The following is a 72,089-nucleotide window of genomic DNA, read 5'->3' as shown; positions in this document are numbered from 1 at the left end:
AGCCCTGCACAGCCTACGTTAACTCCTTTCCTCACCACAGTGTTGTGCGTCCAGCTCCCAGGCTGGGCTTGGCCCAGATCTGCCCAGAGCTGGGGGTCCTCAAACACTGGGACAGCGAACGTGTGGCTACAGTCCTGCAACCAAAGGTGAACCCCAAGCAAAGAACACAGCACCAGCGTGTCTCCCGACCTTAAATCCTAACCAAATAAGCAAATCCAGGAGGGCACCCGAGGTTACGGAAGAAATATGATCTACAACGCCCAGAGATACAACACACGAGGATTTGACAGCTCCAGCATGAGCTACAAATCCTGCTGGGCTTGTGCCCTGCTTAACTGGGAAGATCTTTCAGCATCCCGCAGAGCAGCAGGAAAGCGCTGGCTTGCCCAGGAGACAAACATCCCTGCCTGGGACAAGGGTTTCTCCCTTCCAGGCTCATTCTGCCTGGCTCCAGGGATCTGTACGGAGCCACCAGGCCCACTCCACACCAACCACAGTAGCTGGGAGCCCTGGAGCCCCTGCCCTACAGCCCAGCTGGGGTGGGCTGCAGGAGGTCACCGAGCCCAGAGGGCAGTCACCCCGGGCAGGACCTGCTCCTGGGACAGCAGGAAGGACTACAGCTCCCACAGGCTCCACTGACGCCTGCTCCCCAGCACCACTCCACAGCCCGAAGGGATTCAGAGGCCAGCACGCTGCCCCTTCTCACGCCCTGGCACGCCAAGGCTCCTGGCACACGTTGCCTTTCACCCAACCTTATCGCAGAGCCTGGCCCAGCACAGCCGGATGGGAGGGGAGCAGATGGCCTGTTCAAGTCCTTCCCATTTGTTCTCCCTCAAGACACTTTCAAAGGAAAACTCTTGAGGTCATTGTTCTATTTTCAATCAAGCAGGGGTGTCCAGCACGCCTCGCATTAGGAGGGGCACTGCTGAAGGCAACCGCTCCAGGAGAAGGACCTGACCAGAGAGGTTCCAATGGAACAAGTGAGCTCACGTCCTGAGAACAGTGACCACAACTCACCTGCCAGAGGCTGACAAGACACCTTAAATGCTGCACATCATCCCCAGCAAGAAGAGCTAAAACATAATTTGTGTTTTCCCTCTGCAACCCATCCCAGTGGGCTCCTCATCAGGAACCAGCTCCCGGGGCTGAGCGACTTGCACGTGGGGAGCGTTGCAAAGAGCTCCACTGGGCCACCAACCCAGCTGGCACCCAGCTGGCTGAATGTGCACCAAGAGACCCGATTGCCTTTCCAACCCACCCACGTGGCAGCCCACGGCACCGCAGCATGCACAAAGTGGGCAGAGGACCAAACTCTGCCACCTCTGCTCCCCTGGCGTGGCTGCCACCGCCCTCCCCGTGGAAAGGGCTGGGACAAGATGGGCCTGCAAAGAACGAGGAAAGCAATTTTGGCACCATTATTTCATCCTGGACTTCTCAGTCAAGGTGCTTCTAGCTGGGTGGGGAATTTACCGATGGGCTTTGCAGAGGCCACCAGGTTGAAGTACCCATACTGACCCCTCCAGCTTATCTGGCTGTTTGGTGCCACACTGCTCCTCCTGCACCGAGATGCTGCCAGGGTCTCCTCTCTGCAGGAATGTCCAGGGCCACCACCACCCCACTGTGGCCACCACCAAAGCCAAGAGGAGTCCCAGCAGCAGGAGAGTGCAGTTGCTGACACAGCTACAACCACCAGCCCTTCCTCCAGAGGTGGTGCAAAGGAGCACCACACACCTTCTAGGGTGCTGGGCCACCAGCTGCAGGGAGCACCAACGAGATACACAATAAGGACACCGCCAGCAGTGGCATGGAAAGACATGCAGCTGCCAGAATTGGCCACGGGAAGAGAGAAAACTCAACGGGGCCATCAGTAGGGGGTCCAAGGGCACGTGGGACCATCAGGCCTGTAGGCCACAACACCTCTAGCACAGGAAGAACAGCTACCACTGAAAGCCCAGGGCGAGATTTTTCAAAGGGAAAAGATGCAGCAGACGTGCCAACCCATCACCAGGGCAGAGCTGCAAGCGAGACCTGCTGTGCCACTGTGAAGACCCCAGCTCTGCCCTCCTGGCTGGGCTTCGGCTCCTCGCGGTGTCCTCTGCGCCCTGGGAGACCAGGTGCCACCATCACCACCGTGGTTGAGGGCTCCCCATGGGGACATCTCCCGAGCAGTGGCCGTGCCAGGAGGAGTGAGGTGACCCATCCCTGGCACAGCAATCTCGCCCCGCACCTCGGTAAACACCAGGCTCCATCCCAGCGCCGCCGGCTCCAGGGGTGCGGTGCAGGCAGGTGGCAGATTGCCACCGAAACCCTGACGCCGCGGCAGCCTGTTTGCTGCTCCCCAGCCCTCCACGTGTCCTCTGTGCTATCTGAGTTCCTCCCAGACCTAGTTCTGCGCTTCCCCACCAGGTTTTCTATCCTTTAAAGAAAGACCAACAAATATTTTGTGCCCGTTTGAATTTTCCTCAAAGGCTGCAGTTTTCCCGCTGGCCCCAGGAGATGGACCAGCTTCTGCCCCTGTGGATATGCATCACCACCTCCTCCTCCTCCAAAGCACCTGCGGATCCCAAGCCTTTGCTGCACTCCCTTCTTCCAAACACACAGCTTTCCAGGAAAAAGCTTAGCCAAAAGTCTGCGGTAACGCTGACCTCTTGGTCTCGTTGACCTTTTGGCTGACAAAAGAAATCAACATTTCCACTAAATGGTGTGGATGAGGATGAAGGAAAGAGGAAGGAATCGAGTTTGTTTTCATGCACCCGGGAGTTGCGCAACAGTCCAATGTCCTCTGGGCAATTGTAAAAACCCCACGTGCTCCACGCTGGTGAGCTCACACTAGGCTTATCTCCGTCAGCAAATAAAAGAAAATAGTCACCCGACAATTTAACTGGGAGGACTTTCTGCGGCTCTGCCTTATCTTTGAGCACAGAGTGAAACCATGCCGCTGACGTGAGCCCTGTCTCCCCGCCGGGACGCGATGTTGGGCGCACACCTCACATGCTGAGGACCGCGCTGCCGTGACACATCGGGGAGGTCCCTGGCCCGTGTTTGCCGTGTGGCTGACATCTGCCAGCTCGTGCTGCAGCCCAAGCCTGACCATCCTTAGGGCTGCCAGGCAGGAGCAGCCCTCTGCCCGTGGGAAAGCTCACCCATCACCTCTCTGCACGGCGGGGTGGCCTGGGACAGCTCAGAGCACAGGAGAGCATTGCTCCTGCTCCACGTGGATCACCGTGCTGTCTCCGTGCATTTCTCCTCTCCCATAGAGCAGGACAGGGATTCTGTCCTGGGGGAGATGAAGGAAGCAAAGCCAGGTATCTGGAAGCAAACTGACCACAGCGTGAAACAAGCTCTGCTGCTCTTCATGACAGTGCTGGGAACACAGAAATTAGCTGCCTGCCTCCTCCATCCAAGCCCTCTTGCCCCCACGCTGCCCTCCCCAAAGCTGCCACATTGCTCACGCTTTGTGGCCAGGGCACAGGGCACCCCCAGCACCCTCTAGGGCTGTAGGGAGCTGCCCTGTGGGTGGCCAGCTGAGTGCCAGCTGCTCTGACCTCTCACCAGGACCTGCCCCAACAAGCAGGTTTGTTACTGGAGCCCTTACCGTAAGCGTGACAGCTCCCATCCCTCTGTTTTCTTTAGGCTGACTTGCAAGCATCGCCAACATTTCCTTCACCCATCACATCAGCCATCTGCTGTTGTTTAAACAAGCCAGGCTCCGCAGGTCTGGTGCGTGTCACCTGAAGGAACAGCCACCTGGCAGAAACTGCAAAGGGGAAACACGCTTTGAAGGACATCAAGCAAGTTCGTGTCCCTATGGGGCCACTCAGCCCCTGCGGGTGGAACGAGGACACGGCCCAGAAGTGCCCTGAGCGGCCCCTGGGAGCAGGGGGACTTGGGGAAGCTCAGCTCGTGCTCGTGACCCTACCCCAAAAGGGTGGCCAAAGTGCTGATCTGTGACCTGGGATATTCTGGAGCTCTTTGAGAATCAAAAATGTGCTCACACGAGTGTTTGCCTCCCTTTTGTCAGCTTTAATTGATTCAGTTGGACTTGATGATCTCAAAGGCCTTTTCCAGCCTAGATGATGCTAGAAACTATAAAACAACTTCCCCTGAAGATGCCTGATGAGGGAAATCTTGGTGGAGGGGAGATGCCCATAGCCTGCAAGAGATGCACACGGGTCATGAGGAGACCTCACTCTGCACCACCTCCCAGCAGCAGGATTCAGGCCCAGGGGTGCACACCAGCTCCCCCCTGCTGCCTGTCCTGGCAGCAGAACCCCCCTAAGGGGACAGCCCCTGGACAAGCATCCTGCAGCAGGGATGCTCCTCGTGCAGTCTGGAGTTGCTGTGGGATTTCACAGCCCCCCAGGGACAAGCAGGGCTGCTGCAGAGTGGCTGAAGTGAGAGGGCAACTCAGCAGGGGGACAGGGAGAGGATGAAAACTGGAGGTTGGGAAATTGAAATGCTCAAGACAAAAATAAAAACTAATAATAATAATAATAATAAATGACTGAGGAATTAATCAACACTTAAAACCACTTCCTCCACCAAATGGTTTCAGAAGATTACAATATTTGTGCAGGCGAGCACCGAGCAGTGACAATTTCCTGATTTCCTGTGCTCACGCTGTCCAAGCGACCTGGGCGCTGCTGAAGGATTTACGTCTTACCGGTATTTGCTCCCCGTGCGACTGAAAAACACTTTTTTTTCTCCAAAAGGAGAGGAATAATCCTTTTTCTTTTCCCTCACAAGGGTAAAAAACAAGAAGCCCCTGGCACCCGATGCTGAGCACGCCCAGGCCATGTGCTGCAGCCCCGAGGGATGCTCCCAGTCCCAGCTCCTGGGTGGTTCCTGCTCCTCGCCCCCATGCAGCCCCCAGGCACACTCGGCTCCCCACGGAGAGGGGGAGGAGGGTGCCTTCGCTCCCGTTACAGCCTGGGTGCTTTCTAGTTTTTAGTTCTCCAGGGCCAGGAACTTGTAGGTTCCTCAATGAGATTTTCACATCAGGATGTGATTCCAGGTATCAAGATTTTTAAGAAAGCAGACTTTAAAAAAAAAAAAAAATGCTATAAAGCATCATTTGGCAGTTTTGTGCTGTGTGTTCTTTTTGCTCCTTGCAGAGCTCACGTGGTTGCTGTGACAGTCACCAAAGCACCAAGAGGTCTCTGTAAGCAGCAGCAGCAGCAACCCCTCACCTCCAGGCTCTGTCCCTGGAGCTGCCCGACCTCAGCAACCCGGCGGCAGGGCAGGAGAGCCAGGAACACTGCAGCTCCTGAGCCCTGGGGACTGGCTGGCACCGACTGCCAGTGGAGGAGGAAGCCCCCTGGGGCTGGAGATGCTGCTCGTAGCTGGGGAACGAGCAGGGGGTCACTGCTTGAGCTGGCATGAATAGGGAGGGGATGCTCTGCAAGTGCCAGCCACATATCAGCTCTGGGCATGGTCCAGCTGCAAGTCCCCCAACCGGTCCAGGACCCTTGGGTCCACTCCAGGCACAGGACAAGCCCCAGAGGTGCTCCACACCACCACTAAGCTATGGGGCAGCAACCACCAAGGCTCACGGTGCAACCAGCAGAGCCCCATGCGTGCCCCAAACACCAGCAGAGCAAGTGGGGAAGGGCTCCTGCTCCACGCAGTTAGGGGAAGACACAAGCCTCACGCCAATTAATCTCCGATGAACTTCGCCAGGATGCAGGAACGAGAAAAAAAAAAAAAGTGGCAGCACACAAGCTCCCTGCGACTACACGGCATCTCATCAAGGGCTACAAAGAGGAAATATATTTGTGGCAGGGAAGGCGGCTTAATGCACTCTCCCACCCACCTCTCCTTCCTATGGCTCCAAATTTCCCCCCTGGGACTCAGCCTCTATTGAGCAGGGATGCTGAGAAATAGGATGTCATCCATAAAAAGCTAAACATTGGAGTTCAAACTGCTCCGGTGCCACTCAAGCAGACATGTAGGGAGGGGATAATAGTAACAGATTTCTGCTTATGCAGTGGTCACTGGGCTGGGAGAGAAGCCAGGAGCATCTGAGAGAAGTTTCCCTATCCTGTAGCCAACTCTGTAGCCCTGTGCCACACGAGGAAGGAATACATGCAAAAAAATGTTTTAATTAGCTTGATTTTTTTTTCCTTTAAAGCTCACAGATTTCAAGATTAGAGAAACACACCCAGAGTGGTTCCTACTATCCAAAAGAACAAAAGAGCTTTGAAAGAGTTATGTATTTTTAATAAAGACTCAGAGACAATATCCACAAGTCCCTTCTTGTAACAAAATGTGGAGCTTTGCATGTACAACTAAGGTCATTAAGCTTTTCTTAATATTATTTTTTAATTTATTTTTTAACTTGTTTGGGAGTCATACTTAAGCTCCCAGTAGGGGTAATTGTTGCTGATGAGATGTACTCCTCATTACATGAGTACACCAGGAGAAGGGGCAATCCTAGCGGGGCTAGGATTCTAACAGTCAAGCTGCAAAGCTCCTCGCTGCAGGACAGCGGGGCTGTTTAATACCCACACGGTTTTAAGAGAAGATTGCACAAGAGAAATCCCTATCTTAGAAGACAGAAGCATTTCTGGGCTTGGAAAATCACCCATGCTGGGAAGGGCTGGGGACTGAAAGAAGACTCAGGGGGATGCGATGCCTCTTCCCTCTGTGTCTCTGCTCTGACCAGTGCTGGAGAGAAGACAGGGACCCTTGATCTGACCCAGTACAGCTGCCCCAAAATCTTTAACTTGCAGGCAGTAGCTCTTCACTAACAAGGGAAGGGAACTGCAGTTGGTAAGGAATGCTAACAGAAGGAGCAGAACAGCTTTGACTTCACCATTGGCCTAAGGCAATTGAAGCTGTAGGAGGTCAGGCTGAAAGATTAATTTTTATCATGGAGTTTTCCCAAAACATTTAGATCACTCTTAGCTAAGACTCCTCACGTATCCTGGTAGGGTTGTAGTTTTCTTGGTAAAGCCAAGCAATAGAAGGACAATTCTTTGGGGGTGGAAATGCTTGAATTGAGCTGGCACAGCCCCACGGGGAGGGTGGTGAACACACAGCCACATCAGTGTTGTGACTGAACGGAAATCCGAGTTCATACAGAAGTTGCAGCACCGAGCATCTCTTCTGCAGGGGCACGAAACACACTGTTACAACTGGAAGGAAAAGTCAGCTATAGAGGTGGTCTCAGCCTGAGCAGACCTGAGGATCTGTGGCATGAACGTGAGGGCAGTTTGTTCTGCCCCAGAGAAGTCCTCTTGTTTCTAGGAAAGAAGTATTCAAGTCACTCCCAAGTATTCACGTTGTTCTCCTTCCTGGCTGAGAGGCTTTGGAAATTGCAACTGGAGAGCCAAACCCCAAGTTGCAAGCATGGTCAGATGTTCTGCGATGTTGGCACCACACAGAGACTGGGGAACGGCCAAAATCATCCCGAGCTACATCAGTACAGAAAGCTCGAGAAGTCAAGCACACATCCCAAAAAGCTCCCCAAGGCACAAGAACTCCCTACAGGAACAGGGGATTGGCTCTGACTTACAACAACACCGCTGTCTCCAAACGCAGGGCTGGAATCCACAGCTTTTCCCCCGAAGCCGCGATCTCTGCTGTATCGCAACATGGACACTGCCAGAACAGAGCCTCTGCAGGCAGCACCAAGACATCCTGATGTAAAATAACATCGGAGCAGAAAGGGCGACTGACCTGAAGTAGCCTCAAGCTTAACTCAGCCCCGTGGCCAACAGCTACAAAGGGCTGAGATGCCTGAGTGACAAAGGGCACCAGCAGCACCTCTGCGATGGAGACGGGCTGTTCGCACACACCGAGCCGCAAACAGAGAGCGAGGGACATCTGCTGGGGCCGTCCGAAACTTTAATTCAGCCACCAGCATCATCCTGCCCGGAGAGGGGATGTACACAGATCAAAGTGGTTTTACAGGCAGATGTCGCAGTGGGGTTCATCAGCCCAGTACATCACGAGCTCGTGCTCGGTCTCTTCCATCACTTCACTAGCCCGTTCCTTTGTTTCAGAGGCAAAATTTGGAAGGTAAGTTACGGTGACACCCTGCCACATGGAAGAGCTGCAGCACAGGTTTTCCCCCCCTCCCGCTAGTCCCAAAGCAGCTATCAGCAATTCTTTCTGGAGTTTTGAACACAAGCAAAACTCACACTATTTAACCCACTCAAAACCCTCCTGGTGGCTTTCCATAGCTGGAAGCACCAGCCTGAGCACGATGAAGTACATAAACAAAATGAGCTCCGCAGGAAAAGCTGGGCAGAATAAAGCGCTGCTGCTCACTGGGGCTCCCCCCAGACAGGAGCACTCCAACCTCCACCTCCTTGCTTCCCAGCTGAAGATGCTCCTGCCCCAGGGCAGGGTTTTTCTGCTTCTTGGTGCCCTCTGCTTGGCCCTTTCCTGCCCACGGAGGGCATGGATGCTAAGCCACACCACCACCCAGGACTTCTCAGGGCATGCCAGCTGAAATATCGTCACGGCAGCATGATTTGCCCTTAAACTTAAAAGCACATAGGAGATGTTTCTGATCTGCTGACATGCAAGTCCCTGGCCAGCTGGCAGAGAGCATTTAAAGCTTGGATTTGAGCCCTCTAGTAATGTGAGGCCAGCACTCAAACCAGAGCACGTTACCCCTTTCACAGCATCCATTTTGGTTTTTACACTGTGTTTGTTTTATGAAGTTCCCCTTTTCAAAAGTTAAATGCTTTTAAAGCTTTTCGTTGCTTCAACTGCATCAGTGAGGGCTCCTAATCCCAGCCCAGTTCGGTCACTGGTACAAAGCAGCTCTGCAGCCATGTTAAGGCTGGCCCTAGGCATCCTGGTTCAGGATGAAGCTGGATTATTCTATTTTTTGAAGGGGGGGCTGTCCAGCTGCTCCATGAAAATAGCTGTTCATGCATCAGCAAGAGAAACTCCAGACTGTGCTCTGCTAAGACATTTACCCAACATAAAAGACCGAGGTCTTCGGTCAGGTCACCATCCCCGTCATCACCTTCTATTTGCCTATCTCGCCACTTCTGCTGCTTTTATCATCCTTCTCATACGCCCATCATATCAATATTCTCATTTACAGCCAGGTTACTGCCTCCCCTCCTCCAAGACTTCTAACATTTGTGCAAGGACAAGTTTAGTCAGTCCACTTCCCTGTTCTTTCAAGCCCTGTTTCAGCCAAACACTATTATTCAGTTTGTTCTTCAGCATTTCCTAGGAAGGTGTTGCCAACTTCTGTACCATTTGCATCACTGAGGACAGAAAATTCGTTTATGTTTTACTTCTAGAGAATGAATCATCCCCAACATAGCACTTTCCCATATCTGCAGGCTTCTCTTAGCTCCAAATCAAGACTTAGAGGACAGCTGCATTTAAAGTTTCACCAGCTTGGCTCCATTTGGGTTTAGGGGAAGGCCATCTCTGGGGAGCATTCTGCAGCTTGGGACACAAAGGAAAAGGTTAAGGGCTTGAAGAACCAATAAGTGCTCACAGCAACGATGGCAGCATTAGACTGAGGGGTTTGGACAGGGACAGGGAACAAAAACGGAGCTGAGCAGCCCCAAGCAGGGCCACCAGGACCAGGTAAGCCCAATGACAATTACATGCTAGCTACATCTGACTTGTGTTCTGCACAGGTATTGCACCTCAAGCATGTACAGAAGAGATTCCTGCTTGCTTTCATCCAAACCTCACAGCAGAAAAGCTCTCAGCACCCAGGCCTTCAGCTACCAGCCTTCCCTGAGTCTGTTCCAGAGGCATCACAAGCCCATCGGAGTCACTTTCCTTAGCTACCCCTACCCCTCATCCTTAGAGGGCAATCAGCTCTTGTTGAGCAAGCAAGCCCTGGATATGCAGAGAACTTGGTTCAAAGGATAAAAATGCTGAAAACCTTTTATTATTTTTTTTTTGGCAGTTGTTGGACAGCTCCCCAAGGGGAGCCCCAGGCAGCCAGACCTGGCTTTGGGTCTCTCCGGCACAAGCTGTGCCACGCCGCACTCCTGCGGTTCCTCCTGCTGGATCGGGGAAGTCCCCGTGCCGAGGGGCTGCCCAAATCTAAGGGGGCTCTCGCTGCAGTCTAAAGAAGGTATCTGAGGAGGAAGGGGAATCAAAGAGCTGAGAGAAACAGCACTGATGGCCGGAGAGGATGGGGCCCACAACAGCTTAGCTCAAACAGTGGGCAGAAGCAGTGCATCGAGCCAGCAGCCAACCTCCCCTTCACTGCAGAGCTGCCTGGCCAGGAGGTATGCTGCTCCTGGGACACAGGTCCGAGCCATGGTAATTGTCAGCTGCAGGGTGAAATGAACCACACCACAGAGGTGCCTCTCTTCCCAGTTACAGTTTTAGCAAGATTAATCTTGTCTCACTAATGAGCCCACGTCTGCAGACCGGGGGATTGCTTGCAACCAGCGCCAGGGTTCCTGGCTGCAACGTCTTTTGGCTCTGCATGGACTGATGTATGGCACGGGAATTGTTCCCGAAGGGTTACTCCCCAAGACAACCCAGCTCATCACGTCAAAAGCTGTGGGGATGGCAACACAACAGCAGACAGCGGAAGAGGCTGAGCTGAAACTTATTAAGGAAAAAAGGGAAGAAGAAAGTACGAGGAAGCGCATCTTGCTTGAGCAGGAGAAAACAAGGTGGAAGCTGAGGCTGGAGATGAGCCTTGTGAGCTGCGAAGGAGGCTGGGAGGGCAGGAGGGGAGGGGACGGGGTTATTTGATGCATCCAGCCTCTCCCACCCCAGGAATGCACAGAAGCAGATAGCTGAATCAGAAATACACTTGGGGTAGCTATTTTGTTTAACTTTACATATTTCTTGGGTTTCTCAGTGGAAAATGTTTTGTTTTGGAGCTTTTATAAACCTGACATGCCTCACTGCCTCAGCTGCCATGCAGCCCTGACTTGCTATCCGGAGCATCAGACTCGGAGGGAAAGCAAGCCCGGCGTCAGGGAGCCACGCTCATTTCTTTATGTGACTGGAAACATTTTCTGTGCCATGAAAGGAAGGAGACCGAACTAACATTATTGCCCTTTCCAGCTTAATGGCAGATGGCTCAAATGTGAGAGAGCAACAAGCCAAGGAGCCTCCAGCTGGTGCCATCCCAGAGGGACTGAACACCACCATTACAAGTCTGGATGTGAGAGCACATTGCGAGCTCTCCCGAGTTCCAGGCCCAGCACACTCAGCACCAATCAGGCCCAAAACTGACCAAAAAACCCCAAGTCTTATAATCAAAACTTGCCTTCTACTACTGCATGGTAATACAAGCCCCTTCGTCGTATCAACAGGCAACATTCAGCAAGTGCTTATCAGCATTAGATGCAAAACGCAGCTCGGAGCCACTACAAATAAAGCACATTCTCTCCACCCCCAAAATATACCCTCCCTGCGATGCTGCTTCGTTCTGGTATGTGCATGGAGGCACTCCAGAGAGGAGATATGTTCTCTGCATCCTTACCAGGGTGGAGGCAGCAATTACGGAGAGCATCTCCACGTGGAACACATGAGGAGTGGAGGAATGTCCTTATCTGGCCATAAACAACCAATGCAAGGGCATAAAAGTCTCACTTACCAGCAGCACTGCAGATATCAGCTGTCTGACTGCTCCTTATCAGGAGCTCTGAGTCTCAGGCAAGCTATCTGGTCTGAACCTCTGGGAGCCTGTCCTTTCCCTTATTTTGATCGATTTCTTCTACTTCTTCCAATGGATTCTCGCTGAGATAACGGCTGGGCTGAACTCACCTTGCATCCTGCAGCTCTGAAATCACCTGACAGATGTCTTAACCTGAGTTAACACCACCTTGAATGTGCACAGTCAAAGTTCTTGTGCTACAAGCCCTGTGCAATGCTGAAAAAAATACACCATGATTTAGCTGGAAAATACGCCAGTCCCCGAGCACTCACCGCAACGCTTCCATACACACCCTTTACACACGTTCACTTTCATTTGTGTTGAGTGATATTTTTAACACCAGCATTGGTCTGTGTGGCACATGGATTTGCCTGCTTTCGAAGGTTAGCGTTTCAGAGCTGTCTTACTTTAGGACCAAATTCCAGATTTGCACCTGGGGCCAAGTACGCAGATTTACCCATGAGGAAAACACGCATTATAATACTGCTGCACTCTTATCATGGATGTCCCCCCCTTTTTAGTCCTGCTTATCTGCAGAATGTTTCATACCCATCAGCTACTGCAGAATTGCTCAAAACTCAGTGCCCTTCTACAGTATCCACAGCCCCAGCAGTTTTTCATGCTGAAAAGCACCAGCTGACTCAAGCCCTTTTCCTTGCACGCAGCTTAGAGTACACCACACGTGCGTCTTTTCCAGAGCAAATAGCTGAAAACCTACTCACAAATCCTAGGACAAAGGCTGTCAAGACAAACACTTTGGGGTGGGGTGCTGATTCTGAGTGCCAAACTCAAGTAAAATTAAATAAACGTCAATAAAACAAGGTCATATCTGGTAGAAACAAGTGGCAACATCTTCATGTGCATCTTCTCCCTCTGCTCTTCTGCCACATCAGCCTCACCCTTCCCTGAAAACCTGCAAACAGTTGTGGTGAGAAAGAGAGGACAATGTGAACATGAAGGCTGGCCAAAACAGACGAGAAGAAAGCTTTGATCCTCTGAGGCCCCTCTTGTTTGAGTCGCATGGAAAAACTGTCCATGGAGCAGCCATTCCCTTGGCACTGCTTTCCTGGTCCTTTTCGTATCCCTTCTTTACCACCTCCACAGAGCTCAAACCATTACTGCTGATGAATTGTCTGCTCTCAGGCTTCTCTTCCCATTATTTTTCCTCCCTATGACTCGATCCCCTCCTTCACTCCGCAGCCCTACTCTCCATGTGATGTTGCCCCAGCCAGCCCTGTCCCCTGACCCTGGAGGGAGCCCCACAATGCCCCGTACTTCAGGCACCTTCTCCTCTAAGTCACCCAACTTCAAGCTCACCACCTCCTGCCTTTTACCACTCCTTGTCCACTTTCTCTCCCAGCACTGTCCTTAGGCTCCGAAAAACCTGGAAGCGATCATTTTCCCCCTTTCCTGTAACCACAGCTCCTTTACCTCCCTGACTTACACACCAGTCGTGTTCCATCTAGCTCCTCCAAGCACCACTCTCCTGCTGTTTCCTTTCTGTTCTCCTTTAGCTTTTTTCCAAGACAGGAGCGCTACAGATTCTGAAGCTCACCCATCCCACCTGGTTTGCTTATTTTTTGTTCCTAAGCCCACCAAGAGAGCTACTGACAGATGCCTCTCCCCAGCCCTATAACACCTCCCATACAGTTCCAACATCAGCACTTTGAAATTGCTCTTGCAGAAGTCTCCAGCGACATTATTTTACAAAGAAGCCAGAGCAAGCAGCTTCCATGCTCCAAAGCATTAGGTAGAGAGAACTCCAAGCCCATCCTGCTCTTTTCCTCAGAAATTTGATTAGCATTTTCACAGCTGTTTCCTTCTCCTTTAGCTCTCATCTCCTGTCTGTCCCGCACATAAAACATCGCCTCCACACTTTGAGTCCAAAGTGGTAGCAGCTGCTGACAATATTCTCCTTCCAAGAAGTCTGTATTTTCGTCTTCTACCTTAATGCCTTGCTCCTCAGAGCCTGCCCACAGGGTAATGAAGCTAAGATGTATCGCACGCAGCAGCGAAGAAAAATGCATCCATGAAAGCAATCTGCAATCTCGGATGCAATAAATGCCTTCGCAGCGTCTCCTCAAGGTAAGGTAGCTGTGCTATCAGTAAAACGCATACCTGAGCCTTAACTCCTGTAGTGAAGCACGTTTAAATGAAAGGAGAGATTCCAAAAGCGGTAATCGTATCTGTACCCTAACACACTGAACACTTTTTGCCTCTGTCAATGTGCACACTCATCAGAGCAGCTAAGAGACAGCCTGTTGATGTAGTTTGCCATTCCCCCAGCCAGTGCCGATCAAAGCTCAGCACATCCACGGCCCACCTTGAGACCGCAGCAGGTAGACATCACTTTGGGTACCTACCAACCAGAGATGAACCAACCCCACACATTTTGTGTGCAACCTCTGCAGTACACTTAGCAAAGCGTATGCTACCCTATGAAATACAGCGTGTGTACCGTCTTCACTTTGAGCTTTTTTCTAATCTCAAGAATAACCTTAGATCCCCACCATAACACAGATCTTGATTTGAGTAATTCTGCCACTGACAGCTTTAACCAAGTCTTCGTAAACAAGTGTTGACACTGGGTAGTTTTCCTGGGTCAGAAATGAACAAGATCTCAGAAAACCACACAAACAAAACCTCACTGCTACCCCCAAACCGAGCGAGTCCAAAGCCAACCAAATGTAAGCAGTTTCAGTTCACTCAAGCAAACACAGCCCATCATAACGTGCCCAGACTTGAGTTATATTAGAGCCAGCAGGAATTTTTCCTTCTAGGATAAAGCAAGCCTTGGCTCCATAGCCACAGATAAGTAGCACTGGAGCTCAGGCAGAAAAGGTCCTGCATGTTGGAGGACGCTCTGTTTTAGTTCAGCAAGGCAAAGGGGAAGCCTGTGAGAATGACAACTGACTGCCCAGAGCTCTGCCTCACGCAATACTAATTAGAAAGGATTAATTGCCTTCAACTAGTTTCAGCTTTGAGAACTCTGGAAAGAACAAAAGCTGCACAACTGCACAACACAGCCAAATCCAGCTGCTCGTACTTGCAGACCAGTCTCCTAAAATGCCGCGATCACTATGGAGCCTGTCAGGGCAATGCTCCCCAACATGCAGTTGCACAAACACTCTAGGTGATGGATGCTTTATTCTGACGATGGCATGAGACGAAAGGCAAATTCCCCATGCTTTACATTATGCTAAGGTGCAACCTACAATCACTGTAGAGGATGCATTCTACAGTGCATTTGGAGAACTGAAGGTTATTTCATACATAGTTTTGTTGTATGTGGAAGCTGAAAGTTATTGAGGCTCAGCCTAGACTTGGCAGTGCTGGTTTAACAGATGGACTTGATGCTGGAGGTCTTTCCCAACATGAACGATTCTGTGATTCAGTCAGTGGATCATCACACATTTTCCTGAAAAACTCTGTTCAGTACTCTCAATGTTCAAACTCAAAATAACCTGGGGTGGAATGGATATTTGGGTTAATGAAGGCAGCAGGACAATATATTAAGTCTCAGGGACTAGCTCTGCAGGGAGGGTGGAAAGCAATGCACAGTGTCTTCAAACCAACTCTTCCCCCAATAACAACCACCAACCTGTACATACAGGCAATGTGAGGGACCAAACTTTCACATTAGATGTAATAGAAAAACATTCTTTACTCTGCAAGTGTCTTTACAAATATATATTTATATATTTAAGCCCGTTTCAGGCCATAAAAGCCCATAAAAAAAACAACCAGTACCTTTTCAACAAGAGAAACTGTGATCCAGAAGTCTGAGGTGAAAGACTCCCAAGCAAGGGCTGCTTTGGCACTTCTCTGAAGGCCTCTATTTAGCACATAAAACCATCTTAAAAATCACATCAGCCTTTTATCTGCAAGGAGGGGTACCATTTTCAGGCCACCCCTCCCTTTGCTACTCTCTGTGTGAGGTAAACTGGAATCACTTTTACATAATCACTTACTGCTTTAAAAAGGGGATATTGCATCCTGAAGACCAGCTTTTCCAAAAAAACATTCATGAATGGGTTAAAAAAGTAAGTTGCCGCTTGTGGATCCAACCACAATGTGCTGTTGTCTCAAAATAGAAGAAGTTGATACTAAAAAGCTATTCCAGATACATACAAGTACAAACACTAGAGCTGGTCAGAAAGATTCAGTTTCAACATCTTTAAAAAGCAGGGAATTTTTTCTGCAACGTGTTTTTTGCATTAATTCCCCCTATCCTCACTTTTCTACCAGTTCCATATACCCTTCAAAAAAAATATCACTTGTCTGTTGTAAGAGTGCAAAGTCCATCCAAATCTTGTGTTCAAGTTCACTATCACTACACTTTAAAAATCCTGCTGGCAAATAAAAAGGTCTCGATTTAACTTAGCAAAAGTGATAATCTAGAAAATATTCAACATCAAGAGGTCTTACAAAAAACTTCAGACTACTAAAGCATTCTAAGGCACAGTGTTTTGGAAGAAGTGCTTTCTCCCTTTAGTGTTGCTTTATACACATCACGTGTGCGAGTCCGAGTGATGCATGGAGCTGCAAACGTATGCCATGCCTTCTTCCCAGTCAGTGAATTGAATCTTTTCCCCGCAGTTTCAGACGTAGGCTCCCAATGCTGCATGGAATTCAGTTAAACATTGCACCAGCTGCTGAAACTTGGGTCTTTCTTCAGGATCTAGGGCCCAACAGCAGGCCATCACAGCAAACCTGGAAGACAAACAGAAGACATGAGAACACGCACTTGGCAACCACAGTCCCAAGCCTGAAAATGAAAAACAACACAACATTTGGCACAAGAAAGCCTGCCAACCAGAGGAAGAGAAAAGGAACCCTGCATTTTCTGATACACTGTGCTGAATCACTCCTGCTGCAGACAGACACCTGGAACGATCAATAAACACGCCATGACTGGAGGCACTGTTTTGATTCAGAATACAGGTCAGAGGCAATCCAGGAGGAAGTAATACATAATTCATCGGAAATTGCTGAAGTATTGTAAAAGCATAGCTCAAAGCGCTTCTGTGGTAGGTTTACGGGAAGGGGATTTGGAAGAACATGTGAGGCAGGAGGTGGTGCCTGTGTTCTTGCCTTCTCCCATCCCATTAAGATTATGATTAAACACTGAGAGTGCTGCTGTTTGAGCGTCATTACACAGATTGCTTCTCTCTTTAGTCTTGCTGAGAGAACTGAAACTCCCCACAAACCTAGCAGCTTCTTACACCACAGCCCCACAAATACGAAGCGGAAAACCTCCATCCCCTTCAGCTCCCTCTTCTCAGCCTGATGATTAACCCCGTCTCACTCACATATCAGAATAAGGAAGAGAGGTGGGTCAGGATTAAATGAAACTCAACAACAAAAAATGTCAGCTTGCATTCCTCGAGGCAGATCATTGCGAAGCCACGCAAATACTTACACAAGGGTCAGCAAAAACAAACAAACAGGAAAGGGAGAAGCAGACCTGGCTCTTTCATTGATAAGGTTGGCTTAACATGCTGGTTCCAAAAGAGACATTTTACCCTTTCTCCAAAGATGCACACTTACAGTTCATCGGGACAGTTGATCGGCTGAGCTATTCTATAGCCATCCTTTAAATAAGCAGCCATCTCAAAGGGGTCGATGTCGACATATGGAGTCTGTCCCAGAGTCATCAGCTCCCACAGTGTTACTCCAAAGGCCCACTGAAAAGAAAAAGCATGCAGCCCACTTAACAAGTCTAAGGAACATTAAACTTTATTTTTATTGATTTTAATAAAAATTTATTTAATGATTTCATATGTTTACCCCCTTCAAAAACACTACCCAAAATTTCTCATAGAAGTCCTATGAAATTCAAAGGTTCAGAATAGCAGAGTGAATGAAACCATTTTTCTAAATCAAAATTCTCTGTATATTTTGAGTATACGCCCAGAAGTAAGACTTCTGAGAAAAACAAAGATTTTATCTAAGTAAACCTGGCAGCTGGATCAGCCTTCAACACATCATTCATCTGACACTCCTTCTAAAAGGAGCTTATAAAGATGAAAACTCAATCAATCAATACAAGCACAAGCATTGTACAAGTAAAGTGGTTTAACTAGCTGGTATCCAGAGAGCAAAGAGACAAAACCAAAAGAGAATGCTGATACTGCACAATGAAGACTTGCAACAGAAGTTACACGTGCTGCAATCATCATGATTTATTTTAAAAGGGGTAGAACTGCATTTCTTCTCCCAGCCTTGAAAACTTTAATCAAGTTTTAATCAAAGGTGGCTTTGATTAGGAGTGTTTAAATTAAGGGATGCTGCCAGTGTCCTTTGAGAAGCTCAGAGCCAGAGAATGGCAGGCACACAGACCTGGCCTGTTGCTGAACAGCTACACCTATTAGCAGTGCGTGGAGGCAAGGGAGGTAAGGAAAATGCCAACAAATAGGTGGTAGAGCACCTAGAGAGTTAGAATAAAAAGCAATTCAAGCAAAACTACTTTAAGAATATAGCTACTTCCAATTCGGTAAGGAACTGCATACAAACAGCATAACAAGGTAGAGCTTCATGTGCACCAGAGAGGGGAAAAAACACAACTAAAAGTCATCAGGAATTGTTTTAATATGCTTTAGCTGACTGGTATAACTGTTGGCAGAGGAGGAATACATTAAAAATGTTTCAAGCCAGGAAAACTGTTTTAAAGAAATGCATCCAAAAAGCAAGTTTAGAACACATGCTAATTGCATCTTAGCAGACAACACCTAAATCTCTTGTAACAGATTTCAGCACCGATAAAGCTGCATGCAGTTGGTATTTAGATTTGTTCCAAGTGAACAGACAAAAACATATTACAACATATTTGTGAAAAGTATCCAGGTAATTGCAAAAATGATAATTAGGGCACATATTCTATACCCAGAAAGATCTCCCATTTTGCATGCTACAAAACTCAAACAGCTACGCATGTGAAGTACCGAACTACATAGTAGAAGCTGACTTTATGTAATACAAAAGGGAGTTTTGTGTTAAAATACTGTAAGCTGAATTGCACTGAAGTTTTCTAAAATGATTATGAGACCGAGGTGCCTGCTTCCTAATAAAATTCTACTGGCAGTGCTATATAAACATTCATTTCCAGTCCAGTCTTCATGACCAGCAAATGTGTTTGTGTTCCAGATTTTAGAAAGTGAGTAAGAAGAAATCAATGTTTTTATTGATCCCGTTTAGTATCAAAACATGCCTTTATAGGCGATTTCTATTTCCTGGTCTGTCTTCAAGTTTGGTGTAATAAAACCCCACATGGGTATAATGAGAACAGAAGTATTTCTGGAGCAGAGCTGACTCTTTCTCTTTCTTTCCTTTTCATTTATTTTTTTTATTATTATTATTATTTGTATGGCTTGATGTACAAAAACCATGGCAATGAGGAAAACACAACCAGATCTTTTCAAAAATTTCCTAAACTAGCACATTTTAAGAAATAGATTGCAATCTTTGGATGTAGCCACGTTAAGGAGAGCATTGTTACCAAAGAAAATACCCCATTAGCAGGAAGAGACAGATCGTAAGGGGAAGTGGTTTATCTAATTAGTACTCAAATTACCAAAGGTTGTTCTTCTCACAGGACACCCTCCCGTGAGCACAAGAACAGCCTGTTCAGATGTGCAGGAAGCTGAGCAAGCACAGTACAAGGCCACCATGGATGCACTGACTAAGCCCAGGCACCAAGGAAGGAAAGAAAGGTGGATCCAGGAGAAGGCTGCCTGAGGAACACAGTGAGACTGCACGAGCATGCAGGGAGGGAGTCTGGAGAACCAAAGCTCATCACGTGCATCAACACAAGACCATTGGACCGGAGGGGATGCATCCAAGGTGACTGGGAACAGCCAGCATGGCCTTACTGAGGGCAAGCTGCCAAACTAAGCTGCCTGCTACTCTGCTGAGAACACAGTGAGTACAGGAAGAGCAACGGATGGATGTTCACCTTGGCTTTAGCAAGGCCACTGACATCATCTTCCACAGCATCCCTACAGCCCAAGTGGCAAGGTGTTTTCAGTAAAGCAGCTGGGCTGCTGGACTCAAACTGCTGTGATCAGCAACATGAGTCCAAATAGCAGCTGGTTATAGTGACGCTGCTCAGCGATCAGCACTGCTTCATCTCCAGTAACAACCTGGACTCTGAGGATGTTTCTGGATGATACCAAACTCAGCAGAGTGGCTGGCAGGCTGGAGGTCAGGGCTTCTGCAGACTGAAGAGGAACTGGAGAAGTGGATTGAATGTCAACATTCAAGAAAAGCAAATACCAAGTCCTGCCTCTGGGATGGAATAACCCCCTGCAACAGGACAGGCTGGGGCTGTCTGCCTAGAAAGCAGCTTTGCAGGAAAGGACCTTGGGATCCTCATGAACAAACTGAATGCATCAGCAGTGTGTCTTTGAAGCAAAAAGCCAGCTGTATTCTGGGCTCTGTTACCATGAATATAGCCAGTAGGTCAAGGGAAACAATTCTTCCCACGTTTTCCCTACCTGCAAAGTAACTCTGTCCAACTTGGAGCTTCCCCATACACGAGAAAAACACTGACGATTTCACCTGTTGATCCCAAATTCAAAGCCAACCTCCCAGAGGGGAAAGCCTTTAAGAACCATCACTATTTCTTAGATCTTTAGTGGACTACAGATCATGTTCATTCAAACAGCAAACGTGCTGATACAGGTTGCTCACTGAATGTAACTGTCTTTTCTGCTAACACTACCAAGTAGGACAAGGAGCAACAGACAATTAATTCCGCCAGGCGAGAAGTGCCTGCTTGACCTTTAAACTATCTATCCTAAGCAGCAAATGCAGGAAACAGGAGAGCAGTTCTGGATAAATCACTGATATCTGTTCAGTGCCATGATTCTGTAATTACTGAGAAAGGTTTGGTGGGGGAAGAAAAGTTATCAAAATATATTTACAAAATGTAAGGGGAAAAAAAAAAAAAAATAACGAAACTTACCACATCACTAGCACTGGAAAATTCATTGTTAACCAGGCTTTCGAGAGCCATCCATCGAACTGGTCTATTTTCATTATCCCCCAGGCAATGGTAGTCCATAGGAAACAGGTCTCGAGATAGCGCATTGTCTGTAATCTTAACCTGAAGTGCATCGTCAATGCTAATTTAAAAGAACAGAAGTATTTAGCAACCTCGGCACTACAGTTTTACAGAAAATATTTACACACCACTTTAAGTTTCCAACTAAGGGTTTCATTGGGGAATGCTGATCACGCTATCGACACATCAAAGGGTTAGCATTCTTCTTGATCAAGACACTTTTTCTGTGGTTATTAAATACTATTTAAAGTATTTACTCTGTGATAACGGATAAGCACTACAAAAATCAGAAATATTACATTAAATAAAATACAACATTTACAAATGCAGAAAAGTACAGTTAAAGCAAACAAAGAACTCCCTTAATTATTATTGTTCCCTTGGAGATACACTTTCAGCTGAATTATTTTAGCTATAGTACCCTTGTGGCATTTATGAGCTAAATACTTGGGCAAAACAAGGTCTAATAGTATCTTGATAAAGCAACTGGTATCATTTGTGACCTAAAACCTCATCCCTAATCAATATTATTTGCACTAATAAAATATTTATTTCCACAAACACTGCCTCAGCAAAAGATACTCGCTCTGATTGTTGGACAATCAGAAATTGGAAGCTGGCTAAGGAAAACTTACTTGTAATCAACAACAAAAAAAGCCTCAAAGTAGCACAGAGGAACCTTTAGTGGGTGTTTATGGAATAAACTTGCCTACTGATTTTTCCCCTCTCTGGGATATTAATTCATGCTCTTTTAAACTTAAAAAAAAAAGTCAAAATTCAGTGTTCTCAAACATCTGACTTCAGAATATGGGGAAAATGTTAGCTTAAATATTTTGTGACAAGAATAAGAAAATAACATTGTGATTTTGGTTGTCTTTTTTTTTTTAATAGCGTTTCCCATCCTCATTTTTTCAAGTACTTCTTTATCTTGATGAGACAAATTAAATATAAATGCTCAGTTTGTGTGCTTGCTGCTTTATTATTCCAGGTACCTTCACATTTACCCCATTCCTGTGTGCTTTCGGGTCTGTTCAGTGACCTCAAAATTTATAGACCAAGACATTTCCATATCTTGTCACTCTTAATAGACACAAATGAAGTTCAGAGAAATTCCTAGAAGATCTGCCTATGAACAAGTACAAAGTGTACTTTCCAGTGACTACAGAGCCCTGACTTGTGTCATGGACTATGGACTATGTCCTTTCCAACTGGGCCCAAGACACTTGAGTATTTCCCCCCTTCACAAACCTGCTAAGAACACTGCAATCCTGGCTCCCTTCCCCAAATTAAGACAGACACATAGACCTGATACACTTCATACCAACTCCTCGTCTTTCCCACAGAGAGGTACTCCCAGGAATAAACCTTGGAAAGAAGGGAGTGGCAGATAAAGCCCTTCAAGGAATCCTGGCTACTGACCACCTCTTTTTCTATGTAAAAACCCAAGGCTAGTCCAGTAGTTCTTGTACTGCAGCAAAGATCAGCAGATGTTCAGCTCCTGCCTGCATTTGCCATGAAGAAGCAGCACCAGATGGATTACAAATTGAGTACTATTGCCAGCACTCAGGATCACAAGTATGGCAACTAAAACGAAGCTGGAATTTGCCCCTGGAGGGCGGGGACTAAAGTTGGCTAGACTGCTGACCCTTTGCACAGGAATGTCACGAGGCAATTAATCCTCTGCACTGAAATGAGAGGTTGCCACCAGGTAGCTTTCCTGGAGCACTGCTTATGACTTTTGCTTTCCATGGTATCGCTTTTTCAATACAGCCACCAGAGGAAAAAAAACAATAGGAGTTAAGAGTGTTTAAGGAACTGTATCAAACTGAGCATCCTTACACCGCGTGAAAGATTTTGCTAAGGTGGCATTGTAGCATTGGTTCAAAAGCACGAGGGGTGGCTAGAGGGTAGATGTTCCTGCATCCTCTGTCCAACAGTACCTGGTGGAAAACCTGTTCACTAGAAAACTGCCAAGACATTCCAAGTTCCTATTAACATTAATGGCTTCCTTTAAGAGAGCATTTGAAAAAACAAGGAAAGACAAAAAGATACTATCAGTCTTTCAGAATTGGATGCTCTGTTCTTTTTAAAAAAACAAGCATTCTGGTTCACCCTATAGTTAAAAGAAAGTTTTTACTGACAAGAGCACTTGCACAAAACTTAGGAAAGAAAAAGCGGTATGTTTTCAAGTAGAGATTGGGTCAATTAAAAAAAAAAGTCTATCTTAGCCCTGGTTAGTGAGGTAACACTTTGCAACAATGACTCTACCCCATTTAGTACTTACACGCAGTTTCTAGCAGCCAGGTCTTTGTGAATGACCTCCCGTCTGGCCAAATAACTCATTCCACAGGCAATCTGAATAGCCATATGTACAAGATCCTGCTGGGAAATTGCCTGCAAGAGCAAAAAAGAGCAATCAATGCAGAACTGCAAGCTCAGTGCCTACTAGTTAGTATTTTATTTGCATTCTAGTGCCCTTCCCCTCTCCCCTAACCTTTACTAGCCAGTAATTTCTCATTTTCTAGCTGTTTACAGACACTACCACCTGTTCTTTATTTTAAAAAAAAATTCCTCCCATTTTTTCCTTGACATGGCAGGGGCAAACATTTCCAATTTGCAACTTTCTCACTGTTACACAGCTTTTCTCTGGATTAGTGGTGAACGTAGGCAGATTTTACCTTCTTATCATACTATGTTCACTTTCTGTTTCTCTAGGAACCAACTCGTTTTCAAGCAGCAGACAATATTCTCATTGCTGCCTATGGCTGAAAGCTACTATTAAAGGCTGCTGCTCCTACTTTTACAATTTCACAGTTCCATATAAATCAAACCCTTGCATACATCTATACCCCACTTCCTCTTTCATTTCTACAGTGCTCCTAAAGCTCCAGTATGTAGGTAGACACTGAAGCTGCACGACTGTGGTTAAAATAAACTAAATAGTAAATTAAAAAAATAAGATGCTGACTTCTTTGTTAACTACTTGTTAATAAGAACAAGAACTACTTATTTCAGAAAATTCAAGAGATTACTTTAGGTATTTGTATAGAAGTTCCATCTTCAATTAAGCATTTCCAACACCAAACATCCCAGTTTTTGCTAGGTGGGAAGTATGGTTATACCAACTAAGAGGCAACTCCTGTTTGAAATAATATAAACACACTTTGTTTAAATTCTTGGAAAGGGTAGTATTAGTGTGCTGCACAGAGATTTATAACCCAGATTAAGCAGCAAAACAAGTGAATCAAAGTTGAAAGATCTTAGCAGCTTATCACAATTTATTGGTCTTGTAAATTAACAGAGGCAGGTAGCCCTTGCCAGTTGCCCCTGTGTAACTTAAATCCACAACCATATACCATTTCCGCTTTTTTTTTTTTCCAGATACGTTGATATACCAGCTACTACCCTGACCAAGAATTTAACTCAGCTTCATTAGTCTCTGAGTAGCTGTGATAAATGCAGCCAAGAATGTTTTCCTTGTATGAATCAAAATAAATACACACTAAGGAACCTGCTTGTCAATTCTTTCATTGTCACCGTATTGACAGGTAAATAACACAACTATTTCTTTTAAGGCACAAACACAGATGACAAACCAAGGCTTCTGAGTAAAAGCTGAACAGGCAGGAAGTGACAGATTTTCTGAGTTTACCTGAGGATTGTTGGCCTCCACCAGCTTGCACTGTCGCAAGAATAGCTTAAGGTTCCCCCAGTTCATGTACGGCAGCAGCACCATTGGTTTCTCTCCCTCTTCTATACAGACATGAGTGATAGGTAGCAGATTCCTGGAAGAGAGCAAAATTCCTAGTTTTATGAAGTTGAAATTTGACAAAGATCTTTTCAATCCCTAAACATGCTAAATGAAAGTAATTCAACACTAAAGAAAAGCATTAACCTTTGACACAGATAGCAGAGCAAAAGGCCTCCAAATAACTGAGGCAGCAGGTAGAGAAATATTTGGGTGTCTTCCCATTAGGAAGGAACCCCCAGATTTTTCACTTGTCCAAGAGGGTTGAATTAAGATTTGGTGAATACAGGTTATCATTTGCATGAAGACAAAAAACATTTCAAAATGCCAGAACAGCAACTTTTAGTTTCGAATTAGCTTAACATTAAATTGCGTCATAAATGCAGAAGTACTTCAGGGCTCCTACCACAGGCGTTTCAGTCTTCCTGACAGCTCAGATAACCCTCGTGCTGCACTGTTTACGAACATCTTCCTGTAGTATCAGCATAAAAATTCATAGAAACTTGAAACAACCTCTATACAGTTTCAATTTTCCCTGAAACATCTTTGGGGGACTGTATTTTCTATCAGAAACATCCCAGGAATGTTTCAATGATTTCTGATTATTTTTAGAGGGGAACTTTGAAATCCCATGTCCTTGTAAGAAGTGGTCTGGTAGTCAGGTGTTACACCCATGAACTCTATGTGCCCGTTTAGCTCTACCTTCAACAAAAATAAACACTCCAGCTTGACAGGCGTCAGAGAAGAACAGCTTTGGGGATTTTTACTTATTTATTTATTTATTTTAAGAAGTTTGACTTGTAAAAGCAAGGGTAACAGCTGATTTTGAATGATAGGAGAAAGGTTGTTTCATTTAGTTTCAGTTTTTAATTGTGTTTCCCCAAGAAGCTGCTAGTGCTCTTTACACAATCCTGTCTCTTAGACAAGTCCTTAATTATAAAAATTCTTAGTAAAGCAGCTTTTAAATCCATCGTAGAACTAACAGTTCTGCTTAAACTTCCCTTATGTTACCAGTGAAAACAATGAACTACAGCCATGGAACCTGATGGTGAGTGTGGGTTTCTTCTTACCTGCATCCTTGCTAATACCAAAGGTCTTTAAGGGCAATTTCAGCCTTCAATCTAAGCTGCAAAACCACAAGTAATGCAAGCTGTTTGGGGTATTCATTTTAAAATGTAAGCCATCACCCCCAAAACCATGCCAGTAATTCTAATGAATAAATCCCAGTGACATTACGATGCCATACCGGGGCAACACGTGTGCTAGAGTCCTAAAGAGCAGTGTCCCACATGGATACACAGAAATATCTAGTCACAGGACTCCTCTGTGCCATGTAGAAAATCATGAATAGTACAAGGCGGACTAGTAGATTACCTAAAATGATAATCAACCTGTATATAGACTTCCTCTCCTCATCATTACTAAGATCTCACCACATTAGACAATAGCCTGTGCAAGAAGCAGTGTAAGCCAGCAGCAGCTTTTTCTGTAATAACTGAGAATGAAAGGAATATCTAGCCATATATTAAAGGAATATTTAACCATATCTCACTGCTTGGCCTGGAACACCGAACCAAAGACTTTCTCAGTTTCCCCCATATACTGCTACCCTCTGATTTCACTGACTGTGCTGCTCTAAAAGCGTGTCTGGCACTCTTTGCAATAGGAAGCATGCCTGGAACTCTGCATTTCGAAGTCATGCAGAAATCTTTGCAGCTCTCTGTGGCTTGAAAATTTTGAAATATATAACATGTTGCTCAATTTGTAAACAATTATCTTGCCTCCTCCCAAGGAGCTTTAAGCACAAGTATTTTCATCTTGCATCTTGCACAGATACAGTTTGGCTTATAAATACTGAGTAACTCACCTGTGATGAAGTCCTCTGAGTTTACAGCTTTCAGTCAGCATCATTGTCACCTGCACCTCTGAAGCCTGATCTAATGAAAAAAATAAAAGCTACAGATATAACTTTGGCAACAAACTGATGTATTAATTGAAATTTGGTCCAGATTTGCAAGTCAGCTAAGGTCACTTGAGCACAAATAGAATTTGTTTACCTACATTTTTTAAATGGAGTTTAAAAAAAAAAAAACACACACGAGTAAGCCAAGTTCTAGGGCATATTTCTGCTTAAACAAATGGGGTGAAGCCGAAAAAGGAAAAAAAACTGCAGGTGCTGACAGAATGTACTCTTGCCACTTCCTGACAGCTTTTGGGCACACACAAACCTCTTGAACCAGGCAACATGGGTCAAATCCCGTGCCCAGGGCCAGCACTGCTGGAAGCAGGGGAGCTTGCCTGGCGTTTCCCAAAAGCACAGAGGTGCACAGAAGGCACCAGTTTGCTGCTGAATCACAACTCAGGCTTCTACAGTTTACTTTCATGTTGATAGAGACCATTTATTCCTAGATTCACATATTTAGTGCTCCCTACTTGAAACACTTGACTCTTGGTAACCTTAGAAATGTTTGCAGTTCTCCTCCCCAGCTTTAAAAAAGCCAAAGAAATCCCTGCTGCCAGCTGGAACTTGAGCTTCTCTGATAACTCCAGCAACCCACAGCAAGCAGAACATCTTCTGGACAGAAGCACTGGCTGCACCCCTCTTCCCCACAAACATTTTTGTGTTGATTTTTTTCTTTTGTTTTGTTGTTTTCCAGGTGGCAAGAAGCAATAGGCAAACTTAAGGCAATGTAAATCAGGGCTCACACAAACCTCCCCTCTTCATACCCAGGTGCACTCTCTTCTGTCCCTCCTTCATGTTACAACCAGCACTCCTGCAGCAAGCTAGCACAGGAGAGAACCCAGCTGAGGCCAATCAGTTCTCCTTGCTGTATTAGAATGAATTTAAGTATCTTATCTGAGTCAAATAAACATTTTACTGCCCTAGGAGGGGAAATGGAGGTAAAGAGGATAAGGAACAGAACACACATCCACTCTTCTCCCTTCGTGGTCTTGCCCTCCTCCTCATACCAGCTCTAGCACCTCACTGGACCCTTTCCTAACTGAACTGTTTATCTTGCAAAAGAAAAAATGACTTCTGGCAGAAGGAGAGGTGCATGTGGTCAGTGCAGAAGAGCACAAGGTAGGGAAGGAAAGCACAAGGCCCAGAGAGAGAGCGTGGCCTCCCCCTCATGGCAATGGCAAGCTACTAGATGGCTACTCCCTACAACACATACTCGCCTGCAGCTTTCTAGACCTGCTGGAAGCACAGGCAGCTCCAGGCACACTGCAGCCCTTCTGATGAACCTAGGGAGGGCGAAGGGTTCATCAAAAGAGAAGTCGTGTAACTCAAGAACGTGGGAACTGCTAAACATCAGCTGATTGAGAAACTTCACCAGGGGAAAAAAGGATATCCCAAGGCAAACTGCCGCAGACGCTCTTTCACCACCTCAGCCGGGAAGAAAACAAAAAGGAGGCATGCCTTCGTAAAAGCATCCAGATGCTAAAAAACAAAGAGACTGGGAAATCAATGTTAAAAATTCAGATGTAAGTCCTGGGCAGAAGCACTGAACCCTGAGTATGCTTGGAAACCCCTAGGGAGCATCACTGCCCAGCCCCTGCGCAGGCTGAAGCACCAAGACCACCAAACCCTGAAACAGCACTCCAAGTGCCATGACATTCATGGCTCTGGTGTCTTATGGGATGCATCCAGCTATTGTAGCCCTTTCTAAGTGACAAACTTCATCTGAAGGAGACAGACCTCAGGTTCGTAAATGAACGAGAAAAAACAAGGTGCTTCATTCAAATCAGTTCATATAGGCATGAATGGCTGAAGCATCCAGCTGTTCCACAGGGCGAGCAGCACAGAAAATAAGGCACAAAAGCACGTTACAAGAAGCCAGAGGAACTGCTAGCAGGTTACTAGTATAAAGCTTCCATTTTAAATGCATTAACCACTCGCATTCAAACAGACCACAGTTTCTTCATCCCAACATACAACGAAGTGCTGAAAGATTACCCAGTGCGAGTTTGGGTTGATGAATTTGCTCACACGCTCTTCGGCTCTGTGCTTGCTTAACTGGTTTGCTTTTAATTACAAGATTCACCATTGCAATGATCTGAAGTGCTAAATCAGAGTTTACTTAAAACTGGATTTAAAATCTACAGAACAAGTAAATCTGGTCCGGACAACACACCCATCATCAGACAACGCTGCTGTGTCGATGCCTTTCCCTTTCCATCACACAGGGTGTTTGTCACAAGGTCATTGTTACGCTTCGGTGTTTTCTTTCAGCTCAGACAGACTATGCTAGAACTCCTGAGCACCCAAAGGATGATTGACTCCCGTTCAAGTATATACGGAAATCTAAATCTTATCTGGTGAAACAGTCCCAGCATCCGCATTGTGTTTTCTTATCAATATTATTTCCTTGTTTTCTGCATGGAAAAAAACTTACACAAAATCAACCAAATCAACACACACAGAACAAACAATAGCAGTGCAAGGCTAATCCTCCTCCAACTTCGACCTGTGCCAATTTAGAAGAATACAATTTGATTATTGTGGTTTTACTAGGTATAATTCAAAACAGAACATAAATTATCACTTTGAAAATTGAGCGATTCCAGCCAAAACGGGTAAAAAATATTAAAAAAAAAAATCAGGGTACTGCTATTCCAACAGTTCCCATTGCAATTAAGCCTGATTTTATGACCATTTTCTTTAGTTACATGATAAATAGTGCAATTAAACTCATTTATTTTCATAAAGTCACATTTATTAGATTATAGCCAGATAAGTCTTCATAGATTCCAAAGATGATTTTGGCAATAAAACATCTCGCTGTAGAGGACACGATCATCCAGGCAACCTGACCATCCTGCATTGCAAACTCACATAAGCAGTCAAGAAACCCCACAGCCTTTCTGGCTTTGATATAAGAAATTCACAGCCCCTGGGCAGTGCAGGGGCAGCCCTGACCTGTCAGCTCCAGCTCAGCGAGACACAAGTGAGCAGACACTAAGGCAAATTCCATAGGTTTCATCTTCCTGCCTGAGCCAAACATTCTACTGAAACCATACCTCAAATCTCTAAGCACTACCTGTAAGCACACACGTTTTAGTATTTTGTTTTTCAATGGTTTTATTTAGTATTTTCTTGTTTCTGTAGCCACACAAAACGAGACTTGTGGAATGATCTTGTCAAACACACAAGAATGCCCACAAGCTTTTGCAGCTAGTTTTCTCTCTGTATGGGATCTGTGAGGTTATTTGATCTGCATATGGCTACACATACAGGTATACAGGAGAGAATGGGGGGAAAAGAAGGGGGAAAACCTCCCACAGGGCTATAAATCTCTCAAATTACAATAGCCACAACAGAGGAGGCCACAGTCTCATATGCATTAGATTCATCATCAGGAAACAGTGTTGAGTTGAAGGTGAACAATCCTGGGTAAGGCTTGTTAAACAACATCTTCAAAGCCCTAAAAAAGCTAAACTTCCCTTTGGGATATTAATGCTATTTGTGATTAGGAATACCTCTGCACTCAGCAATCCATGGAGCTGCAGGCTGACGGCTGAGGTACAGTCAGGTCACTGCTGCTCAGCCCTGAGAAAGCATCATCTATTTTCACAAAGCTGTCACACACCAACAGCTGAGTACTTGAATAGCAAAATAAATAAATAAATAAATAAATAAATAAAAATGGAGATGACATGAGTTAGGACCAATATTTGGGAGACAGCAGTGATTCTAGATGTTCAGTTAGGACAAGAAGGGCCCAACTTTTGTAAGGTGCTCAAAAGCAAGACCAGAAGCGATTTCAGACAGATGTAGGTGCATCCCAGAACCGTGAAGATGATCTTACCCTTGCTGTTACAAGGCAACAACTGGGAAAGTCTACCTTGGGGCACGGAGCAAGAACAGGCTAGGATTTCTGGAAGCTTTGATATGGCTACAAGTTTATCTCACACTATTACATTATTTGTATACAGCCAGGCACAATGGGGCTCTTGGCTCCGCCACTTTCATGCATGAGGCTAATCTTCCCATACAATTCTGACAAGTGTTTTATGTGCTGAGGCCCCTCCTGGCTCCCAGGGACAGAGCACCTACTTGATTTTTAACCACTTACACAATCCCATCTGCAAAACTGTGCTTTAAATCCTCATTTACCAGCACTATCAGTCACATGAATCATCGTAACACAGCTGACATGTTTACAGGGAGTTTTGCAATGACACTAAAATTGCACCAATTTGCTTGCTGTGAGACTGGGCACTCCAGCAGCAGTGGCAGAGCATCCTGCCGTGCGTTCACTGGGTGGTTGTACGTCATGAAGAGTCACTCCACACCTCAAATTACCCACCAGAGATGAAAAGCAGCAATTACTTGAATATTGCGCTGGGTTATCTGATTAGCTGGATGGCTTTCAAGAACAACATTTTAGGTCAGATCTTCCAGAATCACAAATTAGCAAACGCTGTATTACAACTTCAGACTTCAGATCGCACCTTGGTCATTAAAATAAATTACTTCAGAGAACAGGAAGGTAAAAGAAAAGCGCAACATAACCAAAGGTTTCAAAATTCAAACAAGATATGCCAGAGCCTTTCCATAGCCTACTACGGACAGCAACACACAGCAATTTCTGTCAGCATTCCTATCAGAAGTAGCTCCACAAAGCACGGCAGCTAGGCAATCAAGGCTTCCAGTGAATACATCTCCTGACAGCAGCATCTGAAGAGATATTTTACCTAAAGCTTTTCTCACTTTTGGACCCATCTAAGGTGTCTTCTTCCTATGCCAACTTCCATCTGTCTCATTGCAGACTTGCACAGCAGACTTTCCCCAACATCAATGTTTCATACAATCCACTTTATATATGGCTATCTGTTTTCACACGGGTTGTACTACTTCAATTATCTTTCAGATTTGCAGGCTTTGCCAAACATACCGTGACAAAGTCCACTAGCTCAAGTTATTGAAGGGAGTAAAGCACATGGGCAGGCGCAGCGGTCCCACACTGTGTCCATAGGAACTGAGACTATGAAATTAAAATCCTGACTGTAAATATTCAGCTTGAGGTGAGAAATACTCCTCCTATCAACACATTCTTTTTAATTACTGCTGCTTCTGCAGAACAATTCATTACATAAAATTTCTCCCAAGGCAGAATTCAATCACAGTTCAAAGATTATACGTCTGAATACTGCTTTAACCCTTCTCAGCAAGTCTTTGGAAGAAATTGAACAAAGACTATCCTGAGTTCACCTCTGTTGTTCTGGGAGACATTTTTAGAACTTCCCTTCAAAAGGAGAATGAGCTGTTAAAGGAAGTTAGGAGCTATAAATCAAATCAAAATGAATACAATTAGTCACAATCCAATCTACTTTTTATAGGGTGAGGGAGACATACACACACACAAACACTGATTCTTTAAAACTTGAGGAGGTCCCAGCAGAGAGTGACAAGGTAGATGCCAGCAACATCTGATCTGCCCACCACTGAAGTGAAGGGGTTAAAAACCCTTGCTCCTCTTCGCAGTTCTCTTACAGGTACAAGCCTGAGAGAGCCACAGAGCCATTCAGGTAAGGGCTGTACTTTCACACATCAGCTCTCTGCTTTACGAGGCAACCACTCATCGTACAGACCTCAAATACTCCGTATGTTAAGTCAAACATCCATCCAACAACCCAAGGAGGCCACGGAGTAAGTCACCATGCTTAGTGTTGTTAGAATTCCAGCACAGCAGGATTTCTCCTCCGATCTTAATACCAAAGCTATTTCTAATGTTTGTTTCCACGCCACAACCACACATTTATTTTCCAAAGCAAGGCAGTTTACATTTTCAAATTCAAGCCCAATTTTAATGTATTCTGGAAGTGATTCAACACAACACCACTAAAGTGGGGAATGCTGTTCTGGTTTTCTTATATTACAAGTGTACACACAGATTTAAACCGTAGAAAAGAGCAGAGCGAAGCATGATTTGGGGTAGTGTTATTTGCCTACTTAGCAGTGAAGGAATCTGGAGTCACAGCAGCATACAGCAACAAGTCAAAGGCTCTTTGCTCAGCGATCTGTTCAAATTAAATCAGAAAGTAGAAAATGAACCTGAAGTAGAACTGGGGAAGGAAGATAACTGCTTTAATGCTTCAGCATCTGCTGAAAGGGCAGCAGCTAACAAAAGTGAAATACAGGTACTAGTTTTAACTCTTTGTAAATATAAGTGTACTTCGGATTATGAAAGGGCAATCTTTTCCTGCAGAAGCATACAAAATAGCAGATATTTAAATTAAGATGTTGAAGTACAGCACTTTATTTTATGTAGATTGTACTATTTAAGGTCTCTCGCTATACTTTCTTAATGAACTAGGATTGAATAATATACAGTACATTTTATTTTTTTAGTCAACTTCCAGGAATTTATTATTTTCCCTAATTATTTAAATTCATGTATCCTCCTGCTATGATGAAACTTAAGAAAACTCCAAGAAGCAGCAGAACTCCTTAATTTTTTTGTTGTTGTTGTAAAATGTCTTCTAGAGAAGCAGGATCACGTACTCTGATTTTGGGACATTAAGGACTTTTTATTTATTTTCGGAAGGTATTTATATGTTTAAGACATTTACAGAATGAACTTAAACTTGTACATTTTAACAATGTACTGCTACTGAATGTGAAGTCAATGCAATTTGAAAATGGTACCTTGGGAACCACTGTGTACGCTCGAGGTTGTGGTATACCGTATGCCCAATATGAAGCTCTTCAACTTTGTTAAGGCAAAGCTTATTAAACATACAACTCATCTAATTATGCCTCTTGCTTTCCCCTGCTTTGCATGGTGTAAATTCTCAGAATCTTTGTTCTGACACTACCTAAATGTACACAAGAAGTCCTAAAGGTCACCAAGCCAGGCCATAAATAGGCCCCAACAGGCATCACGTGAATGAGGGCAGTAAAAGGTCTGTAAGCCACGGACAGTTAAGTCAGACTGGCTTCAACATACAACTTCACAGCTAGGGGGTTTGAGCATCCACTCTTAACTAGTTAAGAGCACATAAAACCAAAAAATAAACAATAGCATAATGTTGGAATTGGCCAATGCTGCTGAAAAAGTCCTTTAGTGATCTACGACGACATGAACAAAACTCAAAGCTTTGCTGAAGTTAGTAAAATGATGGAGCCTGAAGAGTTAATCTTCACTTATGCTGTGACTTTGTTTCCAGTGCTTTTCATGGGTGGATTGTTTTCAAACACTCCTTTCTTGTACAAAAGAAAAATTTTAAGTGGTTAGAAAAATGACACAGACGCAGTCAGGTTATCTTGAATAGCAAGATTGGTTGTTTTTAATAAAAATGTACCTTGGCCAGAATGTACTAAATGACTCAAGGCTCTGCACAGCTCAAATTCACTGCGTGCGTTCCTGGAATAATACAATTCCATTTGTTCCTGAAAGATTTTCTCCTTTGCACGAAAAGCACCATTAAACAATGTACTCTCTAAACCAAAATGCAAAACTGTGTTTCTATTCTGAGGTACAAGGGTCTAAAGATGCACAAGAAAGGCTATTTTGCACCATTATAAAGGCAAGAGATCTCACAATCGCTGGCAAGAGAGGCAACTCCAGCTCTGATAAACTGAGTTGAGTCCAACTGAGACAATTCCCAAAGTTTAGAGTGGTTGGAAACCACCTATCAGAAAGGAAACAAACATTACAACTACATGAAATAATTCTACTGCACAGCAAAAAAAACACAGCGAGGAAACTAGGTGGCAGTTAAGTCTCTCGTCTCCTCACCAAGAACCTATTCAGGTCCTGTTGATCCGTGGATTCTGACAGCCTAAATATAGTACAAACACATGTTCTTGCTCTTGCTGCTGACAACACATCCTTAATCTTCATGAATGACCATTTAAAGTAAAAAAAGAAGCGGGTTATCCATCGAGAAAGTCTGAACATGAAAGCAGCTGAAGCTTTCATGATTATGACCAGAAAATTAATGCAGTTAAACCATAAACTAACTAGAAGAGAACAACTAACTGCAAGGCCAACATGAAGGATCTAGAGAAGGTATGAACAAATGACACTTTTTGCCCTGGGCATGCAATCTTCATACTCCCAAAGTTATTAGAGCTTCCAGAAAGCTGCCTCTAGTTTTGCCAACCGATACTCATTTTTTCTTTTAAGCTCTTCTTTTTGGCAGAGAGCACTCCACATAAGGGAAGACTGCGGCATCCAGACACGCTCTCAAGTGTTAGATGATATAGCATTAAAAAAAAACATGTTATAAATTAGAGAATTTCATGAACATGCAGGTAGAAAGCTTTGTCACTATCCAGGGCATGTTACAACTTTTCTCTGGAGTCTACTACAGTTAAGCAAAAAAGAAATATTTTCTAAAGGATTTTGAGTGAACTTCTGGCACTCAGGGATGAATTTTGCCTTCAGACAATATCCCAGATGTGGTGTTGAGATTTCAGCGAGTGTCACCAAATCTGTAGTGCTATTACCTTTCAAGCCACGTAACAAGAAGTCACTGAATTAGTCAAAAAGCAAGTCAGTCACTTCACAAATGCTTCAGATGAAAGACCCAAGACACACAAGAGTCCAATTCCAGTGACAAATTCTGTGATGTAAAAGAAATTAGTCAAATAATGCTGAACAAGCAAACTCCTACCTATTTGCCTCCTGCACTGATGTTGTGGTATTAGGATCAAACTTGGCCTTTGAGAGTCTGACCTAATAGGTAATTCCCTGCTTGAGAACATGGTGAACAACACATTCCTGGAAACTAATCACAGGCACTCTTTGAATAGCCTCTTTCACTTGAAGAGTATCTCAGAACAAAGGTGGGCAGGTCCAGACTTTCTTACCTTTTCTGTATTACCAGTTTTCTTAACAGACAGTACTTGTTTTCTTGTCTGAAGCTAAGCTTAGAAAAATCAAGGTTTCTTGACTTCAGGTAGCACTGTTCTGTTTTACGGCAATCTTCCACACCACAAGGCTAGAAGGTGAAAGAAAGGGGAAAAGGCTGCTGCTCTCACTGCCATAACCAGCTTTTTGATCCTTTGGGTAACAGAATCAACACTGGGGAGAGGTAAGAAAATAGGAAAGATGCAAACTTGCAAGGCTGCAAAGATACTCTTTTCTGAACTGAAAACACTCACAAATCTGTTGTCCGATGAGCATGCCTGTCAGAATATTCATCTTCTCCTGGATATGAAATGAGAAAACTGACAGCACATTCTCCTGTCCACTTTATTAGGATGTAACCCATCTTGAATGGTTATGGATTTTATAAAGCATTATTAACTGAAGAAGGAATGCAAGAAATATACCCATTATGACATTCAGCTGCTGTCACATCTACGGCATGAGCTTTCTTCACAGGTTTTCCCAGTGACAAGTATTCAGAAACCATTACCCAAATGGCACAATAACCCCTTGACAACTCCCTTAGTACAGCAAAGGTCTTCTCCTATAAGCCAACATATGTTATCATGGTTCAAAGAGGCCTTCCAGGCACCTGTATACTGCTGGTTGGACATTCCTGGACACATCCAGAGGATAAATCGCTTAATCCACTGCTTTCCTACTCTGCACAATGCAAAGTTGCTGCAACTAACACAGCTTGCATTGGTGTCACCTGGTCACAAAGCTATTTGTGTGCCAATATGCTGGTGTTTCATTGAAGGGATGTATCCAGTGACACAGCAGACAACTACACCAACTAAGGTCATGTCTACATGAAGTTTGAATACATTAAAGCTTTTTTTTTTTTTGTAAATTAGACTTGAATTTTTGTAAATTAGACTTGATTGTTTCTACTGTTCCTCTATAAGCATTAAGATGAGTCAGTGGGGCAACATCTAAGCCTTTCCTTGCTGCCAATGCCAAAGAACCCAGCATGAAAATGCGAGACAAAGCTCCATCAGTTTCAGATGTTTTTTATGGAGAATAGCATAAAAATATTGTAGATGCTAGCCTAGCCATGCTAACAAAACCTTTTCCACTTAACTGGAATTACTATTATTATTAACAATTATTATTTTTTTCTAAGAATATGAAATTCTAGTTTGGAAGCAAATTTACTTACTCTATTTGCCCTGTCGTGATGCTCTCTTACCAAAGGGTCATTGGCAATTCCAGATGTAAAGCCGCAGCAACTACCTTGATGCCTTAAGGTCTGACCCCGATGAGAAGAAAGATCTTTCCTCTCAAGAAGGTTATGGAACTGTTTACTGTTTGTACTTTCTTCACCACAGTACCAGCTAAAAGAATTTCAGTTCACATTTTTCAGAAAGTCTGACACCCTCTCATATTATTTTTTTTGGTAATTGAGGGCATTACTGGACTTCTTCAACCTCAGAGTGTACTGCTGAGAAGAACAAGATAGCAGCCCCTGCTTTTTGTTCAGATAACTTAGTTCCACAGACAAAGCCTTTTTTTCCTTGTTTCTTTTCCATAACCCTCAGGCTCTTTTTTTTTGCCTTCAGCAAATGAAGTATTTAAGTTAGTTTAATAGTTCTCATACCCATCTCACTTTTGTGGTCCTGCCTTACTCCTGTGTTTGTGCCAAAACAGAAGTGTGTGTGTGGCCACAGAATGAACTAGATCAAGGAAAAATCAGGTTAATAGAGAATTTTTGCAGTTTTTCCCCCCCCTCAAGCAGATCAAATTCCTAACTTAGTACATGACCCAGCTGCACACACAGCAATCACGGCCAGAGCATGAAGAGGAAGCTGCTTAATATTAGCACTGCAAATGCAATGCAGTAAAGAGAAGGGATGTTTATAGTTATTTTCCTAGCAACGTTCTGCTGCCCAAGCCAGTATTATTTCAAAGGCAAGCACCAGAAGAATCTATTATAAAACTTGTCCCTATAGATCCTTTTTAAAGCTGAGAAATTCTCTAACAATTATGTGAATACCGGTACTCCCTTAAGACCATTTTCCAGTTCACCGAAGCCAGCAAGCAAAAAGGTTAAGAAAAAGCAGGCTGTGTACTGTGTCAAAAACACAAGCCATTGCAATACAGAAACGTGTTTAAGAGTAGACTGGAAAGCCCATTTTGGTAAAGCAACTGGACAAGTGGTGATGGAAGGCAGCTAAATCACGATGTGTTCTTGCAGATGATGGCTTGTCATTTAATTCTATGTAATATAGAGTAAGCATTATTGATAGCGCTGTACAGATGCCACGCTGCCCCAGCTCACAACTATTTTAGGTGTCACAGGAGTAGCATTTGTTGACTCTGCATCTGGGCAGAGAAGAATCAAAGTAACACAGCAAAGGGGTATCAAAGTTAAGGCAGTAGTTGTGAACGATGCTGCAAGTTAAGACAGTCTTGTTCTTCACAGAAGAACACCAGGCTCATGTGACAAGGGATGCATTTTTTTTTGAAACTATATAAAATAAAAGCAAAACGACAGACAGAACTTTTTGGTAGGGAAGAGCACACAGAAAAAAACAGAAATCAGGAAAAGTTCCGAAGATACTGGAAAGAAGCATAAATTTCTTTTAATTGAGGATGTTCGCTAAGTGGATGCTTGCTAAAAAACATCATTTAGAAAATACTTGCCTTTTACAAGGGGAACATTACTTCCATTATACCAAAAACAAAGCCAAAGACAACTTCAGTACTCAGGAATAGTCAACTACCACAATCCTGCTAAGCAGTAAGTTCCAAGATTCTCCAAAGGGTGGCATACCTACTTCTGTAGAAGTCCCATCTGGCTTCAGCAGGTAAGAAAAATCACACAGAATGAAAGTGTACCACCTCAGAGGCACTCCCAAAGAAATAACAGAAATGTCTTTAAATTATGAGAGTAACTGGCACTCTGAATCTTAAAAGAAAGAATTAAAGACTTTGTGAAAAAACAACAGCCGTAATATACCCGATGTAAATAACACAAACACCTCAGATTAACAGATGGAGAAGATGCTGGACACAATCCACAGGACACAGATGGAAAGCGTATTACCTACACTTACCTCATTTCCAAAGCCTACCAATTATGATTTAAATCACTGAACATATTTCTTGAGGAAAAAAAAAAAAAGCTGTATTTGTAAAAATTCCATTCTAAATGATAATTTTCATGCTTTAGCTGCAGAGTTCAAGGCTGACAGAAACCATGCCTCATCTGTACAGCCATCCATGTTCATAGGAGATGTTAGGATGCGTAAGGGGTGCCTTTTCAGCAACTGGGAGGCGAGGGGAAGGCTGTAGGTGGAAATAACTTTTCCATGCCAGTGGAAAAAAAATAAGATTTTTACAAAAAGAATTACTAAACTAGAAGTATCCAAGATGCAGTAACCAAAGGCAGTGGTGAACACACACATTCTTCTTCCTTATAAAATTTCTTTTCTATGTCTGACAACAACATCCAAATTGATTTTGATTTTTAAGCAGCTTCCTTTCGAATTCTTTTTCTTAATTGTTTTTAAAGATGGACTTGTTACACTCAGTACGTATCACAGTCCGAACAACTGGACACACACACCCTTTATGTAAACATACCTTTAACAGTTTTGACAAAAACTTGTTTCTCTTTACTAGGGTCCTTCTCCTCTATTAGAATTCCATGGAAAATGCGCCCAAATGTACCTATGAAGAAAAAAAAAAAAAAGCAGTAAGTACTATGCAGTTAAAACACTTTGATAACATTGACATAATTTAATACTTATTCAGAAAACACTGCCTGAAAACATATCAGCCATAGCAGATACTTTTGAATAATGGAAGGCAAAGTACAATACTTGAATGCCCTATTAAATCAATAGAACTACTGACAATAAATAACCCAACCACAGCTACACCAGCAGGAGCTGGATCCAGAACCATATGTAGTAGATGCTGAAAGTTTTAGATAATTTGAGTGGAAAATATAAAAAGCAAAGCCAGGAGTGAACCAATGACAGCAACAGAACCCATTTAAGCATCAGTATTGATGATGGGTCTGTTTGTTGCAATTCACAGTCCACATTAACTGCCTGCACTAAAACTTCCAGCTCCATCCTTTTCTCCCACAACTAGTTAGGAATTCTCTGGTCAAAACATTCCTCAGAGACACCATTTTTTTTTTGAAACGTTCACAGAAAAGTACTGGATTCAAACAAACCAGTACACGTGGAACAGATTGAAAAAACAGTATCACATTATTCAAATGTTTCACCTCCGCTGGAAGGTTTTTTTTTTGTTTGTTTTATTTTGGTTTTTCCAGTCTCCAACATTTTTCCATTCACATATTTTAACAAAGATATTGCAGGAAGAAAAGCTACGTTAAACAGCTGGAGTAAGAACAATCTCAGTGTGGTAACACACAGAATTAATGCTTTATACAGACCAAGTTAGTGACTCTTTCTGAATATGCTATTACGATGGCACCAATGTGTGCATCAACTTCAGGCCTCCCTAACATCCCTTTCCCATTGATTTGCCCTGTTTGATTAGGCTGAAAGATCTTCTGTAGGGATTGCCTTAGCCTGGCTGTACATCTCCTAGAATGAAGTTTGGTTATCTTCTGGTTTCTAAATACTTTACAGGGACAGTGCAGTAATTTCTATCATCTACCATGTGACTGCAAAACAGCTCTGTGAGACAGCTGTGACACCAACTCAGCTTGTGATCACACCTCCAGTCATCAGATAGCTCTGAACATTACAGCTACAGACAAGAAACAATATACAGGAGCACAAGACACATCCTTCACCTGCACAGAGCTTACTGCAGAACCATTGGATTGAGAACAATGCTACTTCCTAAAAATGGAAAAGCATTCTCCCATTGTATTTCAGAGGGGGGTGCAAAGCACTTAGCAGTTCTGCCTATATGGGATTAGTATCTCACATCTCTAGCTTTGGAAAATTTGGTTTCTCATCAGGTGACAGGGACACAGACTTGGAAGTTGCTGTGGCAACAACTAGAGGCAAAACCCCTAAATATTTAAGTCTATTTCCTAAATGCAACATCAACAAGAACCCATTGTTACTGCATATGCACACTTCTGATATGAACATTAAACAAGATCAAAAAGGGGTCATCACCAAGTTTTTCATAATAGAGCTGTTAATTTTGCATCTGTGGATTAGATGTCCAGCGTAGAAGCTAAAAGCGGAGACTGACTGAATTTAGATGACAGTGGCATTTTTTTCCCCTTAAATGAAGTTATCTGTCAATTTACAGAAATGAGTTTTTGCCACCTACAGTCTCAGCTGATTACCTCACTCCTTAGCCATCTCACCCTTTCATTTATTTTTCTTTCTTAAAGAACCAGGTTATTAAACACAGACAACCTGAGTTATTTACTTTACACAATTAGTCGCTCCCCTGTTCTAACAAATTCTGGAGCTGCTTCCCCACACCCCACACACCCCAAATACAAACATCATCCATCATTCTTTACCTCCACCAAAGTCATAAAGACCTGAGACATCACCCGTGATTAATTTCAGAAAAATCTAGCTATAAAAAATACATACATATACCCCTTGTTGTAACCAACAAGTGTCCCGAGTCCTTTAAATACCTTCTTGGAGCACATCCTTTAGAGTTATCCTCTCCCTGGAGATGGCTATGTCCTTCACTTTAGCTTTTGCTTCCATGAGAGTGACACTTTTAAGATCATTCTTCTCTATCCGTAATGTAGGATAACCTGAGGAGCCAGCAGAGCCAAACAAACCAATATAAATACCCTTATTATAAGAACACAAGCACATTGCTTCACCTCAGCACCACCTACAGGTACAAAGACATGCAAGCAGTGTGTACTTAAGGTTACGTAGAGCATTAAACAATAACAAAACAAAACAAAAAGAAAAAAACAGGAGAAGCCACATGAATGTAATAATCTCTGAAGAAAAAAAAAATCACACAAATTCTATACAGTGCCATGCAACCAAGTCTCTATATTTATTAACACCAGGTAAATAAAGCTCCTTCTTGCATACTGAAGCTGATTAACACAACGCTGCACTTCCCTGCCAGTAGGGAAGTAAAGACTGAGGTTGGAGACTGCCGGAGGACTTAGTGGCATCAGGAAAACACCTTACCCCAACACTGGAGCAGGAATACAACCAGAAATATCAGTGCCCTCTTCTGGGCATAAGAGGCCTGACTTTTTTCATGATCAAGACCATGAATTATTAGAGAAAAAGCCTGAGAGTCACTGACAATAAATTTTAAAATTTAAATGTCATTGAATGCAAGGTTAAAACGACTGTGGAAGGTCTAACAGTGATCCTCCTGTTCATTTTCTGCATCCAACCTTTTTTCTTATATTCATTTTCACCATTTCCTTTGTTTCTGGGGGCGCTCCCCTGCCCCTAAAAGACAAGGCGTTCTGAAGCAGCGTGGTCTGAACACACTAAACAAACAGGTGCCATTACAGCTGTTTCCACACGTATCTGGGTGAGGAGAGTTTAATCATCAATAAGGACCTGGTTTGTAGGCTACCTTGCTTTCTAGTCTTCCGTTTTGCATGAGGCTCGCTGATGAGTTTCCAAGAATCATTTTAACTAAACAGTGCCACTTAGAGGGCCAACCTGAAAACCTGAGGTTGATAACACGTCAACAGCATGGTTTCTTCCAAACTATGTGGAAAGGAAATTTTTAATAGATGCATTTCTCTTAATGCTTCTACCATATAAAGTTTCCAGGCAGCTTTCTACAAATAGAAGATGAACTCAGATTACAAAAATCTCTTTTGTTTCAGGAGGTAATTCATTCAATTTAGAAGAAAGCCAAGACTTTCCCAAAGCTGCAGGAGTTCAGTCCTAGGTAAACACCTGCTTCCACACCTGGGCAGGAAACAGGAAGACACTAGGGCTGAACAGTAATTGTGATACTCATGCACTGCTCCCTTGTGATTTCAGATGGTTAGTATCACTACTAAGTGCAGTCAGAAGAAAAATGGGAGAGATTTTGGGGTCTTATTAGTTGCTTTAAATAAAAAAAAAATAAAAAACCAAGCCATTAATCATTGTTTTTAACCTAGCTCCAAAGGATAAACATTAGAATGTATAAAGGATAGACATTGACATTTCTACTTATCAGATTGCTGAAAAAAAGACTCTTTGGGTTATTAATACAAAACTCTTAAGCATTACAGGATAGAGAATCATTGGTGGCAGCAGATGACAACAGAAGCCACTTCCTGAAAAGATCTCAAGGACCACAGTACCATTTCAGCTTGGCAATTTCTACTCTACTGAAAGAAACAGCCAACTGAGATTAACAGAGACTGTTCACTCCTCCTGCTGGGCCCCCAATTTTTCCCCTCACTTTTTACCATAAACCCTTACCTCACTTCAGATCTTTTAAAGTAGGCTCTAGAAGAAATTTGAGCCAATTTAGCCTGGGCTACTTTCAGATTTTTTAAAGCAGACCCTCCAGCAGTGCTTTGAGCCAGCCAATTTAGTCTGGACTAAGTCCTGCTCTCTTTCAGTGTTCAGTCCTGCAGACCCATACCCCTCCAAGCACCAACACCAGCGCTCATACAGCTAGGCTACGTGCCAGCTCAAAGACCCAAGTCAACAAAAAGCCAGTCGCTCTGCAGAAGCGGTCAGAAGAGATCAGTGTGTATGCACAAGGGCCAAGGCAAATGTTCATGGTCAGTCCAGCCTTAGATGAGACTGACCTGCACACCCAGTGCTGCATCAATCCCTCCTTACTTATCTCAGGAAGATCCCTTCACTAGAACTATGCTATACGAGGTACCTCTCCCCTAGAGATGACAGACAATAACTGCAGAAGTAAAGACTCGACAAATAACAAATATTGTTAGGAATTTGAGTTAGCTCAGAACACAGCTAATATCAGTTCATCACAGAGCATATAAATCACTGCTGCTTCACCCTTCTTTTTTAATTCACTGCTCGCCCTCTATTTCTCTATGGAAATATTTTTTCCCCCCTGTATTCTTTCAAGCAAAGCTGTTAAAAAGGAGGCATAAATATATAACCCTTGTCAAGTTTTTCTGCCCCATTCTGTTTCTTTGCATGTTGCAGCAACAGGGCAAAAATAATAAAATAACCATCAGGAGTCAATGACGTCACTTGCTTTGGTCTCCAGTCAGTAACAAATGGTCAGGCTAAGGCTATTCGGATCCTTCCTTACTGTAATCTCTGCCAGATCCATCCCACCTTCTGCTTGATGCTGCAGAAGTCAGCTTCTTTCCAGCACTAAGAAAGCAGATGCTTCAGACACTGGGGCAGCCTTTCTCGCTGACAGATCTACGTGCAGGGAGAATATCCCGTTGACCCAAAGGCAGTATCACACTCATGTGATGAATCCTATGTCCCAGATCTTATGGAGTCCTCAATCTTGACTATGACATGGCTAAATAAAACCACATGAACCACACACCATGAACTCAAAAGAGACAAACTAATAGAGACAGGAGTTTTTCCTGCTCTTCTGTTTCTGTATTTCTGAATACAGACTCAGTGTGACCCTACCACTAATACTCCAGCTGGGTCCAAGACAGTCTGTTGCAAGGCTCTGTAATTAGATTAACACTTACTGGTTACTGGCGTTGCATTGTTTGGTGTATCGGCTCTCAAGTACTGCGTTGTCTGCGTGGAAGGTTGGGATAAACCTTGGGAGCTACTGCTGTCACTAATGCTGTTTTAAAAACAAAAATAGACATGAACACAACTGCTCGATACTGTAATAAATACAAAATTATCAGATTAAGCACAAAATTTTTCAGACTGGACTTTGGACAAATGGCCTTTTTAAAGTTTCTCACTAGCCTACTTTGTCAATCCACACTCATCACCCTTCTTTCCTCTTCCTACAAGTCCTACAATGAGATTTTTGGGGGATAGAAGGACCACAGCTGCACACAGTATGCAATAAACACACAAACTTCACAAAGATGTAGTGAAACGTTTCTTGCCTTATCCACAAGATAAAATACTACCAAAAAAAAGCTATTTAAAAAGTTATTGTAGCTGCAATGGACTAAGAACAGGTGAGAAACCCTGCAGGCAAAGACAGTACCCGTTATTAGCTCAGTTGATAAGGCTGGAACAAGCTTCTTGATCTCCCTCCCAAGCACACACAAACATGTCCCCACACACACTCCTTTCGGAGACTACGGAGTAGTCTCCACTACTGCCGACACAGTTAGCAGAACAAAGAACATGATTGCTTTTGGGTATAACTCTCTATGGCCACACAGTTAACATTTATTTGCTTTTGGGGCTGCTCTTGAGCACTGAGCTAGCAGTGCTAGCTGTCCCTGCAAGATTTTTTGGGTGTATTTGCTGATGCCCTCAAGGCCCACTGTTAAGTTTTTGAAGCAGGACTTCCTTTAAAGAAGCCAATTTCTCCCCACTGTACCATAATCACTAATTTTTGTTGTTGTTCGAAAAGAAACTAATTCTCACACTACAAAATACCAGGCTTACTGAGATCCAGACCAGCCATAAAACTCTCAAGATGTTTTTAAGTTATTGCCACACTCATTGCCTTCCCGGTATATGGTTCCAGCATATTTTTTAGGACAAGGTTAAAAGGCACAGCTGATGGTCTAGCTATTCCAGCTTAACTTCCTTTAGTTTCTAAAAGAATATTCTCTGGTGCTGGCAACTTATTACCACTCATTTTAACTTTTTGTGCTATCTTCAAAGCTCCCCGTTGTGATTCATGCTCCAGCAAGTCCCCCAGAAGGAAGCATTCTGCCATGGTCACCACATTAAACACCAACACAGAACTTGAGCTTTGTTTTCCTGCTATGGCTTTATCTTCCCTAAAAACTCCTTTTGTAACTTGATCACCTAATAGCTGTACCGATTTCTCTGGCTGGCTTCCTGCTGCAGGCAAGTCTGAAAAAAGAATCATTTGTTTTATGCCTGTTGCAAGTTTGAGAAACAACTTTTTTGGTTGGCTTTACTCTGGTTTTAGGTTTAAGAAAGATCATAAAGACAAACAAGTTAAATCTTCTCACTTGGACAAAATTTCAGCTTTTTGAAAGATGCCTTCTTGCTTTTAGTAACGCCCATTATCCTGCTGTTAAGCCATGCCAACTTTCCTTGGCACTTTTTCAAGCGCCTTTGATAGGAGGTATGGAAGCATTTGCACTGAACTTTCAATACAATGTTCTCAAATAGTCCATATGCAGCCCATAAACTCAGCTGCCTGTTTGTAGCTTTTATTTAACAATCGTTCTCATTTTTATTTAGTTCTGCCTTTTGAAATTAAGAGCAATAGCAGTGGGGTTTTCATCCTCTTTTGCTCCTGGGACATTGTGAACCCTAATGACATTATCATCGTTGATTCAGAACCTCTTTACAGAGCCATTTTGAGCTTATATAAAAACAAATCAAAAGTTGTTTATTCTCTCACACATTCCTTGGCTAGCCTTTCCATCAAGCAGCCATTGATCACATCTATTACTAATGCGAGACAGTTTAAATTAAAACACTAAAGCAGTTTCTCAGCCAAGCACCGAAAGATCATTTTGCAGGGTCTTTGTTGGCTCTTGTGCATGCTGCAAAAATCAAGTATGACGGAGTGGAGAATAATGCTGCTAGACTGAGACTCTCAGAAACTCTTAGATGCATATATTCACACGCTAAATTTAATGCTTTTCCTTTATGGAACAAAGAAAGCTGCACATCCTTTAACTACTACTGATTAAAAGATTTAGATAATTTAGGAACAAATGAATTCAGGAAAGCTGACACTGAGAAATAGCCTTCAGGAACTGTTAACACTTGGCACACTGAATCCCCCCAAAACCAAGTGGTGTGGGAACACAGAAGGAGTAAAGACTGAAAGAAAAACAGGTCGGCATCTGTCTGAGCTGCAGGACAAGCTAGCCTGAGAGACCGTAGGCAGGAACAAAAACCATTCAAGGTTATCTTTTCAACAGTGCTGACCACCTACATTCCCAACTGCATTTCTGAAGTGTTCGGTTTCAAAATCCTTGGATCCTTAACAGTTGCATCTAATGCAGATTGTTCACGTAGCCTCCAAGAGAGCTTCAGTCTACCTGCTTTCCTCTTCAGTGTTTAAACCCACCCAGCAAAACTCCGCTCAGTACATGAAAAAGGTAAAGGACGTGCCAACTGTATTGCCCTTGGGGCTGACATTGCAAGTCCTCCTCTCGTGCACGTGCCATTTTGGTTTAATGGGATTGATAACCCATTTGAAGAGAGACACATTTTCAGTTTTGTAACCAACCACTTGTGCACATCATCCACGCAATTCTTCTGGCAAAAACCTGAGGGCCACAAGTCTCCAGACCATAACCAGCAGAGCACCTGCAACTGCTGCCTTTCTGGAGTACAGCACGCAGCACAACTCTGCAGAGGTAGTCACTGCTGCAGGCTGACATTGAGAACAGAAATTGCAAGCTAGAAGACTAATTTGATGCAAACAGAAGACTAATTTGGAGGCCAGAATTCCCACAAGCCTGGGAGTTCTGTCACAAAAAATGGCCTGGAAACCCTTGAATACGTACCTGTCATCCAACTCTATCCTCTTCATACTGTGGAGATGCAAGACAGCTAGTATTATTGCCACCAGGAATATAACGGCGCAGCACACGCCTACACTGATGTAGAACACGCGGGTAGAAGTGGTGGGAGCTGCATTTACAGGATCAACTGAAACACAAAGGTGAAACGTTACTGAACCTTTCTCAGAAAAATCAACTAGCGTGCTGACATGGCAGGATGGCAGCACTGCTCCCAGACTCGCCCGAAGTGTCCCCACCACCCAGGTCCAGCAGGAGTTGGGAGATGAAGCCAGCACAGAGGCAGACTGCAGTACCCCTCAAAGTGGTGGTTCCTGCTGCTGCAAGGCAGGGCACAGGCCAGCAGTCACTCAATGCCTCCATTTTTTTGCTGGGACAAAAGGCAGGTTCCTACAGAATGATAAGCCTCCTTCTCAAAAGGCTCTCAGCTACACAAAGCTTTAGGGCAAAATTCTGCAACTGCACCATGGGTGCAACACAGTGCAAAGGGACTGGAAGCAGGAGGTGGCAGGTCTTGCCTTAGCTGCTTTATCATCAGGGGGCCCTGAGCAACCCCAGCCACCTGTAGATTACAACAAGGTGTTGTGGAGAACAACTGCCCTGCAAGAGGCAGAGGGTGGTGAAGGGGAAACTAAGCAACTCTCCGCTGCTTTCAAAAAGCATTTTGGGAAAATTGGGAAAAGCATTTACATTTTGGGTTCCACAAAGGCTGAGCACAGCCCGTCAATGGCACTGACAGATAGAAGTGGAGTGAGAGTAAAGGAAACCACCTAGTTCTATTAATTTGATTCTGACAAGTCAAAACAGCAAACCAGACAAGTCCTGAAGTCAAGAAGATAGATCAGAGTCATGTATGGGAAAACAGCCCCTGAGACACGATTTAAAAAGTTACAATAGTAGGAACAGTAGTTCTTCACTAGGATATACTCCCAGCTAAAGTTACCAAATACTCCCCAGGTGTTTCTGCTAAACCCGGTATTTTAGTGGGGTTTATGTTCATAGGGAAGGCTGTAGAAACAAAAACCATCACAAGTTTTTCATTTCTTTACACTTGGAGTACCTGGTACACTCAGAGTTACTTACAGATAGCCTTGCTGCTATTTTTGTCAGATGTTGGAGATTTTACTTCTGGTTCAAGCTCTAAACAGATGAGAAAAAAAATGTTAAGTTCGGCCCGTATTTATTACTAAAGTCCTTCAGAGAAAGTCAATTGCCTATTTCTTGAAAAACAAACCTGTTTTTCCAAACAGGCAAGTTGACTTAAGGGCTATGGTTATTTTTAGATTTCCATTTCCTAACCACTGTATAAATAAATTAAAAAAAAAAAATCACCAGGCTTCAAGACACATAGGTCAGATGTGTGATCACTAACATGCATGTCCACTGAGGCCATGTCCAAACCCACTGGATCTACCTAGTTAAAAACCCTTTGACTTGTCTACAAAGTCCAAAGCAGCAGATAGTAGAAAAAGCAGGTGGAGAGTAAGAGTGCACATATACAGTCACAAAACAAAAACCTCACATAATTGGTTACTGTATGATAAGAAATCATTTATTAATTGAATGTTCAATGAATACTACTCAGACTAATGCAACTCATCCAGGAAGAAGTTAAGAAATGCAGCCCTGATCACCTTGCCTTCTCATCTGATGGTGGAACCATGAGTGTTTTAAAACCGAAGGATTAAATTTAAATATTCAAAAAAAAAAAGTAAAAAAATAAAAGCCAAACAGACAATGCTTGGGTTCTGGGGTGAAAATGGTCCTTTAGGAAGGGGATATGTCTTCATTACGCTTACTACTGGTCTCTCTAACATAGGAGGGACAAACCAAGGGAAAACAGGCTGTGGAGGCTACTTCAGATAAACCTCACTGAGGTTTCACATGCGTCTGAGGCAGTATCATGGATTTCCGTGACTGCAAAAGCCCAGATGCACTTGCACATCCCCCTTCCTGCTCCTAGCTGCAAAGAGCTGCCTCCTCCCCAGTACAGTTCCCTTCCGACTCCTTGGCAAGCTAGTTCAGCCTGATAAACTTGTCAAAAAGTACATCAAGCAAAAGGAAAAAAGATCTGAGAGTTTTGCTTGTTTTTTTTTTTAAGCCTTAGGAGGAAGTATTAGGAATGCCTCGAGCAAAACCACTCACAAGTTCCTGCATATTGTTAACTTAAGCACTAAATTAAATTAGAAATCCCCCGATGCTGTATACCATTCCACATACAACTTTCAAAAAAGCCATTGACATGATTATGAACCCACAGAAACATGATCTTTGTAATTATTTCTGCATAATTTAAGAAGCGGCTCCACTTCCCACACCCTGATGCTGGTGCAGTACCTATGGAAACCCCCTCAGCTCACTTAGCAGCTCAATAATGTATGAAGGCACACACAGTCCACATTTCCCCCACTTAGAACATTTGAAAAAGTACCCAAGAAAATATGAACTAAAGGTAAGTTTTCTGTCTTAAACAGTATCAGAAAGATCTCTGTTTCTACTAGAAAGAGACATTTTGAATTAAGAATGATTTTGTCATAACATCAATACAAGGAGCATGGGTATCGGTGTTATGTGGTAAAAAGCTACACATGCTTTTTCATACACATTTTGCAAAAGTGCATCCATGGACATTCAGACTCCAGGGAAGTGGCAGGCTCCCCTCTAAAACCTAACTACTGTCCTCAAAGGCTCTATGTAAACTGAGCACTGCTGAGAGGAACGTGTAGAGGTGGCCATGCTCAAACGCTGCCTGAGGACAGGAAACAGAAGCCATTTTTAAGGAGAATACAGCTCTCAGGATTCTCAAAAATAATCTTCTTTTGATGCCTATGAAAATACTTCCAGGAAACAGCAACAGGAGATAGCAACAATTCAAGAATAAATTGTGCTTGCAGATTCTTAAGTCAAAACCCAGGAAAGTCAATCTAGGATTCCTGAAGCCTGCATTGTCAATCTACTAAGATCATTTTGTACTCAAAGTCTGAAAGAGTAACATCTGGTCACATTTATTAAGTAGCTAGTTTTAAGTTTATCTCAGTTTATAAAGTAGATTTGCCTGTTAATTTTTAGAAGAAACTTTGAATATTCACAGTGCTGCAGGTTTGAAGAATCTGATTTCATCCTTGCAAGTAAAACAGAGAAAATACGCATATATATTTTTTGCTATATATGTGAGAAGGTCACACTGCAGCACAACACTTAGGGAATTTGTTCATTCATCAGCTTCTGCTTCTACCAACTGCACACATTTTTCTCTGGAAATCAAAACGTTACTTGGTTACTTCTTGTCCTCTCCATAATTCACTCTCGTGGATTGTTACATGACCAAGGACAAGTGCATCTTCCCACATCTTTTTCCTATACTGCTTTAACACTAAAAGCCACTGAATATTTGAAACAGTGTCTTACTTTTGTAGCACATTTTCCTCCGTTTGAAATTTAAAACTGTGATGTTTTTGGATGAATTTATTGTCAAGTTGAGCTGCATCAGTATTGTGACCTCAGAGTCAAGTCTGCCAGTGCAGGAGAGTTCGACACGAAACACTGCAAGCATACAACAAACAGGCATTACAATTAAGTTTGAGCACATTTCAGACATCATGGTGAAAGAATATTAAATAGATAAGGGCCTTTATAAACAATGTTTAATGTACATTTTGTAAAAAAAAAAAATTAATAAACAAATGCTATTTTAGTGTCTATGTCTTGTAATTTCTGACAGCTATGAAAGCATTAAGTAGTTTAATTTGAAATAAATTTACTTACGTGACCCACATTAAAAGTTTACCTCCAGATATAATTTTAGTAACGTGCAAATGGAGGTAAATCACAAGCCTTCCACTAGCGTTGGAGCTCTCACAATATAAAACTGCATTAGAGCAGAAATGCAAAAATTTCCATTTCCCTCACTGCTTTCTCAAACACCATGAAGGTCAGCTTTTTCTACAACAGTTAAGTTTAAATATTTTGGTCTCTGCAAATCTGACTGGAATCAAAGCTTAAACTCATCATACAGTATTTACTTTCTAGCTTACACAGCAGCATTATTGATGCCAGCAGAGCAGACACAACAAGCCTAATTCCCTAGTCTCTGCCTTCACAAAGAAGTGGTACAAAGCCAAAACATCAAAACATGCATTTTGTTCCCACTTGTGTATCTAACAGAGCACAAGGCAGTGAGGAACCATAACTGAATGATGAAGGAACAACGATCATTTGTGCACTTTCTGAAACAAACACGTTTGTTTCTAGTACAAATTCTATAGAGCAGCTAATACATATTCAGAATAGTTTTCTTGACTTCAAACCTACCATAAACTCTTAACATGTTATCAACTTCCACACATCTTGAAATGATGTCTCTGTAGGCTAGCAAAGTTAAAAGCTGTGTTTTGTTTTGTTTTTTAAGTCCATGCAATTGCTAATTATTGTTGTTGAAAGGAAATTTGTGTGTGCACATGGATGCATATAAATATATATATATATACACACGTGCATGTGTCTATAACAACACAAAAAACATTGTTTCATTTCAATGAAACGTCCTCCACTACACAAGGGGAAAAACGTTACTCTTACACTAGCAGTCACAATGTATAATACCCTTTCAGCAACGTCATAACTGTTGCAGAAGACCTGTAAGTTTATAACATTTAATAGAGAAAGGTTATGGTTTTATGCAACACTACACACACTTTGGAAAGAGACAAGTACCATCAGAAAGCTCTAGCAGTGCTAGCTGTATGTGTCTGGGGGCGTGGGGTGATCTGTTTACCTGAGAGGGTGCGAGGAACTTCTCCTTGTAAAGAAATGTTGGCCTGGGGCATAGCCATAGCCATGGGATTATCTACCTGAAATCCCAGTTTATACTCAACCTGTAACAAAAGTTGGGAGATTGAAAACATGTAAGAAATCTCTATAGTAGTAAAAAAAAAAAAAAAAAAAAAAAAAAAAAACAATGCTGCGTACCTTTTGATTAGTTTTCTTAACATTAAGAAGCCTGTTTCTTATTTTTAGAGAATATTGGTGATTTTAAGTGCCCAAATTCAAGGTTTCTTATATGAAGTCTAAATATCAGACTCTTGATGGTTCAAATTAAGAAAGCCAAAAGAAAAGCCATTCTTGAAATAATTTCAAAAATTTGGGTCACAAATTAAATCACAGTATGAAAAAATAAATAAATAAAACCACTAACCTCGCTCAATGATATTTTTACACTTGCTTGTTCAAAAGGCAATTTGTTAACACCACAGGAATTCAAAAAAAAATCCCACTCCTTTAGTCAGTTTTATAAACTACACAGCTGAAATTGCTTAAAAAACATCTTCACCTGAAGTCGAAATTCTGTTTTCACTTGAAGAAGTTGATTCCACAAATGGTCATTCATTACGCACAGGACCTACTGTAGCTGAGTTACAAGTTCCTGTTGGAAACTCACCCTAACCCTCCAGACTCAGCTGAACTAATTCCATTTGACTCTGCATGTTAGCTTCCTTTTTCCCCTTTCTCAAGAGGTCATAGAATACATTTATATTAGCAAGCTACAGGAAACTGCATTTGCAATCAAGATGCCAACAGTAGAAACGTAACCCAGTTCCCGTACTCCTAGAAATGGCAATATGCCAATCCTACAAAATTTAGCACTGAAGATGTCAAGTGGTGCAATCACAGTAATTGAAGCAGGGCTACCTACACATGTGCAAAAGACAAAAGCAAGGACATCATCAGGAGGTGTCACAAAGATTCACCAAGGGGAACTTAGCTTCTGTAATGAAACGAACAGCCAGATGGATGAGGAGGGAGAAGTGGATGTCTTCCTGGAGTTCAGCAAGGTCTTTGACAGTGTTCCCCATAAGATTTTTGTAGAGAAGCTGTTGAAGTATGGCTGTTGAGCAGACAGTGAGGTGCATGGAAAAGTAGCTAAAGGGCCAGATCCAGAGGGTCATGGTGCAAAATCAAGCTGGAGGCCAGTACTGAGCAGAGTACCCCCAGGGGTCGATAATGGGGGACTGACGTGGATGATGGGGTAGAGTGCACCCTCTGGTAATTCAGAGGGCACAAAACTACCTCACCAGCAGGCCATGCAGCCATCTGTCCTCGACAGGCTGGAAAGGTGGGCTGACAAAAACCTTGGGGCGTTCAACAAGGAGAAATGCAGAGTGCTGCCCCTGGGCAGGAACAACTCCAGAGCTGCTTTCTGTCTGGGTGGCCTGCAGAAAAGGACCTGGGGGTCCTGGTGGACACCAAGTTGAACTTAAGTCAGCAACATGCCCTTGCCACCAAGAAGACTAATGGTGTTCTTGGCTACATTAGGCAAAGTATCACCAGCAGTGGTCCTTCTGCTCTACTCAGCATTGGTAAGGCCACACCTCGGGTACCATGTCCAGTTCTGCCCCCCCAGGACGAGAAAGACCTGGACACACTGGAGAAAGTCCAAGAAAGGGCCACCAAGATGCTGGAGGGACTGGAGCACCTTTCCTATGAGAAGAGGCTGAGAGTGCTGGGACTTCAGCCTAAAGAAAAGGATGTTCGGGAAAATCTCACCAACGTACATAAATACCTGAAGAGAGGGTGCAATGAGGACAGAGCCAGGCTCTGTTCAGTGATGCCCAGTGCCAGGACAAGGGGCACAAACTGGAACACGAGAGGTTCTCTGTGAACATCGGAAAGAACTTTTGGACTGTGCAGGGGGAACAGATTGCCCAAAGAGATTGTGAAGTCTTCTCCTTCGAGGTCTTCAGAAGGCTTCTGGACATGGCCATGGGCAACAACTTGCTTTGGCTGGCCCTTCTTAATCAGGGGTTGGACCAGATGGACCCCAGGAGTCCCTTCCAATCTCAACCATTCTGTGATTCTGTAAAAAAATTCTATTCAAAACTCACAGATGGGACAAGGAAAGTCAGGACAGGCACAGCAATGCACTCAGCTCTTAGCTGAAGCTGTTAGTAACAAGGAAACTCCTTCAAAGGTCTTATTCAAATGGCAAGTGACTGAAATGTCTGTGAAAAGTGGAATGTGGTATGAAGTAGAAGGGCTGGCTTGCATTGTCTTCAATAATTCTGTGGGCCAAAATTCACATCTTGTAAGAAGTTACACCTCAGAGGAAAGAACACTGGCAGAAGCAGTCTTTAGAAATTGCATTGGTAGAGCTGTTAAACATTACTTGCTTTATCGCAGTCTTTATTGTTTAAGAGCAGAATAATTATTGCTTGAGTTTAAAAAATGAACAAACGTCTGGCAGAGACTAAACAGATCATTTCATCTACAAAAATAAGTAACTGAAAATCCTTCGAAATGTAAAAGCATATGCAATCTTATGACAGCTGTTACTGCATGCCCCAAATATGGTGATTAAGCAAAGTGAAAATCCCCTTCCATTTAATTGAGACTCAAATAATAACATACTAGATGCTACTTTTATAGATTCTCCTCATCTCCAAGCATTTGTTTCTGGAAAACTCTAAAATACAAGTGCTCTGCATCTGATTTCCAGAGGCTTTAGTTCATGGCTGACACTTCTGTGTGTTCAATTCACCACCAGATGATACTACAGAGCCAGGAGCTTGTCTATCTGTCTATTCTGAAGCAAGAAGTATAACGTATTTCAAAAGAAGTGCTTACCCTTTCTAAAAGAAGAGAGGGATGTTTTGGATATAGAGTATTTTAATTTATTGTCTGCAATCACGTAATTATTATTTTAGCTTCTTAGTTCATTTCTTTTGTACTACCAGATGCTATTTTTTGCAAAGAAAAAAACTCAATTATAGTAGCAGGTATTCACTAAGTGAATCATGCAGCAAATACTCAAACACAAATTATGCCTGCTTACCTTGGATTTAGCATGCCAACTGAAGTGAAGATTGTTGGTCTCGCTGGGTATTAAGAGATTGAAGGACAATGCGTAATGATTAACAACATCATTCCTCACATAAGATAACTCTGCATCGAGACCTGTAATAAGAGCAGAACAAACAAGGAAAGCAGTAAGAGAGCAGGACAGATCCAGCAGCACCACACCACAACAAAGCAGCTCTCAGTACCACCAGCTCCACTCGTTGCTTGGATGTTTAAGCACATACTTCCTCAAGTCCATAAATGCAATTGCAGGTTTGGAGATCAGTGCTCACACGTCAGAGTGCTTCAAACTCCTGGGAAAGCAACAATTTCACAGAGATGCCGCAGCCTAATAAACAGGTAGAAGCTGGAATGTGGTGGAAGGAAACAAGACTTTTCACACGATGCACTACCTCCAAAAGAGCCCTTACTCCACTAGGATCATTACAGACCCTCATGAATGAACCTCTGTCTGCTGCTGGGAATCACATGTCCGATTTTGCTTTTATTTACAACTGTGTACCCTCAAAACAAACTGCTTTGGATTATCAGCTCTTTAATTGTAGGTAATTCCTCCCGGAATAGCCCATTTCTTAAGCACCCTCCAAACCACTGAGGCTGACAAACATGCACAATGGAGTCAACTTCAAGGCAATTGCACTGGAAACACAAAGCACGTAATGAGAAATGACATTTGTACACTAAGTAATACTAATGTTCAATGTCTACTGTTTGCTTTCTGAACATTTCAGTAAACCTAGAAAACTGAAAGACCCACAGAGCTATTTACTACAGAATATTAAAGTGCATTTTTTGAAAAAAAAAAAAAAAAAAAGCATATTCTGATATTAAACATCCTGAAGCCGCCGTTATCCCGTTATCTTTCACTGCATATATTCCAAGGACACAATGAACACAGGGTAGGACCCTACAGCCTGCCCTGGGTGTCATCAGCAATTAGTGGCAAAGCTGCCACTACAAATTAGCCCCACGCCCTGCAGCTGCTTAATTAATTGTCAGCTCCATATTCTCAGGCCAAAACAATACTGTTTGTAATCAACACCATCTTGTCTCATCTCGAGGCATCTTCTTCCACTGCTCCCTGTTCAATGCTACCCATGCCCAGCAAAACGTGGACACAGTAGGAGAACAGCCGAGCACATCAGACACAGGTGCATGCCCCAAGCAGGAGCTACGCAGCAGGAACAGAGTTCAATTAAAATCTTCACAGTACGATGGGGAACATAAATAATGGAGCTATTTTTATTACGGCTAGATAGTCAAGAAAACCGGAGAGGCTACCACTCCAACAAGACAGCATTTAAGGCACCCTGAAGTTATTCCAAGAATTTCGGGAAGTACAAAAGGTTGTATGTTTTGGTGGTGGTGATTTCTGTGTTTTGTTTTTTTTTTCTTTCTTAAGAAATAGAACAAACTGTGTAGACATGCTGCATTTGATGAAAGGGAGAATTAGCTTAAGAGAAATAATTCTTCCTGTTTTGTGCAAAAACTGAGCACAGATCAGGGCAGAGTGCTAAGTGCTTGCTTATTCCAGCACTTGATTTAATCGACCTTGCTTTCACAAGACACAGAAATACAGCCAAGACATTCTTCTTCCTTCTTGTTACTGTTAACCACTTTTATACCCTGCTGGCTCATTAACATCCTGAAACACAACCAAAACCTAAGGGTATAGAACCACAGATGCAGAGGGGGAGAACCCTAGAGACTGGATGTACAAAATGCATCCACCAAACGGAGCAGTACGAAGGAGGCACACACTCAAACAAGATCCTGAACAGGAAAAGACGCATGTGATCCTTTATGTGCTGCCTATAGTCAGCCTGAGACAGTGTTAAGTTATATATATAAGTAAAGGTAAAACCTCATCTCTCCAATTTGTCAATTTTTCCACTCAAGAATTAATGAGAATTACAAGAGCGCATCCACCAGTAAAACACAGAGGAGGGGGGACAAGCACACATCTACCTTGAACCAAAATTAAAACTCTGAAAGAAGACAAAGAGAACTTTCCAAACAACTGACCCACCTAATTTCTATGTGCACACACCCACATACATGAAACCTGCATCAGACATAGACAACATGGACAGGTGTGTGTGAAAGAGCTCACAACTATCTGATACTTGCTCTTAGATCTGAACAATGGGAAAATTTACAGGCATAAACTGATTAAACAAAAGTATTTATATTAAACCCAGTACGTACAAGTTACTCCAATAAATTACAAGGACAAAAGAATTAGCAGGTGAAACAACGCAGTGGAACAATGAAATTGCTTTCGGAATAAAACCGTCTTCTCTCGCTGATAAAGGGTCTTGCCAATGATTTGGGGTTCAAGAAAACGATGGTTCAGAACTTGTAACATGAGATTTTCAAGGTGACAGTCCCTGATTTGATATAACCCTTGTAGAGAAACTGATTATAGGAAACGAACACGTGCACAGCAATAAAAGCAGACATTATAAAAGTTGGCCTTTATAAAAGTCACGGACAAGGCTCCTTTAACTGAAGCCAGCAAACAAATATCTTGATGTGCAATGTGATCTAAGGGTGTACAAAACCAAGTTACCCTGCAGCAGATCAATTACATCTTTAAGCTTTAATAGAGGGAGCACACTACAATATTGAGTAATTTCATTATATAGACCGCTAGTGTTTTAATGCCTGTACTTCCATAAAAAGCTAGATACTAACAAGTGATGTTGATTACATGGGTATAAAAGCATTATTTAAGAGCAGCATGAGAATCAATGTCAAATTTTATTGCTTCAAAAAAATTATGCTCCAATTAAAATGCTGGCAAATAAAAATAATTTAAGAGGTTTCCTAGTACAGCTCTTAATTCTTAAACAGAAATCTGCCTGGCTCACTGGACTTCTATGAAGATGGATAAATGCACGTCCAAATGCTGAAACAGAGAAATACACAGGAACAATCTCACTCCACATGAGTTGCACAGGTTCTTTTCTCTCCAAAAAAAAAAGCCACGTGGCACAGCCTGCCAGGCCCCAGCAGCCACCCCGTGTGAGGACACCACAGCAAACTCCTTGGGTGAGTTGCTTCCAGCTCCTCTCTTCCCACAAATTCGGATGAAGAGGACAACGCTCAGCCTCACTGAGGAGTCAAATAGGTTTGGTTATGTTGAGTACTGGCTGTGAACCACTCCTGTGCAGTTAGGATTTTTGTTCTTAGTTATCTACCTACCTTTTTACACATGGTGAAACTGTGCTGGCCATTAAAACTGATATAGGAGTTTGCAGGAAACTCTTGAGGCTCCATTACCATGACAGTTTATTTAATTCAGAATTGCCTTTATTCTGCATTTCACCTTTTTTTTTTTTAATTCAGACACACATACTCGCATCTACATGCAACATTTAAACCTTCAGCAAGCCAAGTTCAGGAAGTAAAGCTGGCAAAAAGCTGATGCAGGTTCAAGACAACAACAAAAACACCACAGGGGAACACTTCTCAGTCAGTTTAGCTCCCTGAGTTGGTGAGGATGCTCAGAAGCACCACAAATGAAGGGCAAGACTGCAGCAACAGTAACCTAGAGCTTATGCTAAAATGTTACTGTGACCTTATCCAGATAAAGGTTTTTTCCCCCCCTTCTCCAAACCACGCTTAGAATCCAAACCTGCAATCTCAATTTTTGATGTTTGCTTTTTTAATGTGTAAGTCTCTTTCAAACACAGTAGCAGTGTAAGACATAAACAGCCTAGGTAGCAGGTTGCTGGGGAAAAGAAGAAAGAAAGAAGATTAGTTTTCCAAGTACCTAAGATTTCAATAATGCCTAACAAAGTAATAATGCTCCATGAAATCATACTGACTGACACCATTTGGAAAAAATAAATGTAATTCTGCCAGATGACAGGCTCCTCCTATGTTAAACTCTCTCTCCACCTCACATCCTAAGTAGGGCAAATACACCAGAGCACACAGAACCTCCTGGAACAAGCCTAAATTGGTATGTTTTTGCAATATGCAGTGATAAAAGGAGAAAAAGGCTGTAGAAAAAATAACAGGATGCATTACAAACCACTACAGAACATGGGAAGCTCTTCAATAATGATTTTCTAGCCAAAGTAGTAAAACTTAAAGAAAAGGGAGGAGAACCTTAAAAAGAAATACCAAAAATTGTTGGGTTACAAACTGCAGGGGAGGAAAGGCAGCTTGGCGGGGATGCCTCCGTTGGGTTAAGCAGTACATTGGCCATCGGTGAACAACTTAAAACATCGGCTGCGGTTGTGCTTTGGCAAGCGTCCTTGAACAAGCCCATGTGCACAATACCAAGGGATCTAGTTTCTCATTACTGGGACCTGACTAACCTACACCAGCTCACGTGAGCTGTAAGACCAATGCTTTGCTTTCATTTCAAGGCAAAGCTGACACCCTTTTACCCAGGCAACCCCTAAATTTCATTATGGACTTCCACAACTTCGTACCCCGCCAGCCTTGGGCACAAGCTTGAAAGAATAAATTAAACTTGAGCACAGACAAAAAGGTGAATTTAAGCAGCACCACAGAGAAAGTGTCATTCTTCTCGCTGTTTAACATAACAAAACATCTGAAGAAGCTCAGAAAGGAAGGGGAGAGGCTGATTTTCCTTCCCAAATGCAAAAGATGCTGGGCAGCCCTTGTGTTCACTACAAAATTGGATCATGTCAGTCTAGCAGCCTAACAAAACACTTCTTTTCAAACGCCCTTGTGCAAAAGCAGTCTAGCTTCAAGTCTTCTTCTCTCTCTTTTTTTTTTTTTTTAGCACAATATACAAAAGAAGCTTGCCTCTACCAGCATGGGAAAAATTAGACTTTATTCTCATGAAGCAAATCTGTCCTACAACACGCACTAGTAGTAACACGTTTTCCTTAAAAAAGAGCCTGTTTCGGATAAAACCCCAAGCAGCAGACCTCAAATCATCCCACTGCAATTCTCAAATACCCTGTCTAAAAAAAAAAATTAAAAAATGAGAGACTTAAAACAAATGTGCAGCACAAGAGTTAGGCAGACTGCTGTTAGACTAGAGCTCATACTCATATTGCAATAAGAAGCATCCCAGTAAGAGCAGTCTGGTAACAACAGCTGACACAACTGGCCCTCCCAGCTGCCTACCCAGCCCTCTGGTAGACTCCTGTCTGCGTACACAAATGACTGAAATAAATGCCAATTTTCTCAATATGCTAGTCTGTAATTTGTAAGAGTTTCTTCATAAACAGCTGAGAAATCTCTGCAGCGTGATGCAAAAATCACTGCAGCCATCACAAAGCAAGCCACTCTTGCTCCTGACTCACAGGCACCAAAATAAACTAAATGGAAAGAGCTGCACGGTGAAACAACTTCCTAGCTTTGTGTAGATGCTGCCTTTCTCCAGGGCTTCGTGTGCTCCAGAGAACGATAGCTCGTCTCCTGAGGATCTCATCCGGGTCAGCCTCTGACCAGAGCAGGGATGTGTGCTCCAGGATGAACATCCACGGGAGACGAAGAACCTCAGGCTTCAACATCCTTTCACCATCATCCACTGCCCTGGTCCGTGCAAGCTACGCCTTAAAAGCAAAGGTTTTTCACAGCACTGAGCAACTGAGTTTGCTGAGGGAAGGTACCATATAGTTCTGTCCCCTCTGCCCTTCTTCACTCGTTATAAATGCACCCAAAGCTTGAAACGCCCGCCTCAGATCCTAAGCCTTGCTGGTGACTTCCACAGAAGGTTCCACACATACGCGCTGAAAGACTTCTGATATTTTAATACACCAGGCTAAGCACATGAAAACAAGGCTGTAAAATTAAAAATCAGCGCTTGGCGACAGAGACTTCTTTTGTAGGGTAAAAGAGAGCGCTTTCCCAGAGCGAGCCTTCCTAATTTGAATGTATTTAATTAGTTCCGCTCGGCAATCAACATACACAAGGCTGAAAACACAACTGGGAGTTAAAAACCAAGGAAATCAAACACAAATTCCATATGCATCAGTTTCATTTAGAAAACAGTGAACTATTGGAAATGTAACACTAAACATCTGAAAATATAAATGGTCCTTGCATCCTATTTGCACACAGCCAGCATACCCAACAACGAAAGCAGATTTTTAATAAAATGAGCAACAGATGAAGACCTCCTACTGCATTTTTAGTTCTCCACGATGACACAACCTGCCAGTTATGGCTGCCAGTCGGGAATTTGGGCGGAAATATTTGCTTTTAAACATTGAGCGGGTCACAAGGCCCTGGGAAGGATGACTGATGACCAACATGCCAGTAGGAAAAGAGTAAAACCTCAGTATGAATATGAGGAAGCAGCAGCTTTTGCTTTCATAACCCAGGTGCTAAAGAAAGCCAAGGGACATGGTGCAGTGGCAAACTTGGAAGACAAACCAGCAGGCAGAAACCTGCCAGTGCTCAGCAATACATTTTTTAACTTTTGCTTAGAAACTTTCCTTCCCTGACTATTGAATAGCCCTTCCCCTAAGCCCTGAGACTTGGGAGAACAAGACAGAAGAATCCTCCCCCACACACTTTTTCTTTAAACAGCTTCCCACCTCTGCATAGTTCATTGCCTTTGTGCATCTTTGTCTCACCCAAGAGCTCTTTAAACCATTTTTCTAACCTTTCAGTCTGTGCTTTGCTAGAAAGGAGCATCTTCTAACCCAGTACCACACACCTTGGGGAAAAAAAAAAAAAAAAAGTATCAAGTGCACAGAAAAGGTCAGAAGTAAATTCATGGCTTGACACGTCAGCAAAGCATCCTGAAACAGGCAAATTCTTTCTGCAGGTGCTCTACATCAGCTTGCTCGTGTAGCGTGGTGGCTGGTGAGGCTCCAGACTGAAATCCATTCTTAGCTGGCCAGAAAACCTCTCCCAGCAGAGGCATATGCCCCACTGCCAACAGCACGACTGCTCTGTGCCTGGACGGAGCAGAAAGCGTATAGACTGGTTATTTACACAAAGGGCCGGTACACCTCTGCAGAGCTAACTTTTCACCAGCAGGAGATGGCAGACAGTAGGCAAGGCTTTCAACCTAAGGAATTATTTTCCAGAACTTCAAGGTATGACTGCATCCTTGAAAACCAACCGAGACTCCATAGCAGGGGATCTGAGGAGGAAATTTCGCAGCAGCTAGCAAACAGGAAGGAAAACCCTTAGCTGAGAGCTCTCATTAAATCCTGACAAATATTCACTGACAGATCACCCACAATGTACCCTCCTGATGCTGTTTTCACCTAATTGATGCAACTCACCTTACAGATGCTGAATTTGCAAGTTCAGCACCACCGGCAAACAACATTTTTCTCACCAAAAGGCATTTGTAGAAGTCACGGAGCAGACCTTCAACAGGAAGCCTCCCCGTGGAGATGGCACTTGTTGAAGTAAAAGCAAGTTGGACGAGATGATCTCCAAAAGGCCTCTTCCCCACCCCAACCTTTCTATTATCCAGAATGAGGTTGGCAATATTTAACTTAATCTACACCATAAGACGTTGAAGGCTCCTAATGCCCAGCTGCTTACCCTGCTGTTTGTCTCTGAACAATAGCAACAACTCCACCTCAGCAGCCTGTCTGCTTATTCTTCCTTCCTTCACTTAGAGAAAAATCTTCATTTTTCTGACAGATAGGCTACAAAGACAGCTGAGAAAAGGGTTTGAAGACCACACTGTCCTTAACTGAAAAAAAAAAAAAAGTGCAGTAGAATACAAGTAAACTGTTCTGAGAACACCTTTAAAATGACATTTGCTCATTTGAAACTTAAAAGGAAAAGAAAAGAAGCCCACCACCTCTCAACAAAACCAGGAGTGGCTTTGCCAGGTCAGTGCACGTGAGTTACCTGAAGGGTTGAGTCCAAAATAGAGATGCTGAAGAGAAGCACGGCACTGAGATACTTGAAGGCAGGCAACAATTGGTACCAGGAACCTACGTATCTAGTACCCAAAGCAGCAGGCGAGGGTAAGTGGGAAGGCTGGGATAAGAATGGTGCAGAGACAGGGCTGGAGGTGACAGAGGGCACTCTGATTTGCTCAGTAAAGTTTGCTTTATGATTAAATTATGTACAACTTGATTGTTAGCACACAGTAGCTAGGCACATTTATGAAATAAAAAAGTAAATTGTTAGTAATGGCAAACATCCCAGATATCATCATTGTATCAAGAAGTTCCATGTGTTTCATTTGTTCCTTTTGAATTAGAAGGAAAGGAACCACTGGGACTAGATAACAGAAAGAAAGGTCCCACGCTCATGAACTGCCAGTGTGCGACAGAAGGTGTCTTGACATAAACAGCTTCAAGTGAAACACTCACAGGTATCACAAACCCTTTAGGATTGTTTTGCTGTAATCCTCCTGGCCAAAAGGTAACCACCTAACCAAGATACGCCATGAGTCACTTGGACTCACGAGCAGCGTGTGTTTGCAATATTCTGGTGTCACCTACCCACAGAAGCTGTGCCACTTTTTTTTTTTTTCTTTTAGTTAGAGTCATCCATCCCCCTGCTGACAGTGATCCCAGCAGGACAAGCACTCCAGCTGAGCAGTACTGGCACCTTCTGAGCAGTGTCCCAACCAGCAGCCACATGGGCACGAGGAGCTCAGGAACGAGTACCCAGCTGAGTGGAAGTTATAAAAAACATAAAACACACACAGAGCCCTTCCTCAATGCGTCAGGCCCGTTGACTTTGAGACTCCTGCTTTAATTCCGTGACTGACAGCACTGCCAAAGGGACAAATCAGCCTCTATGCCTGTTCAGGCACTTGGGAAGGTTTCGACACAACGCCATGACTTGGCTGAAACACCACCAAACTCCACCCAAACCTAAACAGGTCCCTTCACCTCCATGGTGACCTCTCTACTCAGAAGAAAAATTAAAGCTCTGCAGCTTTCATTTTATAAGGAATTACTCCACAAGGCCACCAAGTAGCTTCCTAAAGGCCAGCACGTCTCAGAGGACAAGCACTTTTGGCTCACCAACCTCCTCGAACTCACCGTGCTAGCCCTGGCATCATGGCTACAGCTTCTCAAGCCGACCAGCAGCAGCCCCAGCGCTTACGTTACTGCCCTTATCTTTCCCAAGCAGCATGGTGAAATCAATATACTGGTTAATTTAATTACGGCCATTCAACACCCGGTAAGTGGCAGCGCAATTCTAAAGCATCACATTAGTTTCATGCTGTTGCTTCTGCTCCCAGATCTCCAGAGCGGTCAGGGCAAATATGTGAGTTATCCGCTTGAAAGAAGGACAAAGGCAGAGCTGGAAGAGGAATAATGCGTTTGAAGCCTCTGCCATCGCGCCCTTTGTACCGCCACAAGGCATTCGCAGGGAGCGTCAGCATTCATTCCTACACGGGATCTGCTGGTGCTGCTGCCATTCAGGAAAAAAAAAAAAAGAAAAAAAAAAACTTTAATTCTTGAGGCGCATCTGATTAAATGAGCTTCAGCCTCCTTGCCTTCACAGCTGCGTCCTAAGGTACAATTGTAAGTGCACACTGCTTTACTAGAGGAACTGCCTCCAACTCAGGGCAGTCTCTGCCTTCCTCCCAGCACCGCGAGCCTTTCTTGCTGGCTCTTCTCATGCACACAGGGAGCTCTTTGCCTTCATTTCCCCTCTCTCGTTCCCATTCTGCCCACGAACCAGAGGGAGAAGGAGAGCACGTGCTCAAAGAGGCCCAACAATTAATGGTGAGAAATAAGACGCTGCCCAACCGAACGCAGGTGTAAAACCACAGGAGTGAGGAACACAGCTCTGGGATTTTGTTTTCCTGGCAGGCTCAGAGGTCAGACTGCTCCCAAAGCCCCGACACATGAACATTACAGGAACCACACACATTTATCACGGGACAGACCTGGGCCTCACAGGAGTCGAAATGGTTTCCAGCATCCTCCAGTCCCAGCACACACGCTGGTGTGACTAACCCAGCCTCAGAAACCCACCGCAGCAATCCAGGGGAGATCAGTGCAATTCAGACCTGGCCTTCCCTCAGCCCAACAGCCCTCGGAATGGCAGCAGAACAAGGGATTTCCAGGCAGTCCCCATCCAGGCTACAAGCTGCCTCCACGGGCTACTGTCAACTCCTGGAAGCATATTCCTCTGCTGGTTTGTAAACAGTACAAACATGGCATTATGCGACTGCTCACATCTCTGAAGAAAAAGCCGTCCGTCCGCTGCTTGAGCTGAGTAAATTAACAGCGAGGTAACAGCACGGAGAAAGGCAGAGGAACTCCAAATGCAGCTTGTTCTCATAAGCCTCAGAACAATATTGACATGAACTGTGATACTCGGTAAATCAGACGGACAAGCATCCAAGCAGACTGGAGGGCTCCAAACCGAAAACAGATTGCTCAACTCCGTGATGCAAGCGACTTGTCCCAACCTGCTGCAGCTCGCCACACGCCAGATGTTGCTGCACGCGGCCTCGCGCAGCCCCACCACCCCTCGTCCTTCTGGGGGCTCGAGAGACATCCACCTACAGTACTGAAAAACCGTCCTGTAAGCACCTATCACCTAAAGGGCTTTCCAGGGACAGGTGATAAAATAGTTACCCTAACCTGGTGCATCCATTCCAGCAGCACACACGAGCACACTTTGAGGCCAGCAGCAGCAGCTCAGTGTTTTGTGCACGGCGTCCGTCGGGGCAGAAGCTTGCTTTCCTGCTAGCGGTGTGCACTTGCAGTGAGCTTTTGAGTTCATTTCAAGTGAAAAAAAAATCCTTCTCATTTTGCATACACCATGCAAAAATCTACAATTCTTCAGTGGCAAGCACTTGAAAGGTAGAAAATGAAGATTTAGCAACGTTTGCCCAAAAGAACCAGATTCTGAGCTACAGGTCACATACCACACGGACACGTGCTTCAGGACCTCAGGGTACTCAGCCACCCGCTCTTCAGCAGACAGCTCATCCGTTGGGCTGCGGTGACAGCGGCACGTTGGTGGGTGGTTTCTGTCCTGGGTATCGTGTACAAGGTGTGAGCAGGCTTTGACCAAGGCTCTGAACCATTTCAAGAATCACGGGAAACGGGCACTTGGACTTCCCAATAACTTTAACATCCCAGCACACCGATTTTCAGGTCCCTTTCACAACAGGGCTGTGTCTCACCGGGTTAGTTCTCCAAGAGGATCTCTGGTCACTGCAAACACCACAAAGCGCTGCAGATGAGTTCCTTTTGCTCGCTGCCCAAAGAGCAACGTTAAGAAACCCGCTCCACGCCGTTAAATGGAGCCACCTGAGACAGTTCAGCAAAAGGCCACCGAGCTGCTGGAGGGCCTGGAGCCCCTCTGCTGCGAGGAGAGGCTGCGGGAGCTGGGGCTGGAGCAGGGGAGGGCCGGGGGAGCCCACCCGTGCCCATGGGTGCATGCGGGGAGGTGCGGGCGGGACGGAGCCGGGCTCCTTGTGGTGGTGCCCAGGGTCAGGGCAAGGGGCACTGTGACAGATTTTGCATCAGTTTTGCACCTCACTTAACTAGACAGCCCCTTTCAGGCAGCTGCATGCTGGTTTCAAATGAATTTCTAGAACACGTAAGAGAAGTCGCGTGTTAATTTAACTCTGTAATTAAGCAACAGCAAACAAAACCAACAGCACACCACACTCAGTATGAATAACCAGAAGAAACTAGGACAAAGCGAGTAACTTTGCAAACTCCCTGCAAACGCTGTAGGACTTCTGACTTAGAGATTCTCCTGCAATCACATCAGCCCCCTCCCTTTAGTACAGCCCCTCATATAAATGCGTTACAATAGCTTTAATTACAGGACCACACGGTATTTTTTTCCCCACAGGACTTCAGTCTTGTTAATATTCAGGCTGGACCCGTCTCTAACCAGAACCAGAGCGGTGTTATCGGGAAGACTATCCACAAGACCAGTGTCACAGCTGACAGGTTTGCGGCCCATGAATAAAAAATACTGCAGGGACAGGAAGAACAGCCAGGAACTCACAGCTGAAACTCAAGTCTGAGAGAGATGCACCCTGAATGCATTAAATGCTAAATAACGCTATGAACTTTTAAAAGATCCGATCAATTCCTTAATAACTAGCTAACTATATATATATATATATATATAACTGGCTACCTATATTAATGGCTATTTTTGACGTTACTTTCTAAATCTTGGTTTGTTATCTGCAAAGCAGGGATACGTGTGCCTTTATCACAAACCCTGTAAAGAAGAAGTGATGAAGCACTGCAGCAGACGAATACCACATTCTGATTTCATGGGAGGATTTGAATGGAAGTCACTAACTAAAAGCACAGAGCACCTCCTGAAATACAGCACTGATTTATCATCATCATCCCTGCGTGTTTAGCACCATGGCCCAGTCACTAGAACGAAGTGCTACAACCACACAGCGCCATCGTGCACGTGGAGGAAGCTGCTTCACCAGACTAACAGTACATTTAGTTTTATGCACGGATTCACACTAACTGGAAAAAGAGATAACTGCCATCGTCCACACAAACCAACTGCAAAAAGCTCCGGGGCACCACGCCGGCAGCGCTCGCAGACGTCCCTAAGAGGAGTTGTGGTGCTGTGGGCAGCTTTCCCCTGCAAGCATCACCCCACATCACCCCAGTTTCGCACCTCTGGCTGCTGCTGCCACCGCTCAGGCTGTGCCCTGACCCTCTGCCATCTCTTCCTACCTCCATCCCACCCGCTGCCAAGCCCTGCCTGGCAGGATCGCCACCCGGCACATGTGAAAACCACAGCTTTTCTTTCCCATAGGCTCACAGTTTGGACGTCTGAGAACAAATTCCACGGGAACGGCAAAGAGATATTTCTGACAGAGGGAGCATCTGCCTGCCATATAGCAAGTCCTGCTTTCAGATCATGGGAATGCTGCAGCTTTTTCAAAATACGAATCGATCTCACACAACAAGACGAGCCAGTTTTCACCAGTTTTCGTCTGTAAACGTAAAGTTCTGATGATTTCAAAACGATTCATCTTGAGGCAGACACATGGTCAGAATCACACGGAGTAACGGTGGAAATCTGGCATAAACGCCCAGGGAAGCAGCAGGCAGTTCTCACTGTAAACCATACCATTTGCGCTGCCTCTGCTTCACAGAAAGAGCAGCCACGAATAATCTTAAGTCAATATTTCTTCACCTTCTGCGTAGAAGAGCCACAATCTCAATTAAAAACACAAAGAGCGTTTCAGTACGGCACGGAACTCCTCTTTCTGAGCAGTGCTCCCCCAAGCCAGTACAACCTGGCAAGCAGTGGGACCAGCAGACCTTACCCCAGCTGCTGAGGATGCTCCAGCTTTGCAGGGAGGATGCACTCTATCACAGCCTATGGTCAAATCAACATGTTTGCGTGCTTACATTTGCTCCCAATCAAGTTTGTGATCTAAACAAGCACGGGAGCGACATTGGGAAACATGGAAACACACCACAGGCTGTAGCAACTGTCTAACACTTGGGTTTATTAGCACTTCAGAGAGCCTCAGAGTTTTCCCTTCAACCACAGCAAGACAGTAGCAAGGGACTGAGTTTGTTTAGAAACAAAAGATACAAGAAACTAGCTTTTATGTTTATAGTTTCAGTTTCAGTGAACCTCACAGTTTACTTGCACAAGCAATGTCATTTTCCTATCTACTGTGACTTGTCCCAGTGTCCACTGAACCACTGGCTTCCTCAAAGAAGCTGCAGGATCTGGAAAACCTCTGCTCACTTGGGCAGCTCACACACGCCGATGGGAGCATTTTTATCAATAAATTTGATGTAAACACACTACAGATACTACAGACCTGAACATTTTAAAGGAGCAGATTGTTTTGTCTTCAGAAGTGTGAAGAACTGGAACCAAAGCATCTGTGTCCCTTTGGGCTTTCTTCTGCGTGAGGAATACCTGCAGGTACCCGAGATTTGTGCCCAGATGCCCAACACCTTATCTGCGACAGCTAGTACGTAGGACAGAATACCCCAAAAACGCAATCTGTTCATCAGGATCTATAAACTGATATTTCTTCCAGAGCACTAGAAACCTGTTATTTCCATGGCAGACTCCAGTTTATCAAAGCCTTTGGGGTTGCGGAACAGATCATTTCATTGCAGATATTTTAAGTGATGTAAAACAGCTACAGACAACTTGAACACTAAGTGACATTAACCATGTTAGCACGCCCATAAGGGAAACTATGGGGTGCAATTTAACTTTAAAAAAATATCTTCCTTCCTCATGTTATGCTTAATGATGAATAATTGCAGTAGTGGACCAATTGAAGCCTGAGCAAGTCCATCTACGACACATTTCAGGCACTAGACTTTGGATAGCTCAAACCTTACCATTCAGTATTTCCAAGATTAATTACTTGTTTAGAGACTCAGCTAAACAGCAAGCCTGACTGTTTTATCCTCTATCTGCAACAGAGCATCTGGCAGCAAGCACATGCGATGTAAAAATGATGACAGCAGAATGCTAATCGCCAGAGCAAGCCATAAGGGAAAAAAATGTTTACAGCGTTATTCACCCCCTGGGTCCCCTGACTGCAGTCAGCTACGTGCTTACAGAGCCCAAATTCACTGGGGATATTTTTATTTTGTCCATTTGATGCAAAGGAAGTCATAAGCCGCTGGAAGATTTTGTTTTTTAGCTTACAGAGCCATAGGACACCTACTGAAAAACAAACCTCTGGGGATACCAACATACTTGTTCTGAGACTCCATCCATCAACCCTAAGCAAGCCAAAGCCCACAGAAAACAAATCTTTGTTTAAATCAGAGACTCTCCAAGCACAAAGCTACTACGAAAAGCCTTCTGCAGCGGGCCAGATGGGGGACTTCACAAACTGCCTCCAAGTCCTCACGCAGCAATTGTCAGCCTGCCTGGAAATTAAGATTCCTTTCACACACGCACCCAATTATCGCCAGGTCTCCTCTCTGCCCTCCCGATGTCACTCACCGCGCTAATTAAATCCCGGGCCTCGGCTCATCTCCGGCGGGGTCACCCCGCTCCCAGGGCACATCACCCCCACTCGCTCCAGCCTAGGCAGCCCCCCGCCACCACAGCACGAGAGCCCAGGCACCTCCCCTCCCCTTTAGCCCCCCGATCCCCACACAGCCTCAATCCTGGGGTCCTGCCCATGCCCCCCAGCTCTCCCGTGGCTCCCCACACCCGACCAGCCCCACCGCCACCATCCCCTCCTGACCCCCACATTCCCCCAGCCCCTTCCATCCTCCCCCAGCCCCCCAAATCCGACACCCCCAGCCCCACAGCCCCCTGCCCAGCCCCACAGCCCCCCGATCCCTCGTCCTTTCCCCTCCAGGTCCCCTCCAGGCCCCGCAGCCCCCCGCCGCCCCGGCCCGGGCCGCACTCACCGATCAGCCGCCGCACCTCCTCCTCGCTCAGGTACAGGCTCAGGCTGGGCCCGGGGCCGGCGGGGGGCCAGGCCGGGGGCCCGGAGCCCAAACCGGGGCCGAGCTGCCCGGCGGCGCCGGCGGGCAGCAGGAGCAGGAGCAGCGGCAGGAGGCGGAGGAGATGGCGGCGAGGGCCCCACCGCCGCCACCGCCACCACCACCGGCACGGCCCCGCCGCCGCCGAGAGGGGCCGGCCCCGCCGCCCCCCGCCGCCGCCGTGCTCCGGGCCCCGGCGCCCCGGCACCATCTCCGCGGGGAGGGAGCAGGAGGAGGAGGAGGAGGAGGAGGAGGAAGGAGGAGGACGGGGCCCCCCCGCCCCGCCGACCCCTCCTCACACGCCGCGGCCGCCAGCCCCCGCCCCGCCGCTCATGGCTGCGCCCGCCCGCCCGCCGCCTCCCCGCGCACGCGCGGCCTCCTCCTCTCCTCCTCTCCTCTCCTCCTCCTCTTCCTCCCTTCTTTCCTCCTCCTCCTCCTCCTCCTCCTCCTTCTTCTTCTCCTCCTCCTCCTCCTCCTCCTCCTCTCACCCCACCCGGCCCCGCCCCGCCCCGCCGAGGTGCCCGCTCGGCGGCGCCCTCCTCGAAAGTTTCCTCCTCAGCACTTTTTTTTTTTTTTTAATTATTATTTTTTCACTTTTTTTTTTTTTTTTTGAGGTAGTTTTTCAACTTTGCCGCTGAGGTGCAGCGTTTTAGTCAGCCGCTCTCTTCTTCTCCCGCCCGCCCACCCCCCCCCCGGCTTGAGGTGCCCCCTCAAGGAGCTGGGGGTCGGCCTCTTCTCGCAGATATCCAGTGATAGGACCAGGGAATGGCCTCAAGCTGTGCCAGGGGAAGTTCAGGTTGAAATGAGGAGACATTTCTGCTCAGAAAGAGCAGTCAGGCACTGGGACGGGTTGCCCAGGGAGGTGGTGGAGTCCCCGTCCCTGGGGGTGCTCAAGGAGAGGTTGGACGTGGTGCTTGGGGACATGGTTCAGTGGTGACAGTGGTGGTAGGGGGGTGGTTGGGCCAGGTGCTCTTGGAGGGCTCTTCCAGACTTAATGATTCTGTGATTCTGTGATTTTAGAGCAGCTCGGTTGGAAGGGTCCTGCGGAGATCACTGAACCCCAGCGCCAGACACTGACAGGCTTGGGACATCAGCCACCTCGCTAGGAGGCCTGTCCAGTGTTTGACCAGCCCGTTCCAATGCCCAGCCACTTTTTGGGGAAGAAATTCTTCCTCACGTCCATTCTAAAACTCCCCTGGCCCAACTTTAGGCCATTTCCCTGTGTCCCATCCCTTGCCACCTGAGAAATGAGACTGACACCTCCTCGCTGCAACTTCTTTCAGGCAGTTGCCGGTGGAGATCACCAAGCTGCTTTGAAGGGGACGTAGTGTCAAATAAAAATGTTAAATGACAAACAATGACATTATCTTGTAGGTCTTTCAACCTAGGTGATTACATGATCCTATGAAACCTTGAATCTCCTGTACAGCCGTTCCCAACCTTTTCCTCTTCTGTGCCAAATTTCATAAGTCATTATTTCTGTCACAGTATGGTGCCACACCACAACCCAGGATTCCCACCTTTCCCCTGAGACATAAAACCTGTGTACTTAGCAGTACGAGGCACAAGAAAAGGTGAAAATTGAGTTGAAAACTACATGCAAGAGTTCAGTTTGGTGGATGTGGACCAGCCTGGTGACTGCAAAGAGAGCCCTCCATGCCACAGCTTTCCCACAGACAATGTCCTCAGCCTCTAAACCCAAAACAACCCCTCTACACCCAGTGTTTGTATGCAGTTCAGACACAGTCGATATCTCAGACTCCAGGAATTTCCAAAAGGACCTCACTTAGGGACCCACGGGTAGGCAGGCAACTTGCGGGTCTGAAGTGACCACCCACAAAACTGAGCGTTGTCTTTTGGCTGAGGATTCCCAAACTGAGTTAGAAAAATCATCGCAAAAGCATCCACCAAACTAGCACACTAAATGAGCAGGAACTTCCACAGGCTCTTTTTGAGAAATTCAGATAATACAAAATCAGCCTGTTTCAACAACAAACCTCG

The 72,089-nt window shown here is 44.3% G+C and overlaps 1 protein-coding gene across 2 annotated transcripts; it reads right to left on the bottom strand.

Moving 5' to 3' along the window:
- Positions 1-14,756: 14,756 nt before the first annotated feature.
- Positions 14,757-70,367, bottom strand: RYK (receptor like tyrosine kinase). 2 transcript variants are annotated; one of them, XM_082766893.1, is made up of 15 exons: positions 70,014-70,367; positions 54,692-54,813; positions 51,638-51,737; positions 50,272-50,406; positions 47,947-48,003; positions 46,849-46,993; positions 43,900-44,000; positions 40,906-41,040; positions 38,898-38,984; positions 26,294-26,363; positions 24,331-24,463; positions 22,963-23,072; positions 20,580-20,739; positions 17,165-17,301; positions 14,757-16,327 (listed from the first exon to the last, which is right to left on the bottom strand). In XM_082766893.1, the coding sequence occupies exons 1-15, from the start codon at positions 70,297-70,299 to the stop codon at positions 16,216-16,218; spliced, it is 1,890 nt and encodes a 629-aa protein (XP_082623019.1). In that variant the 5' UTR covers positions 70,300-70,367; the 3' UTR covers positions 14,757-16,215. The 2 variants fall into 2 exon arrangements, with proteins under 2 accessions (XP_082623019.1, XP_082623020.1); XM_082766894.1 differs by having other exon boundaries at positions 40,906-41,031.
- Positions 70,368-72,089: the final 1,722 nt, after the last annotated feature.

Source organism: Aythya marila (genome assembly GCF_965140915.1).
Source record: "Aythya marila genome assembly, chromosome: 9".
NCBI classification, from domain to species: Eukaryota; Metazoa; Chordata; class Aves; order Anseriformes; family Anatidae; genus Aythya; species Aythya marila.
This window is presented reverse-complemented; position numbering and strand designations above follow the sequence as displayed.

Excerpts from the sequence above, each read along its gene's own strand:
- RYK (XM_082766893.1), bottom strand. The coding sequence starts at position 70,299 with ATGGTGCCGGGGCGCCGGGGCCCGGAGCACGGCGGCGGCGGGGGGCGG. Across the intron at positions 44,001-46,848 it reads AGGATAGAGTTGGATGACAG|CATTAGTGACAGCAGTAGCT; the intron begins GTACGTATTCAA and ends TTTTTAAAACAG. Across the intron at positions 24,464-26,293 it reads CTCAGAGGACTTCATCACAG|GAATCTGCTACCTATCACTC; the intron begins GTGAGTTACTCA and ends GCTCTCTTCCAG.